Genomic DNA, 72,089 nt, shown 5'->3' on the forward strand with positions numbered 1-72,089 from the left:
CTGTTGAGAGATTTAATGTATTAATGTTCCTGATATCATTGGATGGAGGGTATTTTCAGGCAGCCAAGTAGTTGTACTTGGCAGTTGCTTCTTGCTCCTTACTTTAATCTACTTTTATGTCTCTTTTCATTTCATATGGACGTTAGCGCTACAAAGTTTGCGTTTAGTTTGTGGCAGATTTTGTAATGTCGCTGACACTGATGACCTTTGTGAATGTCAACCTGAGTGAATAGTAGCAGAGCTTTTTAGCTCCAGTGCTATTTGTCCACAAGCCATCCAACTCCCCTGATCGTTCCTATATTGGGAACTACTCACCATGGATAACTGTCTTCCCTCAGGCCTTTTTAACTGCAGAGAGGTGGACTGGAGCGTCTTAATTTAGAACTGGGTCACTGCAGAGCTCAACTGCATTGAAACAGGACTTCTTTCTGGCTGCATAAACACAGTATGTCCTCTTCTGATGCTTGTGATATATACTTGATACTGGTTTTTATCATTTAATGATGCTCCTGGGTGCAGATCTGAAGCCTTCATATTCCATCAGTTCTGCAGGAAAAGAACATCTTTTTCATTTGTCAGACCACACCACACGATCCATTGTCTACAGCCAAGCTCTAAGATACAACTGCATTTGCTCCAACCCCTCAGACAGACACAAACACCTACAAAATCTCTATCAAGCGTTCTTTCAACTACAATACCCACCTGCTGAAGTGAAGAAACAGATTGACAGAGACAGAAGAGTACCCAGAAGTCACCTACTACAAGACAGGCCCAACAAAGAAAGTAACAGAACGCCACTAGCCATCACCTTCAGTCCCCAGCTAAAACCTCTCCAACGCATCATCAAGGATCTACAACCTATCCTGAAGGACGATCCCTCACTCTCACAGATCTTGGGAGACAGGCCAGTCCTTGCTTACAGATAGCCCCCCAACCTGAAGCATATACTCACCAGCAATCACACACCACACAACAGAACCACTAACCCAGGAACCTATCCTTGCAACAAAGCCCGTTGCCAACTCTGTCCACATATCTATTCAGGGGACACCATCATAGGACCTAATCACATCAGCCACACTATCAGAAGCTCGTTCACCTGCACATCTACCAATGTGATATATGCCATCATGTGCCAGCAATGCCCCTCTGCCATGTACATTGGCCAAACCGGACAGTCTCTGTGTAAAAGAATAAATGAACACAAATCAGACATCAAGAATTATAACATTCAAAAACCAGTTGGAGAACACTTCAATCTCCCTGGTAATTGGATTACAGCCCTAAAAGTTGCAATATTTCAACAAAAAAACTTCAAAAACAGACTCCAACGAGAGACTGCTGAATTGGAATTAATTTGCAAACTGGACAACCTTAAATGGGGCTTGAATAAAGTCTGGGAGTGGATGGGTCATTACACAAAGTAAAACTATTTCCCCATGCTTATTTCTACCCCGTCCCCCACACTGTTACTCACACCTTCTTGTCAACTGTTGGAAATGGGCCATCCTGATTATCACTACAAAAGGTTTTTTCTCCTGCTGATAATAACTCACCTTAATTGATCACTCTTGTTATAGTGTGTATGGCAACATGCATTTTTTCATGTTCTCTGTGTGTGTATATATATCTTTCTACTGTATTTTCCACTGCATGCATCCGACGAAGTGGGTTTTAGCCCACAAAAGCTTATGCCCAAATAAATTTGTTAGTCTCTAAGGTGCCACAAGTACTCCTCGTTCTTCTCCCTGTTGTTCAATGGAATTCACCCTGTAATGTAAAGGATCCCCATCAGGCAGATAGAATTTCAATGGAGAAATATAAACTATATTCATTTGTAGATCACGTAACACAATATGGCCTTGATCCTTGTTTTATTAATATTATTTTATTAATACTTGTTAAAAAGGTAAAGTCATCACAACAAAGTCCTTATCCCACAGTATTTATACAATAAAATCAAAGCAGTTTGCTTAATTTCTTCTGCCTTGGCTCACTACTGTTCTGATTTTCATGTCCTATGGCTGCAATGATCACAAACAAAGAGTTCATCTTGATCTGTGAATGGCAAAAAGATCGCAATTCTGGGGAGATGAGGAGGGATCTTTGGGAAATTAAGAAGTTTGGCAAGTTAGAAAATAGAAAAACTTTGTCTAATACAACGTGTGTGATTGTATTAGCATCGGGTTAAGAAGGTGAGGTTTGGTCGCTGATTAGTTGTTGGCTACTATTCAGGCTTGAGGCAGCAGAAGGTGCAGGTTTTAGATTTGTAACCTACAGCACTGACATAATGTCATGCTGTCCTTCTGAGATTCTGGTCCAGAATGAGATTTCACTCATCATTGTGTGTCTTGGCTCCCCTAGATCTACCCCTGCTCAATCCCTTCTGCGTGCTGAGATGAGAGGCCTAGAAAAGTGCACCTCTATGGCATGCAAGGGGTGCAGATGTTGACATCTTGCCTCCATTCCCATGCAGTATTGCTACTCTGGTTCCATTGCAGTCAAGGTCCTACATGCCGTAGGAAGGGACAGGAGGCAAAGGAAGGGGTGGGATTTGGTCTGCTAGCAGTAAATTTAGAACAAAAGCGTTCTCGTCACCATTGGCGGAGATGGCATTGCACCAAGAAACTGGGGGACTAGAGTGGTCTTGTTCTCTTCAGAGAAGTTACTCTGCCTTCAGACATTTAGATGCACTCTGTAGTGTATGGAGATTTAACAACTGTAGCAATCAGATGCAGAACACAAAAGATGGAGAGCTTGTGACAGAACACAAAAGATTTGTCAGTTGGCCACAATTGCAGCTGGCCTCATAGTTTTAGACTGAACCCAAGGACTTGCAAATGTAGCTTGCAAATGAAGATACACTGTGCTAATTTTATTTTTATTGTTACTTTATTTTTCTTCTTGTTCTTAATCTGATCTACTTGGAGGGATATTTGGTCTACACGATTTCTGGAGACATAACACAACTCCCACTGACTTTAGCCATACAGCTGTGAAGGCAAAGATGTGGAAGTCTTGTGCTTTGTGTTATCTGACAGACTGCTGACATATGCAAGCATCTTCCTGGATCCTGAGGCTAATCTGGAGATTGCTAAGAAACTTGTGGTTTATGTAGCACACCAGCTGGGAGTATATGAAATGAGAGAAAACGGGTAAAGGAAATATGTTTCAAAATATCAGCTGTGTGATGTGTAGGGGATGCCATAGGCATAAATATAACACAGTATTAACTTTCTGTGAAAGTATTTGAGCCAAATAGATGTTCTTGAATAAAAGATTTACATGAGATAAATATTCTTGTTATGCTCTATTGCATAACCAGAATAAACATTCACTATAGTATGAAAAGTTAAATTGACGCTTGCATTTTCAGAACTTGACTGGACATTTTCTGACACTTTAGGCAGCATATCCTGAATTTTGTTTTGTTGTTCATTAAATTTATTTACGAATATTTTCAACTATTATTTGCCTTACAGTTAGCATCCAGAAGCCCCAATCAAGTTTGGGGCCCACTGTGCTGGGGGCAGTACAAACAGAAAGAGACTGCTCCAGCGACTTTACAATCTAAATTAAAAAAAGATAAACAAAGAGAGGGAGGAGAAAACAGAGCCCACAAAAGGGAAAGTGACTTGATCACGGTCCCACGGAAGGCCAGTAACAGAGCCAGGAAGTCTCCAGGCTCCCAGCTCCCCATTTAGGAGGTTTTCAGATCCTCTGCTGTTTACAAGGATCTTTTTAGCTGGTTGATTTTCCCTTTGTAGGGGAAATAGCATCACTGATGCCAAAGCTCTGTATTGGGCTCATCCCTCACTACACGTCCAGGATTGTCAAATGTCATGCATCTCACATGATGGTCATGCATTTGGAAGTCTAGTCAGACATTCCAGTAACTCAGCAGGATTCTCATGAATCCAACTGAACTATGGGAAGGTTGGAGGCATTTGTCTGCAGATGAGCCTTTTGGCCACTAGAAGCCACATTAGTGCCTGCCCTGCAGATGACCAGAGCCCTCATCTCCCTCCCCAAAGCTGGATCAGGGCAGGAACCAGAACCCCAGAGTCAGTGACGATGGCTGGAGAAGAATCTGGGGACAGCAGCACCAGCGCTGGCATTTAGAAGCCTAAATACCCTTGAGGATCTGGGTCAAGGTATCAGGTTCAATACTGGTCTCAGGTTTCCTCACTTCTGAGCTGTAACAGGCTGCCTCATTATTTATTTGTACTGTCCTGGCACCTAGAAGCCCCACTCACAGTCTAGGACCCCGTTGTGCTAGGTTCTGTACAAACATAGAACCAAGAGATTATCCCTGCCCTAAGGAGTTTACAATCTAAGTATAAGACAAGAGACAATGGATGGATACAAACACTGACAAGGGAGTACAAAGAAACTATATTGTCAAGATGAAAGGCATGGGTCTCTGCACGACAGCAGCCTCTCCATTGACAAATCTTTTGTAGGCTTCACAGCAAAGAAGAGCTTTAAGTAGGGTTTTGAAGGAGAACAATGAGTTGGTTTTGTGGATGGTTACAGGGCACTCTTGACCAGCACAAAGGGCAGTATGGGAGAAAGCACAAAGGTGCTTCTTTCAAAATGTAACAGGTGGGCCATGGAGGCTTGCATCATGGGCCAAATTGACCTGTGGATACTAAGTAGGAAAGCATACGTAAGGTGGGGAGTGAAGACAAGTAGCTTATGTTTGATACAGAAAAGGGAGCCAATGACAGGGTGTAAAGGTGGGTGGGGACATAGTCAAAATGATTGGCTAAGAGCCCCTTGCCCCTAGCATCCACTACAGACTCCTCCGGGAGCTATCCAGAAGCCCCAGAAGTTCTTCCCTGCCCCTAAAAGAGAGCTTCAGCACTTCCTACCTATTGGGGCCAGGGGATGTTGTGAAGGCCAAAAGTCTAACTGGGTTCAAAAAAGAAATAGATAAGGTCATGGAGAATAGGTCCCTCAATGACTATTAGTCAAGATGGTCAGGGCTGCAAGTCCATGCTGTAGGTGTCTCTAAACCTCCAACTGCCAGAAGCTGGGACTGGACGACAGGGGATGGATCACTGGATGATTGCCTGTTCTGTTCATTCCCTCTGGGGCAGGGGTGGCCAACCTGGGGCTCCGGAGCCCCAGGCGGCTCTTCAGAAGTTAACATGCAGCTCCTTGTCTAGGCACCGACTCCGGGACTGGAGCTACAGGCACCAACTTTCCAATGGGCCACGGGGTGCTCACGGCTCCACCCCTGGCTCTGCCACAGGCCCTGTCCCCACTGCACCCCTTCCCGCCCCTTCCCCTTAGCCGGCCGTGCCCTCGCTCCTCCCACTCCACCCCCAGCCTCCTGCACCACGAAACAGCTGAGCGGGCGGTGCGGGGAGGGAGGGGGAGGCGCTGATCTGCGGGGCTGCCAGTGGGTGGGAGGCGCTGGGAACGGAGCTGATGGGGGGCAGCTGACGTATTACTGGGGCTTTTTGGCAATGGACATTGGTAAATTCTGGCTCCTCTGAGGCTCAGGTCGGTCCCCCTTGCTCTGGGGCACCTGGCATTGGCCACCGTAGGCAGACGGGATACTGGGCTAGACGGACCGTTGGCCTGACCCCAAATGGCTATGGACCCCCTAGCAGAACTAGCCCCCCCCCGCCTACTAGCCACAGCCTCCCCAGCTACCCCCGAGCCCCCACCTCCAGCCACGACCAGGGCCTCACCCCACGGCTGGGCAGGGCAGGGCGGGGCCTGCGCGCCCGCGGCTTAGGCTGAGGGGACGAGCCCGCTGCGAGGCTGCCCAGCGGCTGGTTAAGGGACGCGGCCCAGGCGGGGCAGAGCCGTGGTGCAGCCTTGGGGCACCCAGCCCGCGGGGAGCGGCCCTGTGCCGGGATGGGCCCCCACCGCCCCTCGTCTGCCAGCCCAGGGCGGGGCGGGCGCTGCCCGGGCCCAGAGCCCACCGGGCCCCACAGGCTGCGGGGAGGGCGTGGCCTGTGGCTTCGGTGGGCTCCTCCCCCAGCCTCTTTCCCCGCCCGGATGCACTGCGCTTGCGCGCCGCTCCCGCGCTCCCCTCAGAGCGCCTTGACTTGAGCAACTCCCCGCCCCCGCCCTGCCCTGCAGCCAGCGATTGCATCTGCGCACGATTTCCCCGCCTGTCCGCGGTGCGCTTGCGCACATCTCCACCCCCCCCACCCCCTTTACCTGACTTGCGGCGCCGCTCTCCGGTCCGCCGTGCGCCTGCGCTGAGCTGCTGCCTCCCAGCCTCCTCTGCGGCGGTGTCCTGGCCTCAGGGCAAGTCGCCAGCGGCGCCCCCTCCCCCTGGCGAGGTGACTGAGAGGGACGTGCTCCGGCAGCGATGGAGGTAAGGGGGGGGCGGTCCGGAGCCCCCCACAGGCCGGGGTCCCCTCCCCTACCGCACCCATTATCCCCCCCTAGGCCGGGACCCTCTCCTCTCCCCCACCCCTTATCCCTCCCCCGGGGCGCCCCAGTGGAGGTGCCGGGGTCCCCTCCCCCTGGCGAGGTGACTGAGAGGGACGTGCTCCGGCAGCGATGGAGGTAACGGGGGGGGGCGGTCCGAAGCCCCCCACAGGCCGGGGTCCCCTCCCCTACCGCACCCATTATCCCCCCTAGGCCGGGGCCCTCTCCTCTCCCCCACCCCTTATCCCCCCCCCCCGGGGCGCCCCAGTGGAGGTGCCGGGGTCCCCTCCCCCACCCCTTACCCCCCCCCCCCGGGGCGCCCCAGTGGAGGTGCCGGGGTCCCCTCCCCCACCCCTTATCCCCCCCCCCCGGGGCGCCCCGGTGGAGGTGCCGGGGTCCCCTCCCCCACCCCTTATCTCCCCCCCTCCCCGGGGCGCCCCGGTTTGGGGCCTGGGGCAGTAGGTGGAACTCCAGGGGGAGTTTTGCTCGAGTGCCCTGGGCGAGGAACTCGAGCTGGCAACCGTTCTGGGTAACACTGGGCTCTGCTAGCCGAGTTAAGGTTTCGGTTTTTCTTCTGATCTTGGAGAATTTCGGCTTTTGTTCTGAGATAAGCATCCAGGGCTTCACTGAAAGTACAGTGTGCACTGTAACAACAACAACAAAAGTCTCCAGAACTATAGCAACTCTTTGAAGGTGTGTTTTGCGTCCACAGCTATAAATCTGCATCCTAGTATTATCACTTGAGAAGCAATACAATAAAACTGTACAGCAATATAGTTGAACATTTGGGAGCTGAGGACTATGTGAGGGAGCTTCAAGTCTTGGAGCCCCATCTTTGCAACATAAAACAACATGGAAGACTCTTATTGCTTCGTGTATAACTACTCCCTGAGAGCATCAAACTCAGGGTATTCTGTAATTTATATAGCAAGACATGCTGTGATCAAATTGATGTTTCCTATTAAGAATATATTTTGATGGGGGAGGGAGATGGGGAAATATACCTGTCCCTATGTTTTACTGTTAAAATAAATATTTACTGTTTTTTTAGATATTTTAATTAGGGCTGTCTAGCAATTAAAAAAATAATTGTGATTAATTGCACTGTTAAACAATAATACAATACTATTTAAATATTTTGGATGTTTTCTACATTTTCAAATATATTGATTTCAGTTACAACACAGAATACAAAGTGTACGGTGCTTTATATGTATTTTTGATTACAAATATTTGCACTGTAAAAAACAAAAGAAACAGTATTTTTCAATTCACCTAATACAGTACTGTAGTGCAATCTGTTTATCATGAAAATTGAACTTACAAATGTAGAATTATGTACAAAAAATAACTGCATTCAAAAATAAAACAATGTAAAACTTTAGAGCCTTTACAAGTTCACTCAGTCTTACTTCTTTTTCAGCCAGTCTCTCAGACAAACAAGTTTGTTTACATTTGCGGGAGATAATGCTACCCACTTCTTGTTTATAATGTCACCTGAAACTGAGAACAGGCATTTGGCACTGTTGTAGCTGGCGTCGCAAGATACTTGTGTGTCAGGTATGCTAAAGATTCATATGTCCCTTTATGCTTCAGCCACTATTCCAGAGGACGTGTGTCCATGAAGATGACAGGTTCTGCTTGATAACAAGCCAAAGCAGTGTGGACCGATGCATGTTCATTTTCATCTGAGTCAGATGCCACCAGCAGAACGTTGATTTTCTTTTTTGGTGGTTCGGGTCCTGTAGTTTCCGCATCGGAGTGTTGCTCTTTTAAGACTTGTGAAAGCATGCTCCACACCTCATCCCTCTCAGATTTCGGAAGGCACTTCAGATTTTTAAACCTTGGGTCAAGTGCTATAGCTATTTTTAGAAATCTCACGTTGGTACCTTCGTTGTGTTTTGTTAGATCTGCGGTGAAAGTGTTCTTAAAACGAACATGTCCTGTAACATGAAATATATGGCAGAATGCGGGTAAAACACAGAGCAGGAGACATACAATTCTCCCCCAAGGAGTTCAGTCACAAATTTAATTAATGCATTATTTTTTTAATGAGCGTCATCAGCATGGAAGTATGTCCTCTGGAATGGTGGCTGAAGCATGAAGGGGCATATGAATGTTTAGCGTATCAGGCACCTAAATATCTTGCAGCGCGCCGATTATAGAAGTGCCATGCGAATGCCTGTTCTCACTTTCAGATGATATTTTAAATAAGAAGCAGGCAGCATTGTCTCCCATATATGTAAACAAACTGGTTTTTCTTAGCGATTGGCTGAACAAGGAGGAGGACTGAGTGGACTTGCAGGCTATAAAGTTTTACATTGTTTTGTTTTTGAGTGCAGTTATGTAACAAAAAACCCCCTACATTTGTAAACAGCACTTTCATGATAAAGAGATTGCACTACAGTACTTGTATGAGGTGAATTGAAAATACTATCTCTTTTGTTGTTTTTATAGTGCAAATATTTGTAATAAAAAATAATATAAAATGAACCCTGTATACTTCTATGTTGTAATTGAAATCAATATATTTGAAAATGTAGAAAAAATCCAAAACATTTATAATTTTCAGTTGGTATTCTATTATTGTCTAAACAGTGTGATTAAAACTGCAATTAATTGCAATTAATTTTTTTTTGAGTTAATCGCACAAGGTAACTGCGGTTAATCAACAACACTAATTTTAATCCCTGCTACTTGGAGTTCAGTATTTACTATATTTTTCTTCTATCTTAAAAATAAGAATTGCAAACCCTCTGAAACACGTTGAAAGGCTGTCCAGTTTCAATGCAGGTATCTCTTAGTATCTGGTAAAAATTCTATCTTTTGTGTCGTTTTAAAGCAGTATAAGACGAATCACAGCAAATGCACGACAGAAACAGTATACTGTTGTTAACTCCTGCATGGAAGTATGCTACTATCTCAAAAGGCTGTTCAGTAGCCAAAACTTAGCCCTATCCACTCTGATGCTCGGAGCTCTTGTACATGTAATTTAAAACAGTCGTGATTAAAATATTTTTATATTTATGCTCAATTAAATGGCCTTAAAAGCAAAAATTTCTTTTTTCAAATAAAGAAACTACATATAGAAGCTCATATGGGTTTTTCAGTGCATGTTCTGATGACTGAGGAAGTAGGGAATGCACTTTGACATTCTTCAAAAATAAGTTCTTCTTTATTCCTTCTAGATGCCGGATATTGTGAGGCAAAATAAAATTGCGGAACTGAAGAACTTCCTCTGTTCTTCTAAGGTAAAGCATATAGAGTATTAACGTCACTCTTACTGCTGACAAGTTTCACGTTATGTTTGATCCATGTGCCTTGACACTTGCATGCATTCTGAAGTTGTATATTCTCAGTTTTGGAGAAAAACTTGTTCCAGTATGCAGACGGTTTAAGAACTCTTAACTAAAATGTTGCTTTTAAAATTAACTTTAAAAGCAGTCTTAAGAATTCTTCTGTCAACCTAGCTACCGCCTCTGGGGGAGATGGATTAACTATGGTGAGCCCGTCCTGTCACTGTAGTGAGTGGCTATGCTGAAATGCTACAGCAGTGCCGCTGTAGTGGTTTAAGTGTAGACCTAGCTAGAGCCTGTGCCTTACTGGAAAAATATTTTGGCATTGCTCCTTTTATATGTCTGTAGTTCTGATTGTCTGTGGAAAGAATTCTGTGAATGAAAACAAGTTGTTGTAGTATGAGAACTGGCTCAAAGGTAGCAAGTCTGTTTGTACACGTGATGTGGGCTACAGCTCGGATTAACCCTAACTTTAACTGAGTAAAGACTTTAAAAAATACAAATTGCAGAAAAGGCATCATTCATATCAGTATGGCAAAGTTTGAGTGGGCTCTCTAGTAAATTTAGACTTAATTTTAAAAAAAATATATTTCAGTACCATGTTTGACTTTCTCCCAGTTCCAGATGCTTTGGGGGCTTTAAAAAAAAAAACTTTGGTGACTAAACTGCAAATGATTGGAACAAAATATATGAAATCTTGCTGGTTGGCCTTAAACTGAAAATTTTCAGGTCAGATACTAAATTAATACTCAGTTTTAAATATTAACTTGATTATTGATTAGCCATTGTGACTCCATAGTTGAAAACTAGTTATGACAAAGGTAAAGCTGTGTTAGCCTGGTTACAAATTGTCAAATGTAAATGGATATTTGGCTATTAGTAATATTTGTATTGAAATGAAATACCATCTATCTTTACTAGTTTATATACAAGCAAAACAAAGCCAGTAGTGGCTTTTACCTAAAATACCCAGTATTTTGAAAACTACAATATTTAAACTCTAGGATTGTCAGAGAGGGACATTACATATTATTTCAGAGTTGCTCTACTGACAATAATGGTAATTCTATTAATGTGTTGCTTTCAGGAACCTTTGTAATTTGTCACTATGCTAAACTGAAATTGTTCCATCTATAGCAAGTCTAAACTCTGTCAGTGAATATTTTAGTCACTACTTACTGCTAAACTAAACCTCTCATTTTTTGTAAAGAACATTGAACTTTCATAATGTAAAACTATTGGAATATACAAATGATAGAATTTGTTTTTAGAAGAGGAGTCTAATTATGGTAAGGGAGAATTCCTTTACACCACAGAAAAGATCATTACTGCTTGATTGAGGCAGTATACCATAAAGTTGGAGGGATGGAGTTCAACATGGTTCAACTTCATTCAAGATGGAGTTTAACATGGTTCATTCTTTCTAAAGAATCAGAATTAAAAGTACAGAAAGGTAATACAAGGAAAAATCACTTTCTACCTTCTATACTTAAAATATTTATTGGTTGTAAATTAGCAACTATAGGTAGGGCTGTCTACACTACCACTTTTGTCGCTATAACTTATGTCACTCTGTGTTGTGAAAAAAAGACCCCTCTGTGTGACACAAGTTACACCGACAAACGCCGGTGTGGACAATGCTATGTAGGCTGGAGAGCTTCTCCCATAGCCACCACTGCTCGTGGAGGTTTCTCCTGTCGGCATAGAGCAGCTACACAAGCGATTTCACAGTGGTGCAGCTTCATTGGTACAGATGTGCCGCTGTAAGCTCGCTGGTGTAGACATGACCTAAGGAAGGAAGTATGTTCTATAGCTTGACTTCCAGTAAGAAATACCATATCTGATTTGAGTGAGTCTCTTAAGAGCAGGAAATAAACTACTCTTGTAGGTGCATGAAAATTTTAAAAGGAAACCAAAAATCCAAAGACCACTTCCTAGAAAGCTTCCATTTCTGGTTATATTTGAGTAATAGGAAATTAGCTGACCAAATTAGAGTTTGATGATTCATTCTGAGATCACTAAGAGTTCCCTAAGCAATCAAATGGAGAAAAAAACCATAATGCTAGTCTTTCATAAGTGGCCATCAAAACTGACTTACCCTGTATATTTTTTCTGTAACTTAAACCAGGTCAACAACATTCTGATTTGAGATTCAGAGAAATTGACTTGCTTAAGTCAAATTAAGTACTATTACTGTTATCTTTTTTTTTTTTTTTTTTTTTAAATAACTCCTCTTGAATTCCAAAATAACTTTGCAACTTAATTCTTACTGAAACGTGATGAAGACTGCTTATCAATGAGTGCTTATTTCCCTTGATCAGTAGCATTAAACAGCCTTTCCTGTTAGTCCAACGTATTTACTTCTCTGAAGGAAACTGGAAAGCAGGTGATCCTCAATGCATTAAGCAATTGATGTGCCAGGGAACCCTTGCATGAGACTGACCCTCTCATATTAATTTTCTGCTGAATGAAACACTGGCTGCTGTTATGCCTTCTCAACCCTAATATTGATTTGCAGTTGAGTGCAGCCAGGTCACTGGTTTTCCCATCTCCCCTCCCCCTCCCCCCCCCCCCCCCCCCCCCCCCCAAATAAATAAACTGGATAGTTTTCAATCTTATTTTTAAGTTGCCTCAAGTCTTGCTTGTTGCCCTTGCTAACTGACTTATTGTATTATCTTGTGCAAGTCACTTAAGCTTACTTTGCTTGCCTCTTCACCGGGCCAATAGGAATAATTACCCTTGCCTACCTGGCTGATATTCTGAGAACATTTTTAAAAAGATGTATAAATGTCTGTTAATATAGAGATATCTCCACTGCAGAAAAATCTGTGGTAAAAGTGCATGACCTTCTCCCAAGAGGAAATTTAAACTTTAAAAGCAGCAAATATTTTGTCCTATATTCCACTATGTTCTCTAACAGCGTTCCAACAGGTATCAATGAAGATGTAACCACAGATTTGAGATGAGAGGAATCCGTTTTAAAAATCAATCTATGCTAGCCTGAAAAGTGTGAGATTGACCCATTGTGAGAGGACTTCACTCTCCATGCCACAGAAACCCCATGGTTACCTTGCAAGAGAGGTGGGTAGCTGAGCAGCGATAGGGTTGGCCTCGCCATTCAGTGTACACTTGGAAGATGGCTGATCAAAAGCAGTGTGGAGGCCATTGTAGAGGAACTGTAGAGGGCAGGCCACTGGACTCATTCTTATGCTGATGAAGCAGCTCAAAACCCCCTGCAGCCAGGGTCACTAGACTTCCATTATGGCTATGGCTGGGCTGGATTGCAGCTGGCCATGGTAGACTTTATCACATTTACCTTTTGACAGAGCCAGATTACTCAGACTTTATGTAGATTTTCAGAATTTCATCCCAAAAGATATTAAATTAGTACATTTCGTCAAGAATGTATGAGATATTTTTCTGTCTCATTTTTCATCATGCTGTTTAGGTCACCAAAGTTCAACGCTAACTATGATAGCTAAGGCACTCCCTACACCACCCACAGGCAATCTTAATTACTAGAGTGATTTGTCAAATTATTAATATAGATAAGTGACCAATAGCAGTGCCTTTTCTTTGACGGAATTTGAAACGAGTATCTTCCTTCTGTGTTGTAATGTTGCCCTCCATAATGCTTTATGGAAATATGCTTGAGTGTGCATATGATGCAACTGGAATATGCTTTATGCAAAAGGTCTCTTGTAAGATATCATTACAAAGGTTATGATCTACTGTGTGTTTTCATCCCATTTGTTTGCATGTATTATTTCTATGTCTGGAGTTAGGAGAATAAGATGTAAACATATTAAGTTTTAAGGGTGCTTCAGAATCAATGACCTGTAAACGGCTCTGTTTACTTGAAAACCTTCCTGAGTACCTGTGGGCCTGGAAGAATGGAGGCTGGGATCTCACAGGACATGTGACCATGTCACCTGATACTGGAATCCACCTAAAACCTGGTGCTTTTCCATGTAGAAGGAGGGGTGGGGACCCAGAGAGACAAAAGATTCCCGCCTCATGCCAAAGCTACAAATGGGGTTGGAGTAGGACAAGGAGGGCTGCCAGTCATGAGAAAACCCCTAGTTTCCACCTAAGATGTCTTCTGGAACTAACAAGGACTGTACCGGGGCAAGGATTGGTCCAGACTAGGAAGAAGTCTAGTCTGTGAAAGAAGCTTATTAGAACATCTCTGAGGGTGAGATTTTACGTGTAATCAGTTTCTTAATGTATTAGGCTTAGACTTGCGTGTTTTTGCTTTATTTTTCTTGGTGACTGACTTTGTTCTGTCTGTTATTACTTGAAACCAGTTAAATCCTACTTTTTATACATAATAAAATTACTTTTGTTCATTAGTAAACCCAGAGTAAGTGATTAATACCTGGGGGAGTGTCAAGGTTCCTTCCCCACTCTGAACTCTAGGGTACAGATGTGGGGACCTGCATGAAAACCTCCTAAGCTTACTTTTACCACCTTAGGTTAAAACTTCCCCAAGGTACAAACTATTTTACCCTTTGCCCTTGGACTTTCGCTGTCACCACCAAACGTCTAACACCGGTATTGTTGTTATTATTAGGAAAGAGTTCGTTTGGAAACGTCTTTCCCCCCAAAATCCTCCCAAATCTTACCCCCTTTTTTCTGGGGAAGGTTTGATAAAATTCCTCACCAATTTGCATAGGTGACCACAGACCCAAACCCTTGGATCTTAAGAACAATGAAAAAAAGCATTCAGTTTCTTAAAAGAAGAATTTTAATAGAAGAAAAAGTAAAAAAGAATCACCTCTGTAAAATCAGGATGGTAAATACCTTACAGGGTAATTAGATTAAAAACAGAGAGAATCCCTCTAGGCAAAACCTTAAGTTACAAAAAGACACAAACAGGAATATCCATTCCATTCAGCACAGCTTATTTTCTCAGCCATTTAAAGAAATCATAATCTAACGCATATCTAGCTAGATTACTTACTAAGTTCTAAGACTCCATTCCTGTTCTGTCCACGGCAAAAGCATCACACAGACAGACCCAGACCCTTTGTTTCCCCCCCTCCAGCTTTGAAAGTATCTTGTCTCCTCATTGGTCATTGTGGTCATGTGCCAGCGAGGTTATCCTAACTTCTTAACCCTTTACAGATGAAAGGATTTTTCCTCTGGGCAGGAGGGATTTTAAAGGGGTTTACCCTTCCCTTTATATTTATGACAGGGAGCAAGCAGCTGTGCATATCTCTCTGTCCATATAGAGAGCGGACAATTTGAGTTTACCCTGTGTAAGCTTTATGCAGAGTAAAACCAATTTATTTGGGGTTTTGGATCTCATTGGCAACTGGGTGTCTGGGTGCTGAAGACAAGTAACCTGCTGAGCAGTTTTTAGTTAATCTGCAGCTTTGGGGGCATGGACCAGACCTGGGTCTGTGTTGCAGCAGGTTAGCATGTCTGGCACAACAAGACAGAGTTCTGGAGTCCCAGGCTGGCAGGGAAAACAGGTTCAGAGGTAATTCCAGCACGTCAGGTGACAGCCCCATTGGGGTCTCTGTGACCGAACCCGTCACATGTGTATCTGTGAATCCTACTCTATGTTGCAACAGTTGACTTGACTGGAGCAAGAGACATGATTTAACACAATGCTGTAATGAATAGTATGATTTCTAATTGTTTTTTTCACTCTGAACCAGTTCATTTCTCCACATTTGGCAGCCTATAATACACTGTGCTTAAGCCTTTTCGCAAGTGTTTGTAACAAAGTAGTATTATTCTTCTGTGACTTCACCCAGTTAGCATGTTGCAGTAAGATCAACACCTGCTAAGCGAGTCCTATTTGGCTGACACTTGCAATTGTGACTTATGTAGGTAACTTTCTGGGAAGGAAGGGCCTTGGCTGAAAATTCCTGAGAGATTTAATTCTGGATGCCCCAAGTTAGGCTCCTCAGTGTCAAAATATGGCTTGACTTTCAAAAGTGCGGAGCCCAAACAACAGCGGTGGAATTCTGTGGGAGTTGCAAGTTGTTCAGCATCTTGTTGAAAATCGGGCCACTTCTATTCAGGTGCCTAGTTTTGGATTTTAGTTTAGCTGTATGCAACCTGGCTTGAAAATGTTTGGCCTCTGTAAACAAACCAAAATCCCAGGAAGAAAAGTTTTTATTCTATTTAGAATACCTGGACTACTCTACCAGGGAGGGCCACCTGTTTGGTGCTTATCGGCCAGCGGAAACAGGATATGAATTTTTAAGCCCTGGCTAGAAAAAGTCTTAAGAAGGATCTTAGTGAGTTGCAATTCTGGAAGGGAGTCTTCTCAGTTGTTTCCACCCATTACGTGTGACTGTAGTGAAATTCTATTGTCCAGTGTATTGTCATGCTTATTTAACTACTTACCTCGGTGGGCTGAGTGTGTGTGATGCCAGCTATTTGTTCTCTGCATTGGCTTTTGATTTATTTCCAGGTGAAATTCAGAACATTGGTTATCTATCATCTATGAAACTCCAGAGAGTCTGGGTCCAGATTACTATTTGTATTCCTCTTTCTCTCCATGCCTTACCATGACAGTTATCTGGGGCTATTTGACTGTTGGTTGCTAGGGATATATTATTGAGCATTGGTGGCCCCGCTTTTCGATAGAAAATCCCTAGCTGTAGAAATTGCTTGCTCACTCTCATGGTTTGTCAGAGCCTTCAAGATTGGTTGCAAGGTATGTCTTTAAGTGATCATTTTGGAGACTCTTGTGCCTGCAGCCAGGGCATTTTCGGATGGGAGGTGGGGTGAGAGATTCTCCTTAATCATTATCCCTTGATGCTGTGGCAATTGGAACATAACGTAAGGAATGCGCTGAGAGTGCGGTGCTGATACTCAACTGATATAAATTGTTGTAGCTCCATTGAAGATAATGGAGCTATGGCAATTTTGTGTCAGCTGAGGATCTGTCCCAGAGTATGCTAAGGTTGCCTTTCTGACTCTTGGCTTTCTCATTTGTACATGTCTATGGAGAGTGAGAAGTTGTACTAGTCATCTAAACAGGATAGTAAATTTCCTTGGGGGAAGTTGGCTTTGTGCTTGAGGACTGGCCCAAGACTTGGGAGATCTGTGTTCAGTTCCCCGGGTCTGTCACTGATTTCATGTGTGACCTTGTGCAGTTCACTTAAGCTCACTGTGCATTAGCTCCCCATGGGAAAACAGTCTTTCTGCTTTGCACATGACTTATGAGGAGAGGCTGAGGGAACTGGGATTATTTAGTCTGCAGAAGAGAAGAATGAGGGGGGATTTGATAGCTGCTTCCAACTACCTGAAAGAGGGTTCCAAAGAGGATGGATCTAGACTGTTCTCAGTGGTACCAGCTGATAGAACAAGGAGCAATGGTCTCAAGTGCAGTGTGGGAGGTTTAGGTTGGATATTAAGAATAAACTTTTTCACTAGGAGGGTGGTGAAGCACTGGAATGGGTTACCTAAGGAGGTGGTAGAATCTCCTTCCTTAGAGATTTTTAAGGTCAGGCTTGACAAAGCCCTGGCTGGGATGATTTAGTTGGGGATTGGTCCTGCTTTGAACAGGGGCTTGGACTAGATGATCTCCTGAGGTCCCTTCCAACCCTAATGTTCTGTGAGTCTATGATTCTATGCTTATTTTTGGATTGCAAGGTCTACTTCTGCTGTGTGTCTGTAGAGAACCTAGAGCAACAGGACTCCAATCTCCAGAGCTTTTAGGCACTATTGTAATATAAATAACAAAGGTAAATGATTTGTGAATCTAAATATGCTTTTGTTTCTTTTTAGTTACAAAATAATCCTACTTCAGCAAGTCCTGTTTTTGAAGCAAATGGTAATCAGCCTGTCTACCCAAACTCCCTTCTTGCAGTGAAGTCAATCCAACGCAGACCAGGTATCTACTCTTTCTCTCTCAAGTTCTTATGCTGGTGTCCATTGCTGTAGTACCCAAATGCCCCACAGGATTTCTTTTAAAGAAAGATAATTTTATATCCCTGTCTTTCCAACCCAGGTGAATAGAATCAAGGCTTTTTTTGGTTTGGGTTTTTTGCATATGTGAGAGAGGAGTACTTATTTGTGGGGAAGCTGTGTCGACAGTTAGGTTTCACTGCGTCCAGAACTTAATGCAAAACTATGGTCATTTTTACCTTTTCTGGTAATGTGTTGTGTGGTCTTGTTCCCTCCTCTCTGAAATTCTGTCTTTGGCACCCATGTCAGTGCCATTCTTCTTGTCAGTGGATTCATTGATCCAGTGGAACGTAGGTGTTGTAGGAGGCCATAGTTGTGGAAGAAGGCTTTTCTCGACTTATCCCATGGAGGACTTTAAATATTGTATGTATTGAACATTGGCTCTAATACTAAGCAAGTTTACCTGTGTGTAGGCACTTACTAGGGATGTAAAAGGTTAACCAGTCTTGTCGGTTAACACACCTTAACTGTTAACCCCAGGCCGGCCGGCCAGCTTGCCAACCCTAGCACTTACAAGAGCAGCAGTATTTGAGGCTCAGGTAGACTTGCTGCTACAAAATGTGTTCTCCCCTTAGCTTGTTCCGTTGTCCTTTTGTATTACACCTAGAGAGGAGAGCTTCACCTCTTTGGCTCGAATGAGAGCTGCAATGCCTAGACCCAACAGAAGGGAAAATGAGAGTTTGAATCCTAGTTTCTCTCAGATTCTGTCATCTCTTGTCAGTGGGCATAGTATGTCTTTGTTTTCACTGTTGACAGAAGGCCTGAGAGTGCTCCAGCTGAAGTCAGTGGAAGAATTCCCATTGATTTCAGTGGAAGCAGGAGCTAGTCTATATTGTTCTAGACCAGCAGTTCTCAAACTTCCTTGTACTGTGACCCCCTTCTGACAACAAAAATTACTACAGTACCCCAGGAGGGAGGACTGAAGACTGAGCCCCACCGCCCTGGGCCGGGGAGGGGCCAAAGCTGAAGCCCCAGGGCTTCTGCCCTGGACAGCGGGCATGTAACCTTAGCCCTGGGCGGTGGGGCTTCAGCTTCAGCCCCGGGCAGTGGCGCTTGGGCTTCAGACTTGCTAGGGCCCAGGGCCAACACCTGCTTTGGTGACCCCATTAAAATTGGGTTGCGACCCACTGTTTGAGAACCCCTGTTCTAGACCCTCCAATACCAGGCCCAGGATCAACTGCTGGGAAGATGGGGGAGTCATGTCTGAGGGAGAAGGTTAAACCTCTGAAACCATTACCATTAAATGGGTGATATAGTTGAATGTTCCCATTAACTGTCAAGTCTTACAAGTGTGAAGGCTTGTTCTTAACACTTACTCCAAAGTATACTCCATTAAGGAGGTGAGACCCCAAAACAAGATTGCTGGGATAAAGGAGTTTTCTCATGTCATTCAAATTGCTACTTGGGCTTACTTGGGCTTAAACGTAGGGGTGGTTTATCAAAACAGAGTGACTGATGAGAACAAGACTGCACCAAGCTTCCTCCTTTCTGTTGAAACAACTTTAAGAAAAGGAAACTAGGTGTCCTCATACAGAGGTATCCTTATCAGATCACAGGCCAAACAAAAAGCTAATTAACAAATCTTGTGTCCCTGTTTCTGCACAAATTTAGTACAGAACGCAAGTTGAAAGTGTCAACTTTTCACTAATTCAGGTTACATTTAAATGACTAGTTTACTTTCTGGTGTGAGGAAGCATTTCTTTGAAGCTTAGGTTTTAGTCTCATTGGGGTGTATCTAAAGTAACATTGATCTGAAGATGAGAGACTGAAAGATGATTGTGGCTTTGAGTGATGCATTAAGTATTTCAATGAGTGGCACTAAAGCGACACAGATTTTTCACCAATTTCCAAATCACTCTAGTCTGAAAATTTTGTACACAACATATGGCAGTTATAAGTGACTCCCATAATTACTATCACTGAAAGGTGTTGGCAGGAAAAATGCTTTTCTCTGTATTTCATCTTATTTTGTGCCTTTGACAGCACTTTGTGTAGTCTATCTTACTCTTAACTTGCATAGCTTCTTATTCTGAAAAGACCTTTACAAACATCACTGGAGAGCAGAAAAACCCTTATTTTAAAATCAATAATAAATCAAAAGATGTATTATTTATTGGGTGCTTCATTAGAAATGAGTCTTTTTAAAAATTGGTTAATTAAGAAAAAAAGATTTAAGTTGACAATATCTCCTTAACTTCTACTCTGCTTCCTTTTGCCAGTATGCTAGAATTATACCTCCTACAGGAATTTGTTTTCTGTGGCACAACACAGCAGCATGTTATGGGGTTTTTTTTTAAATTTTTTTTTTTTTATTTATGTAAAGTAAAATAGTGAATTATTTGCATTTCATTCTTTAGGAATCCTACCTACAAGAATTCTGGAAAATGTTGACAAGGTTATTGCAAAACAGTACTTATCTGTTTGAACACTGATTTTAGCTAGCATGGTATCTGTCAGCATGGATAGACATGATTAGAGGCATGGAAAAGCTTACACGTGCAGAGCCAATGAAAAGATTAGGCCTGTTTAGAGAGACTAATAAAAGGGGACATGATACGAGTATATGAAATAACGAATGGCATAGAAAAGGGAAATCTGGTGCTCCTAGTTACCCATTCGCATAGTACAAGAACAAGAGGATGTGTGGTGTTTGGTTTGTTTGGTTTTTTTTTTGTACACAGTGCAAATTAATGGTAGAGAGTGAGTGAGGTTATTGAGTCCAAACAAAGGCATAATAAGGTAATGAGGACTAGACACTGATAGGGATAAAATCCACAGTTACATAACATGAGAACAAAATGTAAAAAGGGTATGTGTTTCAGGACATAAGCAAACCACTGATCTGCGTTTAGAAACAAACATCCCCTATGGACAGGTTATTGCATAATTGTTTGTTATGGCTTGCACATTTCTGTGAAGCATGTCCACTGTCAGAGCTGGGGAATGAGCTGAAATGGAATAGTAGTCTGATTTGGTATTTTAATTGTCTTTACAAGTCTAGTCTATGTTCTCCCATTTTTCCCACCAGTCTGAGACTCTCTGGGCTTGGCTACACTTGCGAGTTACAGCGCAGTAAAGCAGCCCCGGGCGCCCTAGCTCACTACCCGTCCACACTGACAAGGCACGTAGAGCACTCTGACTCTGCGGCTACAGCGCTGCTGGTATTCCACCTCGGTGAGTGGAATAATGTTCGCTGCACCCCAGCTGGAGCTCCACAGCACCAGTGTGGATGAGGGGTTGCATTACTGCGCTCTGCTTGACCTCCAGAAACGTCCCATAATCTCCTTAAGTCAAGTGGCCACTCTTGTCATTGTTGTGAAATTGACGGCAGGAATGCAGAAATGCCGGTTGCGTGAAAGCTCCTTCGGAGAGAAAAAGCAAACTTTTACTGTTTGCTTTGAGTGAGAGAGAGGAGTGGGGTCTGAACTTACAAGACAGCATGCTTACAGCACCCCAAAAACCCACTCTCTCTCCCCCCACATACACACAACACACTCCACCCCACGCCCCCATTTGAAAAGCACGTTGCAGTCACTTGCATGCTGGGATAGCTGCCCATAATGCACCGCTCCCAAATGCCGCTGCAAATGTGGCCACGCCAGTGCGCTTGTTCCTGTCAGTGTGGACAGACTGCAGCGCTTTCCCTACTGCGCTCTCCGAAGGTGGGTTTAACTCTCAGCACTCTATATCTGCAAGTGTAGCCGTGCCCTCTGTGCCTTCCTGTTCCTTGTCTCCCCCACTTCCCAATTGCTGCTATGGGAACCCCTTTTCTTTTTAAACAAAAGGACTTGAAAAAGTATTAAAAAACGTTGTAGCTCTCTGCCAACACCTGTGTACTTGCTGTGAATCCTGCTAACCATCGGGATCTTTATTAGGTGATGGAGGCATGCTGGTGGCTCTTGCAGCAGTCTGAGCAGTGCTGTTTGCAGGGCTGACTTAGTATACACCATGGTAGCAGGAGTAGGAGCTACTTTCCCTGTCGCTGTATGCTAATTGCTTGTATTTCTGTCCAACTTATCAAACCAGTACTACTTCATGTGTGTGTTTAATTCGCATCCAAATTGTCTTGTCTTTTTTTTTTTTTTTTTTTTTTTTTTGCTTCCTTCTGATTTTGGGGGAGAGATTTCTGCCTGTAATGATGAAGAAAAGCAGTGAACATTTTGGATAGTTTAAGAGCACATATGCAACCCATGTTGATTTCCTCCTAACATAGGGTAGGTTTGTTTACGCTGCCTTTATTCTGCCACACAGAGATGGTCAGCAGTCAGCCTCTCACCATCGTAGATAACGGCAAAAAGAAAAAGAAAAAAAGGAGGACCAGAGCCACAGACCATCTCCCAGGGAAGTTTGAAGGTTGGTGTCAATTTGCAGTGCCTCTGATTTATAATGTCTGTATCCTCTTGGGCCTCTTTCAATTTTCTAAGCGAAACAGTTGTTCACCAGTGCAGTGAAAATTAACACGGCTTCATCTTTTATTTCTTCATCACTTGTTTCCTTTAGTCTTCGGTGCCTTTATGCCTTGCAGTGAGCTCTTTGCCTTTATATTTCTATTGTAAATTTGTTTTTAGAATGGGCATGGTGCAGAACATCTAAACAAGTGTTTGTTTTTTGAGAATATTTGCATACAAACTGTTTTAAGTAATGTGTACATAAACCATTTTAGAACTGATCAATAAAAAAAAAAACCTGTGCGGAAAATAGCACTGAGTGAAAACCAAAAACTTGAGGTAGTTACCCTAAATATCATTTTAGCTTTAATATTTAAATTCAGGCAGTATTTATTCTATAGATTTCTAAACCTAGAGCATTTTCTGATTAAGAAATGATGAAACATTTTCCTCTTTAGAAAATCAGCCCTCTGTTTTTAATCTTCGAATCCCTAATTAGGTAAGATACTGAGAACATAGGAAAAGTGGTTGAGATTCCAGCATTCATTGAGTTAGAAACACTTTCTAATATTAATAGGATTGCAGTTTCACTCCTACAAGGAAATCCATTTCCATGTTGTTTGGGTGGCGATCAGAACAGATAAAAATTGAAGCGTAAGTAAAGCTGATGCATCTAAGTGATAATGCTGCATAAGTGCAACTTCCCCAGTTTATTACCAAGGGAGTTCTCATGGTTGCTGTTGTATTAGGGGTGTTCATCAAAACAGTAGCTTGTCTTTACAATTCACCAAAATAGTTCTGCTAATGTTTGCTTTGTGCTGTTTTTCTGGCAGACTTGTACAAGCTGACTGCTGAGCTCCTTGGTGAGGGAGCATATGCCAAGGTTCAAGGTGCTGTTAGTCTGCAAAATGGGCAAGAATATGCAGTAAAAGTAAGTGTAGTATTCAAGGAGGGAGTGTTTTCATTTGTGTCTGCATATCTTGTTCCTCACACTGAATCAGTGATAGAGTACCTTCAATAATTGAGTAAGGAATACATAGAGCTCTGTTTATTTCACACTCCCCCCCACCCCCCCCAAAAAAAGAGAAGTCAGTTCTAGTGATAAGTAGCATTGATAGACATTCCGTACCATGCCCTCTCTGGAATGAACTGAAATATTTTAGCAGTGGACAGAGTTCACACAATAATGTACCATGTAATGGTTAGAATTCCATTCAAAATAGGACGGAAAGGTAAAGGCAGAGGAGTCTAACAGCTGGTGTTTTAATTTATGAAAGTGGAGGCAAAAAGGTCCATCGGAAGCATTTTTCTTCAACTTGTTTGAATAGCTTGTCATCTGCCACAGTGCTCCAATCTTTCTGATTGGAGGGTAGTCCAGGGTGGCCTATTAAATAGCTGTGAGCTTTTGACAGAGCAGCTCAGTGTACAGAGCGTACCATCAACCACTATAGTTACATTTATTGCTCTTTCCCCTTCTAAGTATAGGAAATACCTTGGTAAAGGTAAATGCTATGATGCAACAAACTCTTTAATGGCACCAGCCTTGGGATTATAGAGTATTTGTGACCAGCTTTTAGAAAGAAACATTTTGTTCCTGTAGTTTTGAGGCAGTGATTAATTGCAAGTGAAAATGGTAATATCTAGACGCCTCACTACCTGATTGTCTAAACACTATATCACTTGTGACACAATATTGGAGACACAAAAATGGAAGCGGTTTTGAAGCCTCTTTAAAATCTGGCCCTGTAGATACTGAAAGCCTTTATCTTTTGATTTGTTGAAGTTAAAAACTGAGATTAGAGCATTAACAATTTTATGAATAAACTACATTAAGGTACATACCTCACCGATGATACTGGCTTCTGAGCTTTCCTTTTTTATGGGTGAATTTTGTGCTTGTGAAAGTGAGAAACTATAATATTGGGTGTAGCCAGTGATACAACCTGTAGCTACTTCACAAGCTTCCAGCGCACACATCTATCGTTTAATTGGAACTTTTTTGTAACATCCTTGCCTTTCCAGTCCTCACCCTTTTGTTTTTACCACTGAGCAGTACCTGAAGTGCGAAACTGTATTGCAACTTCCTGGTATTAACAAAGATTTGCTCAGACCTGTGAACGCATCACACTTGACTAAGTTATTGCATTAACTAACCAGCTCTCATCTTGGAATGAAGTCAAAACTGCGTCATTAGATGCCTGTAATAACCAATTCTTCTCTTTTGGTTGCTAGATTTGAGTCATGCCATAAAACTCTTTCTTGTAAAAACTCAAAAGGATTTCCTTTTCCGGCCACATAAAATTAAAATGTGGTCATTGGGTTTTGAATGTCCCTTTTTCTCCTCTTTTCCAGTTCTTAGATTGCCCTCATTACTGTAGTATCTGAATGCCTCCCAGTGCTGCATTAAGTGCTATGACTAACGCCTTCACATGTGAAATTAGACAAGCCATGGATATTTCCCTGGGACAGGGCATGATGGGATTTGAACCCAGGACCTCTGAACCCAAAGCCAGAACTGTACATGTGGGCCGCAGAGCCATTTTTAAATATAGATTCCAATTCTTTTACCAGATAATTGAGAAAAATACCGGACACAGTCGGAGTCGTGTTTTTCGTGAAGTAGAAACATTGTATCAATGCCAGGGTAACAAGTAAGTATTGCTTATTTTTGTCTTTAGGAGGTGTCTCTCAGAACTGTTGGTGTAGGAAGAGACAGAAGTGCATTTTTCTCCCCCATATCAATTATAATTTAGCCTTAGTGTTTTGGGTGTGTAACTCACATGCCTACTACATTTTATCTGAAAATTTAAGAAAATATTGGGGGAGGAATGAAATTTTAAAACTCTTATTAGCAGCCAGATCAGCATGGAGGTAATATGCTTGAATGTTAAATGGCTTTCATTCCAATAATTTTTTTTTTAAAGTCCCATATTTGTCTGAAATGACTTAGATACCATTATCTTAATATTGGTGTTCCTTATTATTTATTAGTTCAGCAGCAGGATTACAGCTCCACTGTGGCAGGCTCTGTACAAACACATTTAACCATGGAAATACTGTAGGAATGGAGATAATGTTGAGTTATCAAAGGCAACTGAAAGAATGACCACCTCATTAAGCATCTTTTTCATACTGCCTGGTGTTACAAGTTCTTTTGTAAGGCCGTTTCTAAAACAACTGGTAGAACTTGTTAGATTCTTTGAGGGACGTGTCGTATCTCCATTTCTGGTATGCACCTAACAATGCATGTGCATCCAATATGTAAGTGATTTAAAAAATGAAACTTTCATGACAACGTGCCAAGTATGAATTTCATGCTTACTTAAACGCAGACTGATCTTGTGTGTTTGTAATTCTTAAGGCAACAAGGGATGTTTATACTTTCTGCCGCAATGAACACAGCCTAGCTAAGCAACACTTAGTTGTGACCTGTTGGTTATCACACTGAGCCCAAAGTCTACCAGATAGATTTTGCTGTCTCCTTCAAGCAGTGTTAAGTTCCACTCTATGACTTATAGAGGAGAAGAATGGCGAGTAATTATTTTTGTTCTTGCCTTCAGGACAGACACACTGTTCCAAATTATTAACTGCAAACTATTACAGCTCCGTTGCCGTTTTTCTCCGTTGCCGTTCAGCTGTTCTCTTTTTATAACCCTGCCTAGTAGACTGCTTTGTTTCAGTGATGTGAAATTTAAGTAGTGGAATCTGACCCGTGTAAGGTGAACATACAATTTTTTTAATCCCACAGGCTACAAAAATAATCTATTTCTCAATTAGTACTTTCATTTTTTGGTTACTTCTAGCACTTCATATTTTTAGCATATATATAAATATATTTAACACACTTTTTCCGTTGTTTGCTTGTTGTTTTTTATTTTCTCTTTAAGGAACATTTTGGAGCTAATAGAATTTTTTGAAGATGACACAAGGTATTACCTTGTCTTTGAGAAATTGCGAGGAGGTACTGTACATCATATTTGTGCATTTTTATTAAGAGTTAGCTTGATCTATCATTGTCTCAGTGTTTTAAATAGAATTCTTTAAAACAGGATGAAGGATTTATTTTAAATGCATGTTAAGGTGCATATTGATGTAGCTGATCATACGTTTGCTGATCATCTGCTTTATAGTTAAATAAATGAAATGTTCAACTTCATCAGGCTGGAAGATTTGGAGTATAATTATCAAGTCAAATAGTATCCATAGGGAAAGGGGGAAAATAGGATGAAATTTCAGAAATGTTTTGCATGATCTTAGCAGATCCAGACACCTCCGGATGTCACGCTGTCACATTGACACAGCACTCTCTGTGGCAGCATTTTATATCCTAATAATATGATGTAGATGTTCAGTGACTTATTATTTTTCTGGAAGGCTATGGGGAACTGTTGTAAATAATACTTTGCTTCTGGCTTAGAACACTGAATTATAACAGCTTGCTTATGAGTCTTTTAAGGACTTGTCCAATTAAGCATGCTTGGGCATTGGTTTTCAATAACATGGAAACTGATGGGTTAGTAAGGAGGATGCCTTAACCACCTCACAAGGGAGTGTGCTTTCTGCCATTGCTAGTCAGGCAAAAGTGGTGCTTGACAGGAGACAGTGCTAGGGGTATATGTGTTCTTTAGCAAAACACTAGATACAAATTTTCCCTTGAAACATCAGTAGTAATGACATATTTCAAAAAGTAAGATGCTTCTCTTGTCCTTTTAAAATGCTGCCTGATGATAATGTCCCAAAACTCTTTGATGATGAATTGTCTTTTTTGCAGGAATTGCAGTCTTCCCATACGAGTTTAATTAAATAAGGCTTATCTCAAATAGAAGATGGGAACGGTCTTACATTAAGTGCATGCTTTGAAAGCATGAGTCCCCTTTCTGTCTCCCTCCCTCCTTCCATGCTCTTCCCGAATAACTTGTAACCCATTTTATCAGAGTGTAATAAAGGGGCTGTTTGTATAGCTCCTGTATCAGTTGGGTAGGGGTGTGGGTGTACTTATGAGTTACAAGAGGGGCTCTCTCCTTCAGCCCACATCCCCAGCTGAGGTTGGGATCTGAACTCTGTGTAAGTTTTATATCTGTGTATTTAAACTAGTACCATTGAAACGCACTTGAAATAATGTGAGTTAGGGGTGAATCTCTAATTTCCTATGCCTGACATGCAACACTGCATATACTCCATCAGATACTGGTTTTGTCCTCAGCAGTGTGTCTGGCCCCTCTGACTATAATTTGGTTTATGTGCAAGGTTGTATTCAGCTCTCACATCACTTTACAAATATATTTGTATAGGACTTCATTGTCCAAGCTATGTGGTTGTGCAGTTAGCCAGAGGGTTGCATAACTTGCACTTTCCTATTGCAGTCATGCCTTACTGTGACTGTGGTAATTGGTTAAACACTCTCAACTACCACTAATGTCTTTGCCTTGGAGCTTTTAAACAAAATGTCTAAATTGCTTATGTTTAAATTTAGCTTTTTTTTCTTCTTAATTTACATGATTAACCCACCTGAAAGTGGAACAAGATTGAATTTTGAGTACACATTATTCATTCATTCCAGAGCATCCTAAAAGCCTTTTCTCTCCATTCTCAAAAGTCCCCTTTGAACAAATGATACAGTATACATAACAAATTTTATCAGTGCTGATGCCACACATGGGGAAATTGTAAAAATGAAGAGGACAGGTCACTGATACGGAATGACCTGGATCTCTTGGTAAACCGAGTGCAAGCAAACAAATATGCATTTTAGTACATCAGAATGTAAATGTATACATCTAAGAACAAAAAATGGAGGCCATACTTATAGGATGGGGGACTCTCTCCACCACAACCCCCAAATCTTTTTCAGGGTCACTGTAATCAGCTGAGCATGAACTCCCAGCATGACACTGTGGCCAAAAGAGCTAGTGCAATCCTGGGGTGAATGAACAGGGGAATCTTGCATACGAGTAGAGAGATTATTTTATGTCTGTATTTGGCACTAGTGTGACTGCAACTGGAATACTGTGTCCAGGTCTGTTGTACACGATTCAAGAAGAACGTTGATAAAGCCATGAGTGATTAAAAGATAGGAAAACCTGCCTTATCGTGATAGACTGAAGGAGCGTAATCTGTTTACCTTAACAAAGAGAACATTAAGGGGTGACTTAATTACAGTCTAAAAGTACCTACATGGAAAACATTTAAAAATGGGCTCTTCAGTCTAGCAGAGAAAGGTCTAACCATATCTGGAAGTGGAAGCTATACAAATTTAGACTAGAAATAAGGTGTAAATAACCTTTGGAACAATTTACCAAGGACCATGGTGGCTTGTCCATCACAGGCAATTTTTCTAAGAGAACTGCTGTAGAAATTATTGTGGAGACGTTCTATGGCCTGTGCTATCCAGGAGGTCAGAGTAGATGATCACAGGGATTCCTGCTGGCCTTGGAATCCATAAATCTGAATATGTAATATCTGGAGGATGACCAGGTTCCCACATGTGGCTTTCCCTCAATCACGCATTCTGTGTGGACTGGATCAAGGAACTATCTGATTGTGTTCTCACCACTATTCAGTCTAATTCCTGTTTTGAGAAGAGCTAACAGACTATCTGTATACAGAAACAGAAAGTTTAAAATAAACTTTAAAAAAATATTTGTGTTCTGCTGAATGAAACTGATACCTGAAATAACATGGAACATTTCATTTATTGGCCCTTTTCCACAAGGACGAAAAAGACAAGAAAGCTGATTTGCTTTTTTAAAGATATATCTAACAACTCTACAGGGAAGACCCTCTGAACAGTAGACTATTAAGGGGCAAGGCTTAGCAAACTAGAAGCCCTTGCCATTAGCAAGGTAGAGCTTGTGCATGATTGAAATATGTACTGAGAGTAGGCTTCCTCAGGCCCTGCAACGCTACTTCAAATGCTCCAAGAGTCTTTGTATCCTTCTATCAAGCTAGAATGAGGCTTGCTTTCTCTGTAAATATTGCCTAGTTACCATAGGCTTAGTTTTGACTGTGTTCACCATTGATCAGCCATGTCCCTTTCTCGTATGGGTTGCCACTCTGCAAAAGTGGCAGCAGCTGCCTAATGGATAAATATGCGGGAGGGGAACATCACCCTCCACATAGTACAGTATGTGAGGTTTCCTTCCTGGGCATCTACCAATTCAAAATAATAGGGCTGAAGTAGCTCAGTGTATAAACATCCACTGCCTCAAGGATTTCATATCAAGAGGTGGCAATTTGTCCTTCGTCCTCACTGCCTGATCTTTCTGGTAAATATAACAATCATGCTGAGTGTGTGGAGGAAAAAAAGAAAAGGCGTTTAGCGCCACTTAATATGGTAGGAGCCTAGTGGGGAACATTAACTGTAAGCCTTGAAAGATTTTATGTTGGAGGAAAATGTAAACCTATGTGGGGAAAAGTCTTTATCCTGTATTAAAAGGACACTAATATTGTCTGAAAGTTGATCTGCGTTCCCTAGTGTTGTGTCTGAAAGGTCTTGTTCAGGATTCCAAGCACAGAGGGGGACATTCTGCCCAAATATGTCAGCATCTCACCTTGACTTTAGTGGAAGTTTTGATGCATATCTAAAATAAGAGGTTTGTTTTTGGCACTGAGGGACGACAAGTGTGTGTGTGTTTGACTTCTACAGCAACATATTCATCAGTCAAGCATAGGTTATACAAAGTTAGATGACACCCACATCATTCTGTACCACAGCAGATATAGTCCCACTGTGCTGTAGCAAACGTTCAGCAGCAATCCAGGTGCTGGGCCATGGTTAGATCCGTTTTTGAAATTCACTACCAGGCCAGTGGTATTTTACACACAGAGAATATTTGCATATCTGCAGTAATACCCTGATTTGGTAGGAAGTGGGTATCTTCTGTGCACTTTCATAAAAAGAAAAGGAGTACTTGTGGCACCTTAGAGACTAACCAGTTTATTTGAGCATGAGCTTTCGTGAGCTACAGCTCACTTGCATCCGATGAAGTGAGCTGTAGCTCACGAAAGCTCATGCTCAAATAAACTGGTTAGTCTCTAAGGTGCCACAAGTACTCCTTTTCTTTTTACGAATACAGACTAACACGGCTGTTACTCTGAAACCTGTGCACTTTCAGTTCATTATAACATGCTAGATTTTCACTCTCGCAAAACTGTGTATCAGGTATGCTGCCTTATATCCTTTTTCTGTCATTGAGTTTTGTCCAAATGTGCTAGTTACCAACAAGCTAATCCAAAGAATAATCAAAGACAGAGGATTTTAATGTTTGTTACTAGTTACATTTACATGTTTTCCATAAAAATATAAACTAATACCGAACGAAACAAAACCCATGTAACGTGTTAATTGAGCAAGTGTGAAATCCTATTCTAATGTAATTACAAATAATCTTCTAAATTTTAGCACTGTTCACACTGGGATCAGACCTGTGTTAGTTACAAAGAGGTTGAAGCTAACACAACTCCAATCCCAATATACGCAGGGCCTTTGGTATTTGATACTTGCAGTATTTACATTCAGTAGCTCTGCTTCAAATAGTCTCTTCTTCTGTTTGCTTGTCACTTTCACAGGTTCGATCCTAGCCCACATACAAAAGCGAAAGCACTTTAATGAACGGGAAGCCAGCAGGGTGGTAAGAGACATTGCGTCTGCTCTGGATTTTCTGCATACAAAAGGTAAAAAATAACAACAAACCCTTCTGTGTGCTCCTAACTGAGGTTCTACATGTCAGATTATAAAATTAATCCATAAATATTCAGAATTAAGCATTAACTTTGCTAACCTTTCCAGTCATGTCAAATTCCCAAACATTTATTAGTTAGAGTTGTGTTTAAGTGGGTATCTCCTGTTGGAAATCACCAGCCAGGGAGAATTAATATCGAAAGTTAGGTCTGTTTTTGTGTGGGGCTTAAACCAGTATGTGATGACTATTGGAACAGAACTACTTTTACTTTTTGCAGTCTCCTTTCAGTCTTACCTGGATTCTTTTCACAATATTTGTCCAGAATAGCTCTATTCAGCTGAGTTTTACAGTAAGATATGTTCTCCAGCCTAAAGGCTTCAGCCATACTAGTAGCTGCATGCAAGCAAATCCTCATGCCTGCTTGAAGACACACTGATTTCAATAGAACTTTGTGCAGGAGCAAAGACGTGCACATCTTTTTGTGGAAAATAATCTCACTGTAAAATTAGTTCCCTATCCTTTGTACAATTTGGGGTGGATTCTCAAGCTCTAAATTAAAATACGTTGTTTGTGCTTTGCACAGCTTTAATATATATAGACACAGAACTCAGTGGGCCCAATTAAACTATTAAAAGAGTCACCATTTGGCTGTTTGGTGGTCCTATCTGAGTTGAGTTACTTTGTTCATTATGTGCTCTCATTACTGCACCATCAGAGTGTCTGAATTAGATTGCATGTAACCAGACATTAAATCTCTCTCTCTCTCTACAATGGACAGTATAAAGCTATTTACTCCCTGCCCTTGTTCCACCCTACAAATGAGGACTGTAAATGCTCTGTAGGTTTAGGATTCATCTGTCAAGATATTGAGCACTTTGGCCCCAGTTCAGCAAAGCACTTAAGCATGTGCTTATCTTTAAGTCCCAGAACTACTCATGTGCTTAAATCTTTTGTTGGATTGGGGCCAGAGTGCTCAACACCTTCCTGGATTAAGCCCATAAAAGGTAAAGAATCTATATAATAAAATTCCAAGATTGTTACTCTGAAGCCTAAAACGTCTGAGTCAGCGAGAAGGGTTTGAAGCAGCTACAAGCATGGTTGAAAGCTTTTGGTTCAGAATATCATCGTGTTCAGTCAGTGGGATTTGTAGTCTGTTGTCCAGTTCATAAATTCTCAGCTATTTTAGCTGTTTATACACACGTGACTTTACAAATTGTACCTGTACAACAGTATGGGCTTTCGGCTACTAATGTAATGTTAAGCAATTGAGGAACAAATAAAATGGCAGACTTAAGGTATATGGAATATTGTATATCTCTATGGACTTTAATATCAGAAGTCAAATTGGGGGGTGGAATACAGAGAAGATCTTAAGCTAGCTAACCAGCTGATGGAACTGATTTATGGAGAAAGATGTATTGCTAATCTTAATAGCTTGGCTATATAATGACTAAAGCAAGGTAACAATCTACAAGTATAAATGCTGCTGGAGAGAATGGAGTTTTGACAGTTTACAGCAGCTGTGGATCTGCCCCTTGTGTGGCGTGGTTTGAGAGTTATGGTCTAGAGCAGGGGTGGGCAAACTTTTTGGCCTTAGGGCCACATTGGGTACAGAAATTGTATGGAGGGCCAGGTAGGGAAGGCTGGAGGAGGCTATGCCTCCCCAAACAGCGAGGTGTGGCCTAGCCCCCGCTCCCATCCGAACCCCCCTGCTCCCCACCTCTGACTGTCCCCTGGGACTCGTGCATCCTATCCAAACACCCCTGCTCTCTTCCCCCTGACCATCCCCCCCGGACACCCGTCCCGTATCCAATCTCCCCTGCTCCTCGCCCCCTATCCAACCCTCCCCGCCCTGTGGGGTGGGGGAAAAGGGGGCTTAGTCCTTTCCCTATGTGTTTCCCCTGCTCGTTTGGCTGCTCTCCCTGGCAGTCGGGCAGGGCTCACTCCCTGTCTGGGCTTGGCTGCTGGGGACAGGGGCCAAGCATGCTGGAGGTGGAGGGGGGCCCTGGTTTGCTCTGCCCCTGTCCTCGGCAGCAGGGCCCCTTGACCACCCTCCTGCAACCCCCCACCCCTGCTCCTCTCCTCGCCTCCCTGCCCCCCAGGAACTCCCCTTGATCACGCTGCCCTGGAGCACCAGGTCTGGCCACGCTATAGCCCTGCCGTCCGGCCGGAGCTGCAGCCACGCTGCCCACGTGCTGGGGGCACTGTGACTGCAAGGGAGGCAGGAAGGGAGGGGAGCAGAAGGGGAGGGGCCAGGGCTAGCCTCCGCCCCGCTCACCCCGCTTCCAGGGAGTTGGGCTGACTCCTCTGCAACCTGTCCTGACCCCGCTCCTAAGGAGCTCGGGGGCCAGAGGGAAGGGTCCTGCGGGCCGGATGTGGCCCACGGGCCGTAGTTTGCCCCCCTCTGGCTTAGAGTGATGGGTAAATTGAGCAACAGAAAGTTCAGGCAGAGTATCTAGGGAAAGTACTGAAATTGTTAAGGTTATAGTAAGATCGTATGTTAAACTATATATAGGTACTGTCTGTTCAAGACATACCGCAGGTTTCGGCATGTTGAGCTTTCCTCACGTTTTCCCAGACATGGAGAGGTGAGCGTGTCTAGCAAAAGTAGGTGAATTCATTTAAAAAAAAAAAATGGTTTTCATTTAATATTGAAGCACTTAGTGTTGGGAAATGTCACTAGTAAAATCCAAGATGCCTCCCCATTCAGCTCATTTCTTGCTCTGGTAATTACTGTCAATCATTAGCTTTCCTTTGGAAAGGGGAGACAAGGGAAGCTTTTGCAAAATGGCTTCATAAGCAGTGACTCAACTTGTTGTTTGTCCTCGTTTGGATTTTGTCATTTGGTGAAGAGCAGTACAGCATGAACATGGCTGCAGAAGCACCTGCAGTAATAATTCCTTGGATTTCCCATTTACTTTATGGTTCTACTGTGTGGCATTAAAATAATTAGTAAGCGGCTCTCACAACATTAAAGTAAACAGGAAATTAAAGCAGTGTTATCACACATCACTTTGTCATGATGCTGATGCTGCAAGTGACTTCTTAACTCAAACGTTCCTTAACAGCAAAGCAACTAATCTTCCAGTTAGCGATATTCTAAAACTTAAGGGAATGACAGTTTCCTCAAACACCCGCATGGCACACTTGGGAAGAAACCCCATGGCTAGCTAACAAACCATTGCATGAATATTTAAAAGGTGGCTGCTTTCCTTCCGAGGCACTGTGGAGTAATTACGAAGTGAATTTGTTACATAGGGGACCCAAAAATGCAAATGAGAATCTGCAACCCACAAAACCTTAACCCACAGCAGTGAAATACATTGTAGGAGCTGGGGACAAATAGAGGGACAAATACTGGGAGACTAGCTAGAAATCCCAGACATGTTGTCTTAAGACAATCTTGATCACAACACTCTTCCACGCACAAAAACGGGTTGCACCAGTATTAACACTTTGAAGAATCCTTTGGATTAGAAATTTAACTATTTTTCTAGCTAAACTCCAGGAAATGGCTTAATGTCCTAAACTAATAGGATTTGACTCTTCTCCTTCCTGGTTATTTATAAAGCACCCTTACTTTCTCATACTCCAAAATAGTAAATAGCAGGTGTGTCAAAGCTTAGCAACTTTTGCAAAATTGCGTTGCTGAGACGGTCCTTAAACTGCAAGCAGGTTAGTTGTGCAGTTCAACGATTTACTTCTGGTGATTCATTTGCTATAACCGCCCTTCTTAAATTTAATTTTGGATGCAGAATTTTTGGTAACTGGCTGATCAGGTGCACGAAGAAGTAGTGCTTCAGTACTATAAAACCACCTTCATATGTTGTTTGGATGGATGTGTGTTTCAGGTGCCGCCTTAAGACTCACATTTTTCTGTGATGCCCTCGAGAAATCAGTTAATCAAATAAACAAACCTCCAAATTACTCCCTTTTCTGGGTTTCTGGATGCTTCCGATTATGTGTGTTTTGGTGTAACGGGGTCAGCACCTACCTCTCGTGGGTGCCCCTCTGGCTGATAGAGCCTGCAAACACCGTTCTTTTCACTGGGGGAGGCACCCACCTCTTGTGGATGGCCCCTTTTCTCTTGATTAGATATTTTTTGGTCTTACATCAGGGCAGCGCCTGCCTCTCACAAGCACTCCCCCAGCTGATGTTTATAGATTCATAGATACTAAGGTCAGAAGGGACCATTATGATTATCTAGTCCAACCTCCTGCACAACGCAGGCCACAGAATCTCACCCACCCACTCCTGCGAAAAACCTCTCACCTATATCTGAGCTATTGAAGTCCTCAAATCGTGGTTTAAAGACTTCAAGAAGCAGAGAATCCTCTCTTGACAGGTCTTCAGCAACTCAGCCCTCCGGCCGAGCCACCTACACTGCCCCCCCCTTCCGGGGTATACAGTCCCAAGTTCTTATTTTGGTCCTGGTATGGGGCCGTAACTCCTAGGCTTCTTCCCAGAGGCAGGGTCTTCTTCAACCACCCAGCCGAGGCCCATCTCAGTACCTGCAGCTGGTGGTGTTTCAGCAGGCCTCCCTGGGCTCAGTCTTCAACAAGACCAGCGGGGCCCATCTGGGTACTTTGCTGGCCTGGCCAGGTTCTGCGCTTAGTCTCCCTTGGCTTCAGCCTGCCTGCACTCACCCTCCACTGGACCTGCTGCTCTTCCCGCCAGCCAGGTACCGGGTCTTCAACAGTCTTCCCTGGGATTCAGTCCTGTCTGCAGTGAGCTGTCCGCGGTACTGCTGCTGCCCTTTCAGCCAGCCAGTCACCCAGTCTTTACTTCTCGAGTGCTCTGCTGCTACTCTTATATAGGGCCCTTCTGGCCCCCGATTGGTCATTCCATCAGCCCCTCTGATTGGCCGTTAAACTGTCATGCATACATGTATGTGTAAATATTTCTTACAGCTCATTGGTTTTAATAAGCCACTTAGTGCATCGTTATTTTGGTGTGCACTGAGTAATTCCAAAGTGTTTCAAATGATCTTTTTACTTTACTGACTTTCATACAAATGTAATTTCATAAAATAAATACAGCGGGACATGTACAGTGCAATCCAAATGTACACTGCTCATCGTCTAGTTATTGTCATTAAAGAACCTTAGGCTAGATAGCTTTTTATATCAGACCTAGACTCAGAATAGCCCTATGAGGCTGCCTTGCAGTGAAGAAAGATAGAATGAGATGAAAAATTTGAGGGAATCTTACTAATGCACATTTTATCTCATATGTTTTAGGCATTGCACATAGGGATCTGAAGCCTGAAAACATACTGTGTGAATCTCCAGAAAAGGTGCTCTTTTATTTTCTTGTTAAAGTGAAAATTTTCAGGCCATGGGGACTGACACCTGTGTAATTATTTTTAGTTTCTGGCTTCCATAACCTCTTAACTCTTTTTTTTTTTTTTTTTTTTTAACTTCCCATTTTCAGGTGTCACCAGTGAAAATATGTGACTTTGACCTTGGTAGTGGAGTGAAACTGAACAGTGCGTGTACTCCAATAACTACTCCTGAATTAACTACTCCAGTATGTAACCCTCTGTTTTCTGCCCCATTACTTATACTGTAAAGCAACCACTGAGACCTCTAAAGGAGAGGTTATAAAGGGCTTACTGGAACTACTCTAAATATGGAGAGATCATACTAAACCAATTCCTTGTCTAGGGGTGCAGAGATTGTGGATTGCAGGCTTTCTCTATTTAAGGGATAGGGGAGGGAACTCCATGTAAATGATTGAAAACCATCCAGTTATGCACACAGCTAGTCTTTTGCAAACAAGAGGCATTTGTCATATTTGCAAGTTGTCTTGTCTTAAATTGTAAACTTTTGGGGATGAGAAGCCATGTTTGTGTTTGTACAGCAGTTTGCATGGCGGATGCCTGATTTTGACTGAAGTTTCTTGGCACGGTCTCCATACAAATAGTAAAGCAGAAAAAAAATCACTAAAAGAAAAGGAGTACTTGTGGCACCTTAGAGACTAACCAATTTATTTGAGCATAAGCTTTCGTGAGCTATAGCTCACTTCATCCGATGAAGTGAGCTGTAGCTCATGAAAGCTTATGCTCAAATAAATTGGTTAGTCTCTAAGGTGCCACAAGTACTCCTTTTCTTTTTGCGAATACAGACTAACACGGCTGCTACTCTGAAAAAAATCACTAAGTGTTTCAAAGCACTAAAATGTGCCCATTGCAATTCCAGTTATAATGAACTTCCAACTGCAGAGAAGCTCTGTTTGGGGAGGAAATCAAATCACCGTAAGATAGCTCTATTGCTTCTCTTTTAAAAATAATCCTTCTGTAAATAGGAAAGGAATAAAGAAACACATCACGGTAGAAGATGCACCCTTTGAGCACGGGTTTAGTAGCTAGGACTGTCCATCTCTCATCCACTACCTCGGATTTTCCATCTGAGGAGGGAAAGGACAATAATCACTCCCATTAACCTGCTATGAACATTCTGTGTCTTTCATTGTTTAACAGATGAAATACAATTAGCATATGCAAAGGATATTTCTTGGGCAGCTGCAAAAACAGCTTAGGTGGTTTTCTGTCTGTTTCCTCAGTCCTGAGGGGATGCAATACAAAAATAAAAGGATGGAAAAAGTGCCCTTGTGGTCCATCTGCTACTGACTGAAGGAATTGTTTCAGCTTTTGATTCTGTTTGATTGCACATGTTTCTGCAAGCAGCTTTTTCACATGATTTACCCTTCTCAAATGCCATCACGAATCTTGCTGCGCCATCCAAAAGCCAGTGGTGTAGTTAGCAAATGATAGCAGTAACATACTGTGTGCATTAGTTGGTGCTTGTGTGCAGTCTATTAGACTTTGTGATTCACAGCCAGGAAGACAACTTGAATCATAATTTTGGGGGTTCTCCAAAACATCTGTCTAAAAGGTAGTGATCCTCTTAAGCCAACCAACCTTTTTTTGCATTGCGTAGTCTAAAATATTTGTGTTATGTGTATTAAACACTCTGTCTTGACAGAGATCAGACTCAGTGAACTTTTAAAATTTTGTGCATTTGTTTCTCTGTTAGTTCTGACTGTTGCCCAGCAACTGGTACAGTAGCTGATTATTTAGCTATTTGTCTGCTTTTTTGTTGGTCATTTCTAAGTGGTGTGAAATCTGTCATTACTAAAATTCCCCTTCCTCATTTGTTTTTTGAATAAGGAGGCTTTTGCATAGCTTTTATTTTTATAGGTAAAGATTGGGTTAAAAATGCATTTTCAGTACGTATTTCTACAATATTATTCAGTATGTAATATTTGGAATTGGTAGCTGAGCCTCGGAGGACTGAGCAATTAAATTATGGGCAGAAGACTGAATTTCAAGCTACATTACTGCTTTTCCACTGTCTGTGTAGTTGTAACACACATCGCTACATAAACCCAGACAGTTTATTTTTGGCAGTGCAATGAAAGGATAATCTGAGAGTGGAGCAGGAATTAATTTTTAAAATTTTGTATAGAAGACCATCCACTTATATTGCTAGATTTTTTTGTCATAAAGGCAATTAGTTAAATATGCACTGCATTTTGAAAAACCATAAACGTTAAACAAGCTTTTTTCAAAAAATTTTCAAGTGCTCTGTGATCTCCTTATCCCTGCACACCTAGGACAGCTAGAGCTGGCTATCTCACTTAGCATTTTGCATGGTCTGAGAACTTTCTAAACATTAAGCCTCTCCGCCGCCCCATTTTATTCTTGAGAGATGCAAAAGCAGAATAGTTCTGACTTAAGAAATCTACGTTGCCCATGTCAGAGGCATGATTAATAGTCAGTACACTTTGGCTCCTAGTCCCATCTTTAGACCACTTCTTACAGTCATCCCAGCATTACTCTAAATAGTTCATCAAATATGACAATCCTGTCCAGTTTCATGGTCCCCTTTTTGCGTGTTGTATTGGTTGCATTGATTGTTCACCACCGCACCCATTGAAAACGAATTTGAATTCTCTGTTTACTAGTGTGGTTCCGCGGAATACATGGCACCAGAGGTGGTCGAAGTCTTCACAGAGGAGGCCACGTTCTATGACAAGCGATGTGATTTGTGGAGTCTGGGTGTGATTTTGTATATCATGCTCAGTGGCTACCCCCCTTTTGTGGGGAACTGTGGCACAGACTGTGGCTGGGACAGGGGAGAAGTCTGCAGAGTCTGTCAGGTGACTGCATAATCTGGGATGTTTGGGAGAGATTGATATAACTATGTGAACTTCATAGGGCTGGCTGGCACATAAGATTGGGCTGCAAAGCAAGTCATTCTGGGTTTTTCCTATAACCCAACTAGTAATCCTCAGAGAGAATAAACTTTAACTGATATGTGGGGAGGGTGAGGTAGAAATGTGAGTTACGGATGCTAATATACTGAGTGCCCCTCTTAAATTTGCAGTCTGAGAGTTGGCAACCCCTCTTCCTCTCATGGGCTAGGAGACTTGCATCTTGGTGTTTGGGCCTCTGTTTATATTGTCACTAGCTGGGTTTAACATAAACTACCAAAGCCGTCCAGCTAAAAGTGAGAAGTTGGGACCTGCTGTTTCAAAGGGTATAGTGTTTTGGGGTTTGAAATATTGTAAAGGGCAGGAACAAAACCTTTTCTCTTACTTGTAGTTAATATTTAGTATAAATGAATATTCTTTTGGCAGAATAAGCTCTTTGAGAGTATCCAGGAAGGCAAGTATGAGTTTCCGGACAAGGACTGGTCTCATATATCCAATGATGCCAAAGATCTCATCTCAAAGTTGCTAGTTCGTGATGCCAAAGAAAGACTTGGTGCTGCTCAGGTTCTTCAGCATGTATGGCTGCAAGGGGTAGGTATCCTTTTAAAGCATTGCAGATTGGCTTCTCCTGAGTCATACTACAAGCCATCATCTTCAGACATGGCCACTCTGCCCATATCTGTATCAGTGTGTGCCTTGTTTAATCAAGTAAATAAAATCCAATGGTTTTATTCCTCAAGCTGCTGTTTGCACCATGGATAAGTGATATTAGCAGGAATATATCTAGGTGCTAATGTAAGGCACTCTTTTTGCTCTCCAGCATTACTGGCCTGTGCATTTAAATAGCTTCCCCTGTGGCTGCCAGGCACTGGACCGGAGAAATTATTTTGGGGACATATGATCTCTAATACAGTGATTAAGAACCCTGGTGAATTCTAGGTGATGGCTTTGAGGACCCTTAATATTTTGCATGATCTTGTATGTTCAGGAAAGTATGTACATCCAGTTTGTACTGGATACAAATGTAGCTTGTTCTGCTGTTCTAGGCATACTATATTTAGAGCTTCCCAATTATTAAACTGCCTTAAAGTTGCACAATTGTTGAATCCCTATGGGATCTCCGTTAAAGACAAGGAAGCTGAGAAATGTGTTGAGTCCTATTAAAGTCTTCGGAAAATAGAAAATCTGTCATTAAATATGAAGTGTTTTGGTTGTAACGATGCGGGGTGGGCAGAGAACAGATTTCTGTTGGAAAATCTTGGGCAGCACAAATGCAAGTACAGTAAGGAAATTTACCTAACTTTTTAATTAAAATTTTATAGCAGGCTCCTGAAAGGGGATTACCCACGCCACAAGTTCTTCAAAGGTAACCTTCCTTGTTAAGAATCTGTTGCTTTAGTTGAGAATAACATCACAAGACAGGCATTGGACTGGAACCCTCAGGGCAAGAGGCGACAAAGTAGAACAAAGATAACATGGACCTGCACAATAGAAGCAGAACTGAAAGCTGTCCAAATGACCTGGGAAGAAGCTCAAAGTGCAGCAGGAGACCACCAAAGATGGAAGGCAGTGGTGAAGGCCCTATGTTCCACATGGAATAAAAAAGGCATGAGAGCAAGAGAGATTTAGTTGAGGCGACACTTACTGATTAAAGTAATCTCACCACCTGGGTTCTGGGGAGAGCGTTAGGGTAACAACTTGGGAGAGCTCCTTTAGGGAAAGCACGCTTATTTTGCACATATGGTTGCAATAATTTTTTTGTTGTGCTAATGCTTGGGATTTTTTTTATATCTAATCTGGATTAGTTGTGGGAGAGGCAATAAAGGGCATTCCTCTGTGTTGAGATGCTTGGAGGGATTTGAAGGGTGGGCTGGGAGGTGTAGGGCACAGGAGGAAAGACATGTAGGCGCACAGTGTCTAAGGAAGTTGTGTTTCAATGATGGGTGAATGATTGCTGCACCCACACGGTCTGATCCTTCTCCCATTGAAGTCAGTGAGAATTGTGCCATTAATTCAAGAGGGAGTAAGGTCAGGCCTCAGTGACAGTTTTGGTGAAACATTCTGAGCAACAGGCCCTGTGGCAGAGGGGTTTTGCAAGTCTGAACACCCAGGTCCTATTCCTAGCTCTGCCACTGGATCACTGTGTGTCCTTGGGTAAGTCAGTTTACTTCCTGGGGCTCATTCCCCTCTGTAACAAGAGCATTGTACTTACCTCACTCAGGTTTATGTACAGGGTCTAGTTATAGAGAGGTTGGGGTCTCTAGTTGTTACCATAATACAAATAATAGCAGCAGGGTTAACTTATTTCTGAAGTGCTCTCTAAGTCTGTCTGTCTCTTCTGTGGCCCCCATTACTGTAGTATCAGTTCGCTTCACAATCTTCTAATGTATTTATCTGCACAACACCCTGTCAGGTGGGAAACTATTATCCACATTTTACAGAAGAGAACCGAGGTACAGAGAGACTGTGACTCGCCCAAGGTATCGCAAAGTCAGTGGCAGAGAAGGGACTTGAACCGAGGTTTCCGGAGTCCCAGACTAGTGCCCAAACCATGGGACCAGATCCACGTTATAATGTGAATCACTAGTCGTCCTAACAAGTACAAGTGTGAAAACAAAACCTCAAAGTGTCTTGCTTGCTAAACAAAGGTTTCTTTAAGAAGACTTGGCAGGTGCATAGTTGGGTCTAGTGGTTTCTGTGCATACGTTGTATAACCTGATTTTCCTTTTCCCGCAGAAGGAACAGCAGCACGAAAGACCTGACGCTTTTTGCAGCAGAGGCCATTGCCCTTAACCGTCAGCTGTCGCAGCACGAGAATGATCTGGACGTAGAGCAAGAGAACATCGCTCAGGCCATGTGTTCCATGAAGCTTTCTCCCCCATCCAAATCCCGCTTAGCCAAACGCAGAGCCATGACCCAAGCCACCAAAAATGGTGACTTCCAGCCAGTCACTCATGCAGCCCTTTGACATGCTGACCTTGCTGTAGGATCTAATGGGATTGGTCAACTTTACTTCATGAATTTTAAAGTCTAATAGACATCAAGATTTAATGGCTTTTAGTAGTAAGCTCATTTGTAAAGGGACTTGTACCTTTTAAATGGATACATTTTGTAGGAATGTTTTTGCTTGATGGATTTGGTAGATTAAGACAATTTAATTGAAATTCTTTTTAAACTAAAGAAAGCGAGGTTGCTGCTATGTTTCCAGAGATGATAAATCACTAAGCTTTCCTTATTTTCTCTTAAAAGAGCACACTTTAAAATGTAGACTTGAGGACATTTGGAAGAGTTCTCTTGCTTTGCATGTCTGAGTACAAAGACTTTCTACCCCCAACTCAACTACCCTTGTGTAGGAAACTATGGTGCTACTCCTTTGGGGCCTCTTGGTGCTGCTCCTTTAATCAGCTGGAGCTGCTGCTAATGATCTACTCCGTACATTTCTTTTAACCCACCAAAAGGCCGTTAGTGCCCCTTGTCCTTAGCACCTACTGACTCAGGAAGTGCAGAGGATGCTTAAGGCTGGACCCTGCAACTTGATGAGCCCTCTCCATTCCCATTGGCTTCAGTTGGAGTTAAGCGCATCCTGCAAGATGCTGAGGATGCTCAAGCATGTAACAGGATCAGGGCCTTGGAACAAACACAAATGCCAGGAAGTAGATTTTCATCTTTTGGGGAGGGGGTCCAGTGGGCAAGCACATGGACCCAGAACATTGTTTTAGTTCTATACCAGACATCTCTTTATAGTCTCATAACTAGAATGTACTCATATCAATTTCAGCTGTTGCTCTCTGTTTTAATACATTAAATTCCACCTTTTCTTTCCAGTTACATTCTTAAATCTGAATCTGATATAGTAGTCTTAGCAGAGAAACTTTAAACGAATGTATGTTATACTAAGGACAATGATGTAGGGATCTTTATCTCATGAGGAGCATGTCTCTAATTAATTTTTCCTGTGTTATCCTGACTATTTCTTGATGTAGGACGGGTGAATGCACAGGTTCCAATCAAGTATTATTTTGGTGAGAAATCTGAGCTTTTCCAGCCAGTCGGAAGATACAGTTTGTGTGAGGGCAGGGAGGGGGCATGGTCAGGCACTTGCAGCAGTCAAACCAGGTGGCTGAGGTTCAGATCAGAATGTTTTTGTTACTGCATTGTTACATTATGCATACTGAGCCAAGGTGGTTCACGAGCGATCATGGAAGTGCATTGGCCCAAATTTTCAAGTCTCTAGCAATTTTAAGTATTCAACTTGAGGTACCTTAACAGCACTTCATTTTCAGAAAGCGCTCAGCATCCACACTGTGAAAATTGGCCCTTTTAAGTTCTCAGGCTGGGCATGCAAAAGTGCTAGTCGTTTTTGAAAATTTATACTAATGTGTCATGGCAGGTAAAAAATATGCCTTCAGATTTCAGGATTAATCATCCTAAACAGCTAGAGAAGGAACACAGGAAACCATTGGAAATGGAGAAGTCTGAACTATAGCAGATTTCATCGCCCAGTCTGTCAGAGTTTCACATTTGCCTTTTGAGAAGTGTGTATTTTTATATATAAATATTTTTATACAACATGCTGTATTAGTGACTAATAAGAAAATGTTATACTTTATTTAAACTATTTTATATATTGTGCCAGTGGTAAAGATTATGAATTGTACTTAGCCTTGTTTTTTAAAATGTTAAGTTATAGATTTAATACATTCCATAATTTACTGTGTATTTTTGGTCTGATTTTGGAGACTGAAAACTCAGGAAGCAATTTGCTTACCGCTCTCTGTGACACTCTTGTTAACTTGTGTACTGAAAATTAAACTTAATTTACCTTCTATATTGTCTTTATCCATCTCCAGTGTTGTAATAGTCTCTTTCATGGTAAAACTAATCTCTAGATTTTTAAGGCCAGAAGGAACCATTATGATCATCTAGCCTGACCTCCTGTGTAACTCAAGTCATAAATTTCACCTAGTGATCTTCTGCATCAAGCCCAATACCTCTGCAGATGCTACTGTCCAGTGGAGGTAGAAGAAGCTGCATTGTCAAGGTGAGGGGAGGTCAGTTGAGCAGGGGCCTTGGATCTTGGAAGATCTGCTGGCTTACTGGTCCATTCTCCCTGCTCATTCTGTAGGAGACAGTAGGAAATGAAGCATACCATGCACGTATTTACACACAAACATACAATGAGGAATTGCCAGTTTGAAAGTCATGGAGCTGCTGCTGTCCATAGGTCCTGCTGGGAGGGATGGAGGAGAGAGATGCTTCAGTATATCTTAGCGTAGCGTCCGGCTCTTGTGAATGCAGGTCGTACTGTCATTTTGATTTTAAAATGTGGTCACATTGATTGATGTAAAGGTTTGCACTCTTACGATCGATGCAGACCATTTATTATGGCTCTTCTGTACACCCTTAATGGGTAAAGACTACTACACATATAGAGGAGAATTTGAGCCTTTGGATACATAGAATCCAGACGACATTTCTCAACAGTCCCTTTAAATTTGAGACTGTGCCCTTAAGTCCAGGTGGACAATATATATTTGGTGTCAAAGCAAAGCTTATGAAAAGATTGTGAACGTCACCTGATGTCCTGTGGTCTCAAGTTCTAGTTGGCACGTATTAAGATTTGGAGACGACTAATTTTAAGAGGAGGGATGCAGTCATCTGGGCTAACTTCAGCTGATTCTTATTTTTTAGGCGTTCAGAGGAAAAAACATTACCTTGTGAAACTGGTTGTAGATTCCCTCCGTATAAAGTTAGAAACTAAGCGAACCTCCTGAACTTGACTGACCTTTAAGCAAACTTGTTTACTCCATTAAGAACTTTAAAGTTTTGAATGTTGTCCCAAAATCTTCATCTTGAATGTGTTTTTAAAAATGAATGAACAAACCTAGTTCAGATCCTACAGGGATAGATGATCACAAATTTGCCGTCTTGTCTTTAAATGAACAGCAATTCACTAGGCAGAGTACAGCTTGCAACACTGAGGGGTGCGGTGTTCGATCTGGAGGAAGCAGATAATTCATCCTATGAAAGATATTGTAGTGTTCAGTAAATCTTCTCAAGGAGCTCTGAACATGGCTGGAATTCAAAGGCAGACAGCCAGCATCTCTGATTCATCAGCCTTCTTGAATCCCTCCTTGGTGATCACCTTCATTTTAAAGTCAGCCCTCTGGTCATATGCTGTTCCAGGTACTTTATTAAAATGTGCGTTAGATGCATCTGTTTTAACATTCTCTTGCATCCAGCAGGAAATACAGCAAAAGGGAGAGGGAGGTTCACTTTTTTTTGTCTTGATAAATAAGATAGGAGCTATGCTCCAAGTACTACAATATCCATACAGGGGGTAACAGTGCTTTAGCTCTGTTACTACTAAATGCTTTTACTCCTCTTACCTCCTGTGTCTTCATATTAGAATTAATGATTTCAAATATGTTAGGTCCTAGTGTTTTCTAAGGAGTTTGGTATATTTAGTATGTCTTTGCCATTTTTTCCATACAAGTGGAAAATTTCACACTTTTGCCAGCAACTTAAATTCTTCAGTTTTCTTGCTTCCTGAAGATGGAGAATGAATCACAAGATTAGGTACTGGCTAAGATGCATCCTTGGAGTATCAATGGTTTTGCCCTTATCTTCACAAGCCCTGCCTTTAAGGTGGCTGCTGGAAAGTGTCTCCATTTCCTTGCTGAGTCACATCAGAGCCAGTGGGACAATATAAAAGAGGCTGAATCACCACTGAATCACTCAGGTTTGCAGTTGAGAGAACTCCCTTGACCTGTTGCAACACATCAAGGTGCCATCTAAAGAGGATTAGTGTTTCTACAGATCAGTAAGAGTGACACTGGCCCCACCCACCTTCAGGACCTGATGAATCATCCCCATGACTTATCTGAGCCTTTGAGCAGAATACCAATTTTTCTTTTATCTCAATTGTCCCTTTCAAGGAATGTCTCACTTTAGTCGCACATTCCGCACACACCTTGGTGTCCCTTCACCTCACAGGATTATGATGGTGATATTACAGAAAGTCATTTCTCTACAAGGAGGAATCGGATATCATTTAAACTTTCCTGCATTAATTTGGTCCCTAATTTTGGGTGTCTGTCCTATGCTGTTTCCCACATGTGGGCCTTGGCAGGTGAAATCTGACTGTCAGGATATGCGGTGAGGCTGTTAGTAAGCATCAAAAAATCTAACGAGTATAAGATCAGCCACACCAGGTCAGGCTTATGGTCCATCTAGCCCAATATCCTGTCTTCTGACAGTGGCCAATGCCAGGTGCTTCAGAAGGAATGAAGAGATCGGATAATCCTCAAGTGATGTTATCCATCCCCAGTTTCGGGCATACAGAAGCTAGGGACACTCACTAACCTACTGTTTCCTTAAGGAAACTGATATTTAGTCCTAAGTAAGGCATCCCCATAGACAGCATTTAATTAACCCCATACTGAAGTTAAAAGAACAGTAACCAACCCGCATTAATCTCAAAGTACTGAATTACATTCTTTTAAATCTTGCGGAACAGAACATTTTGCAAGATTTTGCAGTCTGTGCGCATGATATATCGTCAAGTGACCTTTAATACAAATATTCATGCTCAATCTTGGCAAAGCTTTTTACAAGGGTTTACTTTCCATATCGTTCATTGCACAAAAGGGTGCTAATGGTCCTAGGTGTATGTTTTTTCCCTCTTACTCCTATGTCAGAAAAGGAAAGACAGTCTATTTTTGCAGAGGCTGTGGGAGGGCTGGTTTTCAACTTAAGAGCAGCTTGGTTAATTTCCAAGGCTGATGATTTTCTTTGGACGTTCCAGTGGCAGAAACAGGCTTCAAGTTTTGACTTCCATGGAAACACACTGTCATGGCAACCAAAAGACCTGACAATGCCGAGGAAATGTATAATTGTACTAAGCCATACTCATGGTTCCCTTTTCCCTTGCTGCTTGATTTCATTCACCACAAAATACGTTTGTTTGACTTGCTTATACCACAGTGATGGGTGCAGTAGAGAAAGGCACTTTCCTTGGAAGAAATAGTTTTGAAAACAGCAGTATTCTGTTTTGGTTTTGTGAAAAGCTGTTGCAAGTTTAGAGGGAGATGTTCTCTGTAAGCACATTTCTCTTCTGACAATAGGGGGAGACTACTTCATAAAGTGAACTCTTCGTCGATACAATTTGCCAGTGGGCTTAATGGGAGTAGTAGTAATGGGCTGCTTTATTAATCAGATGTTGTGCAAATTGATGTAAATTGGTGGTAATGAACCCTGAGAGTAAGAGAGCTGGTTTGTCATCTAAGGGCTTGTGTGCACTGGCGGTGGTGTGGAGAGTACGCGTAGCTACGTGCTGCAGCGAAAAGCAGGCTGCGTCCACAATGCAGCGTGTAGCTAGCTACGTGCAGCAGTGAGAGGCTCTGGCCGTGGGACATGACCCTGCTAAAAATAGCAATGTACTCGGGGGAGTCATTGCTTGGATATGTAGAGTATGTACCCGAAGATTTTGGCTAATCAGAGTCTCCGTTTACACTGCTCTTCATACCTGCTGGAGGTCTGTGCAGTGTATGTATTCCACCCACCACTTGTAAGCGTAGACACAGCCTAGCAGAGAAGCACAGAATACCAGCACTATGACTGGTCCCTTCTGGCTTATGTATCTGAATTTTATGCTACTGACCATCACTGTAATATCTAAACAACTTCCGCATAAGATCAGTAGCAGTTTGGGCTGGAAAACAAATTCTATTTAGCAAAAAAGAAAAAAAAAATTGAAGATTTCAAAATTTTTGCTCCCTTCTGATACGGAATGAGAACAAGACTTTGGAAACTTGTCATGAAAACACACCCGGGCATAGCCTGGTGGTTGGGGTCTGAATTGGGATGTGGGAGACCCAATGTCCAACTCTAATCTGGATTTGGGTCTCCCACGTCCCAGGTGAGGGCCTTCACCACCAGGCTTTTGGCTGTTCATGTGAGTTGCTGTCTGTCTCTCTCATTTTTGACCTAAAATTTTGAGCTGGCAAAATGTTTTGATAGAAAAGTCATCAAAAATTTATCAACCAGCTCAAATAGCAATAGCAAAGTCCTTGGTGGAGTCTGACTCCCAGCTACAGGCTGCTTTCTGGGGAAAACGTTTGTCTCCTATTCCCCTTTGTCAACTCATGTCTCCATTATTTATTTGTGTTGCGATGGCCCTTGGAGCAAGGGGTGTCCTTGACTCTATTCTTGCATGATAAACCACCACCCAGACTTTGGCCTCTAGGAGCTGCTGCAATAGACATGGAAGAAGGGAGTTTGGTGGAGGAATATGTAAGAGGAGAGTGTGGATGGCAGATAAAAAAGCAGAGGGGGTGAATTCCAGCCTTAGAGGCAGTAGAAGAGGACCAAAGGCTACAAGCTGAGAATTACAGTTTTTGTAAATATTTTTCTGCAGTAATATATTTTTGCCATGTGGTGAGCATTACTTAACTATGAACTGATTGATTAGGCAAACCCTAGGAGGGGCCTTTCTGGAGAATGTTCATTTCATTAGAGCCAGAAATAGCTGTTCACAGTTAGCACAGTCTTCAGAGATTTTTGGAAGGACGTTCAGGGCCTTACATGAAATATCTGCATTCAGGTCTGTTGATTATGACTGGCATTTGTTTGGCCTTCCTATGTCACCCTAGAGAGATCCATCTGCTCACAGCCTGGATCTCTCACAGGTAAACTATTCTGGGGGCAACTTAGTTACAGAAATGAGTGGATTATTTGTGGTGGCAACTGATAGGAGGATAAAACAGGACAGGTGTTCCGCCTGGAGAGATGAGGTGAATGGGGAAAGGAAGTCCCCCAAGCTGCGTTAGCAGGAACCTGATTTGCAAGTAGTACGTTAGGGGTGTGGCGCAGTGGATTGAAGAAACTGGAGTTGTCATTGCTGCCATACCTGCCACTTTGTGTTGCCATCCTACTGGCTCTCAAAAACTTAACAGTATCAGGCTGGGATGGTGCTTGGAGGGGAGACCTCAAGAGACATGTTCATGATTTAGCAGAAGACGCTTATCCCTCCAAGTTCGTTGTTAACTATGTTCCTGCATGGAGTTAGGAGTCGATGTGCTGTCTTGAAGGTGAGATGTAAATCAGCTGGTTTACTCTTGAATACTTGTCTCGCATCAAAGCCTCAGACGTGGTCGGCGCAGGTGTGGGTTAGCGGACACTGCTACAAACAGTTCCGACGCATGGCGTGCATGCACGTCCATGTCTGGAATCCATATAGGGACCATCACTCGAAGAAGAACTAATGGATTGATCCAATGCCAAAGTATTGAAGTCACTGAGACTCTTTCAACTGATCGAGCTCAATGACTGCTAGATCAGTGGCTCTCAACCTTTCCAGACTACTCTACCCCTTTCAGGAGTCTGATTTGTCTTGCGTACCCCAAGTTTCACCTCACTTAAAAACTACTTGCTTACAAAATCGGACAAAAGTGTCACAGCACACTTTCTGAAAAATTACTCTCATTTTTACATATAATTGGAATATAAATATTGTACTTTCAGTGTATAGTATATAGAACAGTATGAATAAGTCATTGTCTGAAATTTTAGTTTGTACTGACTTGGCTAGTGCTTTTTATGTAGCCTGTTGTAAAACTAGGCAAATACTTAGATGAGTTGATGTGCCCCCTGGAAGCCTTCTCCATAGCCCCAGGGGGTTTGTGTACCCCGATTGAAAACCACGGTACTGATCAAGTTGAAATAGCTTCATTTAATATTATGTGCAGTATCTATGTTATTCTATATAGTACTTCTAGGACAGTTTTGGTAATACTGGGTATATGTATGTATTTATGGCAAACTTGGCAAGTTCTTTATGGTGATGACTACTGTAAAGCTGTTAGAGAATTCCTTGGGTAACTTTTGCAAAATCAGGCTGTGTTAACTCTCATGTTCTGGCCAAATTCCAATTTGGGCAACACCTTAGCTCTCCCTCCTGTCACAACTGGACAGCGTATTCTTCATTGCCTGTACTAAACTGTTAGCAGTTTCATGCCTTCTTAAACAATTGCATGCATTTCAGTAGTGGCCTGACCCTGGGGAGAATTTTGTTTGATCAGTGACGCATAGTGGTACCTATAATTAAGGTGGCCAAACACTTTTTATTCTAAGACCCTGTTTGTAGTTGTTTATAACTTTGCCAAACTTAAATGGTTCAGGCTGAAATTTTCCATGCAGGGTGTTTGCCTTAGATTTAATCTTTTAAAAAAAATTTAAAAAAAATCAGCATAAATTCTCTGAAAAAGCATCTACGTACTGAGCATGCTCCAACCTCTCATGGCTTTTTATGTGCCAACTAGACTGAGTGAGGGCCATCCCCACAAAGCAGCGGAGCCTGCACCAGCCCTGGACTACAGGGACTGAGCAGGATTTTTCCCTGCAATTTTTTCCTGGGCGCTTGAAAGGCTAAACACCAGGGATGACCCTCTCTTCTGTCTCTTGGTGCGCCCCCGGCTGACACCCAGGCAGTGTGGAATAGAGGAGGAGCAGCCTGACTCTAATGACAGAATGAAAGAGGGGGGGATAGGCTTCTTAGGACGGGGTGAGGACCAGGAACCAGAGAGAGAAGCCGATGGGGGCAGAAAATGGAGAGAGGGAGGCAGGAGCTGGGGAAGGGTTAGAGGAGGAGGGGGGGGAATGGACAGGAGCTGGGGGGATTATAGAAGGAGGGCAGCAGCTGGGGAGAAGGGTTAAGAGCAAAGGGGACAGTGGTAGGTTGGGGGGCACTGGGGCAGAAGGGTGTATCACCCTTAGAACATCCTCCCCTCCAGAACCTGGAGCTGAATTCATCATTCTTGCTTCTCACCATTCTTCTTATCATAGAAGATTAGGGTTAGAAGAGACCTCAGGAGGTCATCTAGTCCAACCCCCTGCTCAAAGCAGGACCAACCCCAACTAAATCATCCCAGTCAGGGCTTTGTCAAGCCGGGCCTTAAAAACCTCTAAGGAAGGAGATTCCACCACCTCCCTAGGGAACCCATTCCAGTGCTTCACCACCCTCCTAGTGAAATAGTGTTTCCTAATATCCAACCTAGACCTCCCCCACTGCAACTTGAGACCATTGCTTCTTGTTCTGTCATCTGCCACCACTGAGAACAGCCGAGCTCTTTGGAACCCCCCTTCCGGTAGTTGAAGGCTGCTCTCAAATTCCCCCCTCACTCCTCTTCTGCAGACTAAATAAGCCCAGTTCCCTCAGCCTCTCCTCATAAGTCAAGTGCCTCAGCCCCCTGATCGTTTTCGTTGCCCTTCACTGGACTCTCTCCAATTTGTCCACATCCCTTATGTAGTGAGGGACCCAAAACTGGACGTAATGCTCCAGATGTGGCCTCACCAGTGTCGAATAGAGGGGAATAATCACTTCCCTCAATCTGTTGGCAATGTTCCTACTAATACAGCCCAATATGCCGTTAGCGTTCTTGGCGACAAGGGCACACTGCCGACTCCTATCCAGCTTCTCGTCCGCTGTAATCCCCAAGTCCTTTTCTGCAGAACTTCTGCTCAGCCAGTTGGTCCCCAGCCTGTAGCAATGCATGGGATTCTTCCTTCCTAAGTGCGGGACTCCACACTTGTCCTTGTTGAACCTCATCCAGTTTCTTTTAGCCCAATCCTCCAATTTGTCTAGGTCACTCTGAACCCTATCTCTACCCTCCAGTGCATCTACCTCTCCCCACAGCTTAGTGTCATCCATGAACTTGCTGAGGGTGCAATCCATCCCATGCATCCAGATCATTAATGTCAGCAGGGAGCTGTGAAACCCACTGGTAAAGTGTCTCCATCCCTCTCTAGTGGTAGAGCCACCAAGAATGTGAAAGCTTTCTGCTGCTACCAGTTAGCTAGCTAGCTCAAGTGTCTGAGGACTGTGTGGCACCAGAGATCTCAGCCTTGCTGATGACCCATGGGGAGGGGTAAGCATGGTTCTAGAGGTTCCCCCCCCACACACACACAACTGCAACTGTGGTGAAGGGGAGCTCGGCTCTGAACGTACAAAATACCACAGAAAATCTAAGCACTCTGAAAAATAAAGCTTAGGCATCTCAAACGAGATGCCTCAAATGAGTGAACACTTTTGACCCTTTGGGCTTTAATCTCTGTGCCTCGGTTCCCCGTTTGCAAAACGCGGCTAAAGATCTCGCCTCGCCTCCTAGGGGTGTTGTGAACATAAATTCATTCGTGTTTTTAAGGCACTGAGAGACTTTGCTAAGAGCATCATCGAAAAACTTCTCAGGAAATTAATAATTCCGTATTGAGTGCAGGATGATGGGCCGTGGCTAATGCATGGGCCACACATTGAATGATGAAGCCAAAAAGAAATACCGAAGAGATTAAAAGAAACTTAAACAGCTGCTCACTCAGTACGTACTTTCCTTCCTGTGCGCTCTGGAGCCCTTGGTAATGAAAAGTGCTATATAAATAAGATGGAATAATTATTAACGTCCCCCTTATGATTCAGTCAGGGCTCTCAAGGAGTTCCCTCTGGTACGCGTGCCTGGCCTCAAGTCTTAGTAAGCAAAAAGGCTCCTCTTTTTCCCTTTTTTAAAAAGAAGTAAAAGCAGCCTGAGCAGTGATGCTCAAGGTCTCAGGGTTCAGGCTTCTAGCCAAACATGCAAGGGATTCTGGGATAGCTGTAGTGGATGCTACCGGGAGCAGAAAGTATCGCAGACTGCTGCCCTTTGTGTGTATCTGACCATCTGCTACCCGATGGAAGACTTCCAGGGGATTAGGGCCAGGGTTGGGTCAGGAAAGCTCCCCTTCCCCCCAAAGAAGCAGTGGAAGGGGAGCAGCCACATTCACCTGAACAGTCAGGGGGTCAAGGCATATGGAAGCCCCCATCCCAGAAGAGCCCAAGGGTGAGGGAAGGTAGTGGGGGAAGGGAGGGAGAGTGATGTAACGTCCACTGCTGAAGCTCAGAAGCAGATAACTGATGTTTTCCAGGGTTACAGAAGCCCAGATGATAGATGTGGCATCCTGGGTCCAAAGAGTCCCCAAATTCAGTTGTTTGGAGCGGACCTTCCCGTTCAGGCCCATCTCTCCTCTGAAATAGCATATCTATAAAGAGCTTGAGGAATCTTGCACCATTATTTGTGTATTACCATAGTCCCAGATCAGGACTTCATTGTTCTAGATGCTGTACAAACACAACAAAAAGATGGTGCGTGCCCCAACCAGCTCACAATATAAGTCAACACACAGCTGGATACAGACGGACAGTTGGGGAGAATACAAGGAAACAATGAGACGCTATCAGTCAGCATGATTGGCAGTCATATCGGTGCAGCAGCCAAACGGGCGTCGATTTTTTTGGTAGATATCACAGCAAAGGAAAGTTTCAAGAATAAAATAACACCATTGAATGCAAAGCTATCTCAAAAACCTGATCTTTCACCAATGTACTTTAAAAGGACGATGCTGCATTGGAGAAACCATGCAGTAGCTACACAAAGCTCTTAACTGGATTTTGCTAAAGAAGAGAAGTAAAAATGCACCAATTGATTATGTAATCAATCAGACTTAGATGCTTGAGCGCTAGACGCTGTCTTTTGGTTCTGTGTTTGCTTAGTACTATGGATCCCTTATCCATGACTCAGGTTCCCAGATGCTACTGCAGTACGTGTTAAATACTAATCCCAGTTTAGCAAATAGAATATTTGAGGTGGAAGGAAAGTTTGTATTTTTTTCCCCGTTATCTGCCCAAATTTCAAAATTGTGTTGACATTTTGAACATTTTAACCAGATCTACAAATGGTATGAAAAAAGATGGGACTTTTTTTGCCAAAATTTTCCCTTTTGTTTTTTGAAAATGTGTCATTAGATGTATATATTTTTTTAATTTCAATGAATCACCCCTACTTAACGTGGGACAGTTATTTCAGAGTCTGCTAATGGTTTGGACAAGAATACAGAGTAAGCTGCATTCTGTCAAAGGTTCTGATTCTCCCCCCGATTGAAGGCTGAGGAAATCCTTGCCAAAAGCAATGAAAAGTGGAAGAGCAGCCTATGTTTATAATCCCTGTCGGGAAAACTCAGACAAATTCCCTTGGTTATGTCTCAGAATTTCAGGGCTGGCAGGTTATTATGCCAACGAACAATTTAATTATTCATATAATGACAGCATGCAACTTGGGAAGAGATAAGCAGCATAGCAAAGGAACAGCTCCCAAGGAGAGGACATGAATGCAAGAAAGGAAGAAGGATTCTGGGGTCATTTGAAAGCTCCCTACAACCAAGTATCAAGGCACTCTCACTTAATTTGTTGTTAGTTCATATTTTTCCTCTTGCCATTTCTTTGGCAGTTGGAAAAAAGTCAGTAAGCTATAAACCATTTGGATCTCACTATGTATTTTCTCTCATTTAATTATTATTTTTAAGGGTCCTTTCTGCTTCTAGATGAAGTGAATGATTTGCACAATGATTTGTGCTTTTACGTTTTCCTGGCAATTGGATGAGATGACTATAAACTACCCATGTTTCCATCATGCTCTGTACCAACCACTTGATAACCTTTATAACACAAAACCTCTGTTGCATATAAATAAGGCAAAATTTTCCTCGCCATCTGTAACCCCATGGAATTCTAAGAAAGGAAAAAGAATAGTTTAGCAGGAGCATCCAATTAGATCCTGGTTAGTTAATCTTTGTCAGACTGTATTATATATAAAGGAGGAGGAAGGTCCAGTGGTTAGGGTGTTAGCTTGGGACTTGGAAAACCAAGGTTCAATCCCCTGCTCTGTCAAACCTTTCCTGTGTGACCTTCAGCAAGTCGCTTACTTTGTCTCTCTGTTCCTCAGCTGCCCATCTGTAAAATAGGGTAACAGCACTGCCCATCTTTACAGGAGGGTTGTGAGCATTAAAGATTGTGAGGTGCTCAGAGATTATAGGAATGGGGACCATATAAATACCTCAAATGGAGAATGGATGCCAGGGAGTTGTATGAAAGGACAGGGCCTTTCCAGGCAAATGCCCCTGTCATCCATGCGTGCTGGATGTTGGCTCTCTGATGACAGGCATCCACCTCTACATCTTAGTGGCATTCTCTCCCAGGAGTCTGTGTTATAGGCTCAGAGATTTCGCCTTGTGTAACAGAGCCTACCACCAGGGCCCAGATCAGCACCTCTTGGAGACAAGGGCATTGACTCCACCTTGCACCTTGTGTGATTGGATACCCCTGAGCATCGCTGGCATAAAATGCCCCCGGTGGTGCAGAATTCACATTCTTTCTGGTCGTGTCCTGTGGCCACTTGGCTCAGCTACAGGGTCCTGATCTAGTGAAGTCCTTAAGGGCATCTTTTAAGGTCGGAGCTTTTCTAGCTCGGGACCTATGTGAGTACGCAATGCAGGAGCGCCTCAGAGCCTGGCAGCAGCCTCATTTTCATGTCTCTTAAAGGGCCACTCCCTGGCATAAAAGTCCCAGCAGTCTGCCAAAAAAAGGGCTTCAGACGTAGGGTTTTTCGGCACCCTCTTTTAAACATTGCTTATATTTTAAGCCTTATTCTAAATTACCCAAAGGGTCTGCTGGTTACTGCCTTTTAAACCGATGAAAATACAAAGAACTTCACTGTAGCCTTGGCTTGGCTGCAAGAATTAATAAAGAGTGATTTGCCCCCCCCCCCCAGTGTTTTCTCCCCATTAATGTCAGATCTAAAGACTGCAGTGCTACCAGGGCTGAATTATTAACAGTGGGCCCTGTCTGTTCACACGCAGCCACTTAGCCTTCTATGTATTTTGTTTTGTGCATTTAACTCCATGGTGTATCTTCAAGGAATGATGTCAGACTTTTCTAGGAGCATCAAAGTCAATGAGGAATCCGGTGGCACCTTAAAGACTAACAGGTTTATTTGGGCATAAGCTTTCGTGGGTAAAAACCCCACTTCTTCAAAGGCTTGGAGTGAAAATTACAGATGCAGACATAAATATACTGACACATGAAGAGAAGGGAGTTACCTCACAAGTGGAGAACCACTGTATGCTGCATCTGTAATTTTCACTCCATGCATCTGAAGAAGTGGGTTTTTACCCACGAAAGCTTATGCTCAAATAAATCTGTTCGTCTTTAAGGTGCCACCGGACTCCTTGTTGTTTTTGTGGATACAGACTAACATAGCTGCCCCCGATACTTGTCATCAAAGTCAATGATTCCCCACCACCGCCTACTTCAGGGAGGTTTTCTTTTCATTCGCCTCTCCTGCCAATGAATTATTGATCCTATCCACTGCAGTTCAAGTCCTTGAGACTTGTGATTTCTAATGAGGGAAGCGATTGGCCAACTTTCAGCTTTCCAGTCATTTGATTGCAAACCAACATGGAATAATGTTGGAGGTACTAAACAAAATGTTGTTTTAAGTGGGGAAGAAGAAAGTAAATGGAGTGAAAAACCTGACCTAATGTTCAGAAGTGAAATGTGTGTAAAAAGAGGCACCTGCAGCAGCAGGCGCATCTTTTGCCCAAGAGCGTTCTCTGTTGTAAATGTTGTAATGTTTGAAAGGAAGAACATTGGCTCTCCAAAGACAGATGGCCACATTAGTTTAGAGCACAGGGATATAAGGCTGGATGTTTCTACTCCGGCTCTCTCTCTATGTGAGCAAGAAAGGGATTGTCTACAAAGGGAGAGGTTTTTGTATTAACTTCTGTTTTCTTTGGATTGAATGCATCCATGTGAGACAATGTTTTGATTCTTTCACTACTACTTGCACATTGAATAATCTCCTTTGATTAAATGTATTAAGGCTATTTTAGGATGAGTTAGTCCAGAGAGAGGTTCATGTGGATGCATCTGTATTTTGGATCAACTTTTCCACCTCTGGCAGTCCTCCCAGTGTTATCCCATGCTGCATTGCTTCATACCTGGATTGACCTGTCTGTTTACCTCCACTGCTCAAGGGTCATGTTGCTCAGATTTCACCTCATTTAAATGCTGGCAAGCAACCAGATGCACCCCATTTCTAAGTATACACTCCGGCCATGCCTCATGCTTTTACCTGGACCTGCACAGAAATAATGGATTTCCATGAGATCTGGGGACAAGAGACAGTCCAGTCCTGTCTTACTATCAGCCACCGGAATGCCTCAGTCTCCACTGACTTGCATGTTGTATAGTTATTTACACCTGTGCAAAGTAGTTGGGAAACCCCCAGCTGAATGGGAGTGGTGATGTTAGACTCACTTCACGCTGGACTACACAGGGGGCAAGGCGACGGAGAAGCAGGGCCTCTGAGTTTCAGGGTCAGAGTCTTCCGGGTGCTGAATACTCACAAACCCCAATAAATCAAGGAGTTGCGGTTATTGATTAGCATTGTCATTTTGTACACCCACAACACTTTGTGTGGCAGAGGAACAGATAGACACATTGAGGTTTGCAGCAAACCCACCTTCCTTTTGCTTGCAAGCACAGCTCCTCCCCCCTCACCCCCCCCCACAAGTGCCTGTTAAAAATTCTGTATGGTGAAATTCAACAGGATTTCTAGGGCATGAGAATTTGAAAGTGAATCCCTCTAGAAGCTGGCTACAAACCAAATTAATACCTAGCTCTTACCTAGCATTCATCAGCTGCAGATCTCAGAGCACCTTACACAGGAGCGCAGCATCATCATCACCATTTTACAGCTGGGGAAACTGAGGCACAGGGCATTGAGAATAACGCAAACAAAAAGAAACCAACCATGAAAAACCTAATTTAATTTTCCCAGCTTCTTTAAGATGCAACACTCTCTGAGGTGTGGCTTGCAATATAATAAAACGCATTTGTTCGTTAAAGTATTGAGGATGCATCCTCGGGTCCTGTAAATCAGCAGGGCTCCACTGAAGGCAATGAAATGATGCTGATTTTACGTCAGCTTGCAATCTAGCCAGTGATATTTGACTTGAGAGTGGCCCATTAAAGATAATTATTTATATTGATTTACAAATTGTTACCTCAAATCTTTTTGCTTTTAAAAATGTTGTGTTGGTCGTGCAGTAGCATCGAGGAGCCTCAGGCATGGACCAGGACCCCCTTGCGCTAGGTGCTTTACAAAGACAGATGAAAAAGGCAGGTCCTGCCACAAAGAGCTTATACTCCGCTTTCCTGGTTTCGTGTGGCCTGGATTTACTACTGGAAGCAAATTCATCGAGATGCAGAAAATTGAGCTGAATTTCAGATCTGGACCAAGATGTAGCTTGAGATAAGCTTTTGTGAATTTGAAATTAAAGAAAAGTCCTGTTCGCATAGCTGGTATTAATGCACGAACCCTTAACAGACACAAAGCGGATGTGTAAATTTGCAGAGCTGACTGGACTACAGCAGCAGAGGATCTGGGTTGCTGTTTGGATCGATCTGATATATCCAAAAACTGGGGAGGTGAATTTGAGATGGACAAAAAAACCTGGCAAAGCAAATAATTGTAAAATCTCATGCAATGCTCCCCACAATGAAACCCTTCCCTTTGCGCATCCCTAGGGGAACGCTAGCTTGCAACTGTTGCTTTAAAGGCAGCTTGACTTCTAGTTGCATGAGGCTTTCAGCCACCTGGCCTCATCACTGCTGGCTTATTGTTTATAATCAGCCTGCAGGCTTCCTCTCGGCGGTGTCCTATGGAGCTCATTGCCTTCTTGACTCATCTTTGAGCCATTAGTGGAAGGAAGACATACGCCCCTTTGGCTTGCATGAGATTGGATTTTACCCGGCTGTTAAGACGGAGGACTTATCTTGTCCAGGTATTATTAATGGCTGCTGCCATAGACCTTTAATGCCGTGCTTGCAGTCAGAGGAATGGTGGTATCCTTAAGAGTAACAGCAGACAGTCACGTTTGTTTTGTATTCTCTGGCCTTGTCTGTTTTCTACAGGGATGTGAGTTTGTGGGATTTGACTGAAGTTGCAGGCACTCGGCACCTGTCTGAATGTAGGCCTGCTGCGAACTGTAGGACTAAACGAATAGATTTCCTTGAGCTTGCTGAAGATGAACCAGTAGAAACTATGGTCTAGATCATGAGGTGGTGTAAATCAGCATAATTCACAACGTTTGATGGAGCTGCACTGTTTTATACTAGCTGAGGATCTAGCCCCTGTTCCTCGCTCTTGCTTTTGGTAACGTGACTCGGCAATATCTAAAAGTGTCTCCTCCACCAAGGTGCTGCTTCTCCAGGTGCTAACATTCATCTCTTCTAGAATCAAACTAAACTAAGGCAGCGGCTTCAAATCAGAGCTTCACCTTGAAGGAACAATGTTCTTATCTGCTGTGATTCTGCCTGGCCCTTCCTCCATGCGTGGGCTACACATGAGTGCTTCATTTTTGTAGCAGCTGGGGAAGGCGATCATGGGATGAGTAATCACCCCACTGTCTCCGAGCTTTGAGACGAGGACGGTTTCTTTTCTTCCCTTGCTAGCCATGCAGCTCTCTCGCCTGGCTCGTAGCTTTTCAGAGTTCGTGAATGGCAAAGCAAAAGAAAATAATAGTTTGTCCCCTTTGCGAAGTATACATGTGACTCATTGTTCAGCCTGCTGTCATCATCCCTTCCTGTGTCCATAGAGGATGAGAGTCTACTGTAGCCTCCAGCTAGGGTACTGAGGTGCTGATGTTTTTAGCCCTGGAGGTCCCAGGCTCAATCGCAGGGATGACTAAAGGTGACTGTTACACAAAGATGGCCTAATTAGGATTTTTTTAAAAACGTGTATTCTGATTTTGTTTGTTATACTGGAAGGAAAGGTACAATTTGCAGGTCACATTTTAAGACGTTCAATGGGTGATGCATATTTATGGGCACTGGAAGGGAAAGTTGATGGAGAATAGCGCAAGGCAGAAAAAGATCTGGGCTGGACAATGTGATAGATTGAGTGGTTCAAAAGGCCTATTCATCCACCAAGAGATTAGTAGAGGATAGTACAGAATGGGCTACCATGCTGGCAAACATCCCATAATGGAGATGCCACATAAGAAGATTAGAAATATTCATGGCTGCTACTCTGAAACCTAAAAATATTCAGAATTTTGAGCCCTGACTGTCTCCTTTTTGCTGGAGGACCTCAATGAGGCTGGTATTGAGCATCAGCGGTCCAGGCACCCAAATAAGGTTGAATGTGGTTCAGATCTGCCATCTTCCATTAAGGCACTCTTGCAAGATCAGACGTTCTCATGAGCAAGATGAATTATAGAGCCTCTTTATTGTGAGATGAGCCCCAGCAAGAAAAATCTGGGGAGGTGGGGGCAGTTCAGATTGATTCCAAATACTACACCCCCCCCCACACACACACCCCACCCCGCTGCTCTGAAACCAAGGAGGTTCAAATTCATGTCCCTAGTTTTGGCCTTTCTATAATTAAAAACAAGGGAAAAACAACAAAAACCAATCCTGCCTCAAGAATCTTATGATTAAAATTAGATGGATAATGATCATTGACCACCTGGTGGGTCGGAAAAGGGGAGAGACCAGATAAACCCTGGGCAGAGCCAGTGAAGATATTTCATGTAGAGTAGCTGATTGCCTCCGTACCAGATGGGAGAAGCCTTTGGGCTGTAATGCCACACGCATCCGGCTGTTACCCAGATATCTATCCTTTCCAGCTGGGACAATATTTTTTTTTTTGCTTTCCCAGGCCCTCCCCTGAATGAGAAGGAGCTGGCCCCCAGAAGAGGTGACTGTGGATGGCAGAGGAAGGAACTTGGGGAATAGAGCTGGGTGACATTTTTCCACTGAAACTTGTTTTGGTGAAAAATGCAGATTCGGGTCAACCAAAACATTGAGTGAAATGTGCATCAAATTCACTGTATTGTTTGGGAAAAAAAATCCCTAAAAAGACACATTCCCCTGAAGAAGGAGAACTTATCTTGTCCAAGTATTATTATGTATCTTGTCCAGGTATTATTAAGTATTTTCCCTGAAGTGGAAAAGTTACATTTTGATGGTTTTGAAATGAAATGGTTTGATTTTTTTTTTTAAATATTCAAAATGACTTTTCATTTTGAAATTTTCAACAACCTTATTTTAAAAGCTCATTGAAAAAAGCAGCTCTCTTCAAGGTTTCATTTTGGGTCACACGAAATGTTTCTTTTGACCTGAAATCAATATTTTTATTTTGGCTTTTCGATTTGCCAAAATTTAAGGAAAACCTGGTATTGGAGCAACCCCAAATTGTGATTGATTATTTTTAATTGTCAGCTAACCGAAAAATCAGTGGTTTGCCCAGCTCTGCTTGGGAAGCTCTAAACACTGGAGGTGGGAAGAAGTGGTTATGCCTGTTTTCATTCCCAACGCAGTGGGAATGTTTTACTCTATCCCCCCCACAGCCCTCAATCATTCTAAGCCCTTGTCATAGCTGTTAGATTTCAGCAGCATGATGCACTCTGTGTGTGCTTAGCTCTTCCCTCTGCCTCCCAGAGTCTGCAGGCTCATTTGGATGAAATTAAAAAAAACAACAAAACCCAAACCTACAGATTCCCGATATATATTAAAAAAAAAAAAAAGAAAAAAAAAGAAGACGACTTCTGTATGTTTAACCAAAGGGGACGGGTTTGGGCGCGAGACAGTTCTAATTCAGACGACAGCTATGGGATCCCACTCTACGGCACAAATTAAAATTAGATTAGATTGGTTACCATGGTAACCGCTACCCCTGCCTCACATCCGACGCGGACTCAGGGAAGCAAAGGAGCACATCTCAATTGATAGTCTTAATTCTAGGGACGCCGAGGGTGCAATTCACCCCGGGGGGGAGGGTGCGGGGGGAGCCCGGTGACTTCAAGTGATGGACGTGTCCCTATTCCCAAAGAGCAGCTGCATTCGCCTTGGCTCCTAATATTTACAGGAGGTTCAGAGATGCAGCGGCAGGTTTGTTTGGTTGAAATGGCCTCCTCTTAAGTACAGTATGTCTTTTCCCTCCGCTTTCTAAACTAAAAAAAATACAGGGAGATTAATTAAAAAGGCATCATTTATGGGACAATGACATTGTAACAGAGCTGATCGAGTCTGCCCTTTTTTTTCATCTGGAGACAGAGACTCTTAAAACCAGTGTGTTCTTTAAAACTTATAAGGCATTGGAATACCATGGTGATGAATGCGGTGCTAACACCCCAGGCAGGTAGAACGTTTTCAGAACCATTAAACCTATTTCAGAGGGGTAGCTGTGTTAGTCTGTATCAGCAAAAACAACAAGAAGTCCTTGTGGCACCTTAGAAACTAACAAATTTATTTGGGCATAAACTTTCGTGGGCTAGAACCCACTTCATCGGATGCATGGAGTGAAAATACAGGAGAAGGTATGTCCCTTCCCATCACCTGCATAGACATAATGCACCTAGAGTATGTTTAGCTTCTCTTTTAGTCTACAGTAGTGCATGCAGTTGCCTTTGTATCTTAAGGGATGAGGCACAGCCAGGGACCCTGGTCTGATTGCTCATCTCTTCCTGCTTAGCTCTACAGAGGCAGGGCTCTCCTCCCTTCTGGGAAGATGGAGTACTTGGTGAGAGTAGATAGGGAATGGGACGGGGAGCCAGGGGATTTGGCTTCTTTCTAGCTCTGTCACTGAGCCTGCTGTGTGATGTGGGGCACCTCTCCGAGCCGGAATTTGTCCATCTGTAAAATGGGGCTAACGATACTTGCCTTCTTGAGGGTTTTGAGATCTAGGGATGGAAACTGCTGTGTAAGAGCTAAGCGTTGCTTAGTGGTGCAGTGTGGAGGGGAATTAGATTTTTGTGGTGGGAGGGTACTCATGCTTCCATGGTGTTGTCACTTCCCTTCCTGGAAGGGGAAAATAAAACTACTGGCCTTCCTTAATTTAGAGAGGCAGTGTGGTCTAATGGGTAGGGCATTGGATTGGGAGTCAGGAGGCACCTTAGTTCTATTCCTGCCTCTGACATTATCCAGTGTGTGTCCTGGGACAAGTTGCTCTTCAGTTCTGTGTCTCTGTTGCTCTTCAAGGCAAGGAACAAGACACGCAGGCCATACCTACAGAACAGGGACCTATATCCTGTACAGCAGTGACTCTGAAAAGGATTTAGGGGTCATAGGGGCCAAGCAACTCAACATGAGAGCCCAGCATGATGCTGTGGCAAAACTGGCTAATTTGATCCTAGGATGTATGGACAGGGCAGTCGGGAGGCAATTCTACATTGGTATATGGCATCGGGGAGACCAATACTGGAATACAGCGTAAATTCTGGTGTGCACGTTAAAAAACGGATGTTGAACGACTGGAGAGCAGGCAGAAAAGAACCACCAAAACAATTCAAGGGCTGGAGAAAATGCCTTACAGTGAGAGACTTAACTCAATCTGTTTAGCTTGTCATAAAGAAGATTGAGAGGTGACTTGATTATGATGTAATGAGTACCTTCTCAGCGAGAAAATACCAGGTACTAAAGGGCTCTTTAATCTAGCGGTAAAGGGCAGAACAAGAATCAATGGCTTATAGCTGAAGCCAGACAAATTCAAATTAGAAACGAGGCATTAATTGTTTAACAGTGAGGGTGATTAATCTTTGCAGCAAACTATCAAGGCAAGTGGTGGATTCTCCATCTCTTGATGGCTTCAAATCATGACTGGATCCCTTTCTGGGAGAGATGCTTGAGCCAAACGCAAATTATTGGGTTCAATAAAGGGGCAAATGGGTAATATTTACTAGCCTGTGCTATACAAGAGGTCAGACTGCTCGATGATGTTGTGGTCCCTTCTGGCATTTGAATCTATGAAAATGGACCGTGTGAGTGTGTGTGTGTGTGTGTGTGTGTGTGTGTACTGTACCCAACAACATTGCGTTTCTAAGCACTACAGTAATAGGAATAATAAGTAACTATTAATAATGAGTGGCAGAATCACTCCACAATATCAGCATCTGTGAATAAGCAAACAAATGTCGTTAAGTTATCAAGGAAGCTGTATCACAAAATTGTCTGGGTTCATGTGTTCTGACAACTGTACTTCGGGCTTCAATTATTTATGCTAATACTTCGTGTACTATAAGAGTAAATGCCCTGTGTTATTCTTAGTCAAAATACTGACGCATTAGCAACAGAAGCTCTTACTCACAGTATCTCTCTGCTGTTACCTCTTCTGCTGAGATGTGTGGGGTGAGACTGCTAGAGTTTTGTGTTTTAATTATCAGGTTTGGAGAATGGTGTATTAAGAATAAGCAAAGAGATGCTCCAGCAGACAGGGTTAGAGATACAACAGAGGATAATACACCTTTCATTCTGGTGCCAGATACAAATTACTGTTGATTTGCTGTATAAATCCCTGACACCTTTTGGGAATGGATTCCTGGCCAATCATTGATCACTGGTTCGTGGCTCATAGACTGAAAAGGTACATGGTTTTTATTGTTAAAACGTAGGCCCGGGAGTCTGGAAAACTGGGTTCTGTGTCCAACTCTGCCACAGATTTACTATGTGACCTTACACAAGGCACTTATTCATCATCTTAAATGGGAAAAGTGACGTTAATTCTGCTGACTAGAGCTGGTTGGGAAGTTTCTGTTGAGGTGATTTTTTGATGGACAATGAAGCTTCCATTAAAATTGAAAATTTTCAGCTGGAAGATTTCAATTTTGCTGACATGCTTTTATTTTCCTTCAGGGAAACCAAAAAAATATCTTGTTTTGGGTTGATTCAACCCAAATCTAAGTAATTTGGTTTACTTAGTCCAATATTAGACTGCATTTCCCTGCATTGTCTCATGGGAGCTTTAGTTCAGGTGTCTCATGCTCCTATTCTCTCCTTGCTGGCTGGATTACAAGTCCCATGATGCAACAGTCTCCACTCTGTCTGAGCTGTGTGATTGATGCATCATGGGAGTCAGATACCAGTGGGGATAGCTAAGCATTTCACTATTTCCAAATCAAATTTTTTTGTTCCACAACATTTATCCTAATTCAGGATGAAAGAAAAGTTGAAATATTCCCATGGAGTGGAAATCTCAATTTTTCTGTTTTTGTTTGTACAGCTCTAATGCTGACCTGTGTCACAAAGTTGTTATGAGGTTAAATTAATTACTTCAGTAAAGCTACTCGAGTTTACACATCTGCAGATCTGGCCCAATTCTGTAAAGCATTTCGAGCTCCGTTGATGAGAAGTTCTTTGGATTGACAAAAGACTATATTTTTACACACACACACAGTATAAGTTTTAAACAAACAATTTAATACTGTACACAACGATGATGATTGGTAAGCTTGGTTGAGGTGGTGAAGTCAGAGGGTGGGATATTTCCCAGGGAATGCCTTACTGCTAAATGATGAACTAGCAATTGGCTGAGCCCTCAAGGGTTAACTCGTTGTTAATGTAGCCTCATGCTCTACAAGGCAGCAGGAATGGAGGGAAGGGAGACAGCATGGCAGACAGAGGCACACACTGTGTTTGTGTGTGTCTGTGTGTGTGTGTGAGAGAGAGAGATGTGCATTTCCCCTTTAAGTACGCTGATCCACTCTTAAGTACACTGTCTTGTTAAGTTAATCAGCAAGCTGAGACTGCAGCTGCTGCTAGGAAGCTCCCTCCATCCTGAGCCCTGTCGTGTGTTCCCCCTGCTCTATGGAGTTGGGGCAAGCAGGGTGCAGGAGCAAGGGGGAGGGGGACACCTTGACATTAGGCCCCCCCCCCATTTCCCCCGCACAGCAAGCAGGAGGCTCCTGGGAGCAGCTCCAAGGCAGAGGACAGGAGCAGCACACGGCAGTGAGGGGAGGGGCAGCTGAACTGCCGGCAATTGATAGCCTGCTGGGCAGCTGCCGCACAGGGAACTTAGGGGAGCAGGGAGCTGATATGGAGGCTGACGGTCCACCCTGGTTCCAAGCCCCCACCAGCTAGCTCCAACGGGCTTCTCTTCCTGCAAGCGGTGGACAAAGCAGGCAGCTGCCAAACCACGTTCTAAGGGAGCATCGCACAACTTTAAACGAGCCTGGTCCCTAATGGATCAGCAATTAAACAACATTAACCAGGACCACTTTAAGGGAGGAGTTCCTGTAATATGGTTCAGCCTTGGTCAAACAGGCTGTTCCACAATGCTAGCTGTTGCTTTCACTGGAAGCTGTAACTAGCTCAATCAGGAAAATACTAACTCACCTTGAATTACAATGTCCAACTGGGACTTACAGTTAAAATCTTTCCCCTCGCCCCTAGACATTCAAGTATCTCCACGCTCTGATTCTCTTCCAGATGAGGACTCCCCCTTGGAGCTTGTTAGCTGGATTATTACTCATTATTACTGTAGTTTGTTTCCTCTCTTGTGCCTTGTCCATCTCCTGAAGCTTCCATGAGCTTTGTCTGGATGACTAATATCTAACAACAAACCTTGTTGCCTGCTGGCACTCAACATAGTGGCAGGAAGTGCCATTATCGGGGATTCTGCATCCTTTTGAGAGGGATTGTCCTTGGGGCTGCTGGATGGTGGGAGTGGAAAATAGAGGTGATGGTGGGAGGAACCCCTGGACAGGTTGATGTTTTGTTATTGCTATGGAGAAAGAATGAGCCCCAACCCCCTCGTTTCTTCCGTAGTTTTTTGTGCCTCCTTTGCTTTATGATATGTTTTCATTGCCCGTGAAAGAACTTAAAGGTGAAACCTCAGAGCTTAAAAAGACATGAAGAGCAAAAAATGCTTTTTTACTGCTTTTATGATGCTATCTAAAGACCTTCGCAAAGGTTTTTATTTAACGTTTTTCCTACTTGGTTTGACACTAGGAATCGTACACTGTCTGTTTGTTTGAGGATGTTGGAGGGTGAAATTCATTCTCTGTCTACACTGGGATTTTAGCCATTAGTGTAGATTCAACTGGTGCAGTGTGCTTTGGACTGGTGCCGTGGGGCTTGCAACTTTGTGGCTTGGCAGATCCACCAGGGGATAAAATCCTGCTGTGGACCAGACCTTAGGCTTCAAAAGCAACTGTTGTAGGATGCATTTACAACACAGCTGTGTCCTGATATGTTAATATATGGATCTGTCTTGCACGACAGAAAGAATTTTAACTGTTCTGGTGTGTTGCTCTTGTGATTCATACCCTAGTAATGCTTGGAGCGCCCAGCCGGGACCAGGGCCCGGTTGTACTAGGTGCAGTACAAACACATAGCAAGAGAGTCCCTGCCTCAAAAAGCTTATAAGATGGACAAAGGGTGAGAGGGGAAGTGACTAGCCTAAAGTCACACAGCTGATCAGTGACAGAACCCAGTTCTCTTAAATCCCAGCGTAGTGCCCTAGACATGGGACCATGCTGCCTCGGGAACTGCAAGTTATTCAAGGCTGTAACATAGTTCAGGAACATTGCTGCTACATGTTTCTATCCTATGTACTCCTCAAGGTGGAGACACGTTTTAGCTAAGCCAGGGGATGAGCGTATAGTAACAAGACCTCCCTCTTTTTCTTTTTTTAACGTAAATAGTTCCATACCCTCAGAGATTCAAAATCCTTTCTCTCCTTACTTGGGGGGGAAGGTTGCTGCTTTATTTGACATCACTAATTAGGTCCTGCCCAGGTCTTCCAGCAAAGAGAGAGGACCCCACTGTACTTTGAATGAGACATCAAGCAGGGACGACAAAGTTTGTATCAGAGTTGGTACAATCTAAAAGAGCCGTAAAGTGCAGGAAGGTCCCAGCTTGCGCTTAAGTCAGCATTTTCATTCAGAGCCAGTGTGTTGTTACAGCTGCGACATATTATTAGAGCTAATGAGACTAATTAAATTTGTGCTCACAATAACAAAAAAAAACAAACCACGGGTTTTCGAACTGTTTTATTTTGGTAAAGAAATAGAACCATGTGAATGTCTGTTCTGTTTAATTCGTCTGTGCTGTGCGTTCCAAATGTTGCTATTCTGAGCATTGTTTCCAGCAGTTAAGTACAACATGCAAGGATTTTAATGCAAGGAAGCATCTCCCATCATCATCTTTTAAAAATAGTAATCCGAAGAATAAGACGTTGCTCTTCTCTAGTGTGATTCACCAATGATCTCAAAGCACTCTACACGCACATTCACTAAATAAACCTCAGAATGCTCATTGTAGAGGAAGAAAGGCCTTGTGGGTAAGACACTGGACTGGGGTCAGACCTGGGTTCGGTACTTCATTCTGCTGCAAACTCTCCTCCTGTGAAGCTGGTCAAGACATTAAATCTCCCTGTGCCTCAGTTTCTCTTCTGTTAAAAACATCTTGAGATGGGATGATAAAGCTTCCTTTGTCTACCTGCTTTAGTTAGGTTGTAAGCTCTTCAGGGCAGAGAGTATGAGGGTGTGTGTGTAGGGAGGCTTGCACAGTGGGGCTTGACTTCATTTGGGATCTCCAGAGATTACTGTCATAAGAACAGTGGTTACAACTAGTGTTAGCTACAAGGAAGTATAGTGGACCAGAGGGAAAGTGACTTGCCACACCGCCAAAATGTGTGAAGCCAGGAATAGATCCCTGGAGTTCTGGCTGTCCAGCCCATATTCTAGCCCGCAGGCAACACTCTCTCGGCACTTCCTGTCTTCCCATGCCTCTTTGGCGTTCGTTGTATCAGTATTGAACTTGTACTGTTTTATGGGGTGCTGGGGGGATATTTGGATGCAGTGGACTGAGCATGGCTCCAAGCATTAGCTCAAGCCCATTCCCCTCCCATCCTGTGTGCTATCCAGGCTGCCTGACCAGACTTCCCAGCTCCTGCCAGCCAGGATCTCCTTACAACTCTTTGCCACCTGATCCCAGAACTGTCTCTCTACTCTTTGGCCACGCAAACTTCAGCAAAATATAAGCACAGAATTCACTCTATTTCCTGCTCACCTCCTTGTTCCAGGCATTAGGTCCTTGCGGCATGGAACTAAATTAAGACGTCAGCTCTCAGGGGCAAGGTTCTTTGTTCTGTAATTCTGCTCTTCCCTTCTCTGTGGCTATGAGGGACCGGCTGCTCAAGGGAGGGAATGCACACAGGCTTGCAACACAAGGGCTCTGTTTATTGGCAGAAAGAACGGTGCCGCAATAATGCACAGGTCTGTGTGGCTTCTAGCTGCAGTGGACTGCCAGTAGCATTGCATCCGATGAGGTGAGCTGTAGCTCACGAAAGCTTATGCTCTAATAAATCTGTTAGTCTCTAAGGTGCCACAAGTCCTCCTGTTCTTTTTATTGTCTCTAAAGCGTCTCTCCTCAACCTTGCTTTTCTGCTTCGGACAATGAGAGCTCATGAGATTTCGCTCCCTATTCAGTACGGCACGAGCAATCATGGGATGACTGTCGTCGCAAATCCTTGGCTCCCCGAGTCTTCTCGGCTGTCACTGTGCTGTGGCTGGTCGTTTAAAATTTCATGGCACCAGTGGATAGGGCAGAGATCCTTCTGCTCCTAAAACACAGGCCCCTGCTACTTGAGCTGAAGTGGAATACTAGGAGGATGGAGGTTACCAGCTTCTGGTGCTGTAGGTAGCCTGGCCACAGGGGTGTTTGTATACAGATCCAAAGGGGCTTCGGGACTTTTGAGGGCGAAGGGCACTGTGTAAATATCAGATCTGTATTAATAGCTCTGGCAGGCTGATATGATTATATCCTTATCAGGGACGTGACTTGATGCTGTATTTATGAAGACGATGCACTAGTTTATGGGCTTGCAAATGACACCAAAAATACCTTCCCCACCACTGAGCGCCCCCTGTCTGGTGGGCTGTTCGGTACGGTACACTGGATCCAAAGGGAATTTGCTCACTGAACCTTAATCTCAGTCCAAGGAAGCTGCATAAATCCTGCAGGATGCTTCCTTGAGCTTAATGGTTAAACAAGGCCTTGGTAATTCACCTACACTCTAGTCTCTGCTACAGGGGCATGACTGGCCATCAGTCAGACGCCGCAATCTCTAGGTAAGGCTAATGCATGTTCCCTTTCTCTGCCATTGTCATCAAAGAATTTAATTGCTGCGAAGGAATAATTCAGCCTCTTCGTGTCTGCTGTGTAGAGCACTGACCATGAAGACAAAGAGACGGTGCCTGATGTGGAAGGAGACAGAAAGCTGTGAAGGGGTTTGAGGAGTTGGAGGTGATATGGTTGGTTTAATTATCATTCGCTAATAATAATATAATCCCTAGCTGGTATCTGGCCCTTTCACTGGCAGATCTTAGAGCGCTTCATAAAGGTCACTATCATTATCCTCATTTTAAAGATGGGGAAACTGAGGCACGGGTGGTACAGTGACTTGCCCAAGGTCACCCAGCAGGCCAGTGGCCTATCCATGAATAGAATCCAGGTATCCCGAGTCCCAGTCCGGTGTTTATCTACTAGGCCACACTGCCTCCCTAATGCTTTAAGTGTAATGCTAAGGGTTACCACTTACGTAGCACAGTTAACACAATCTTGGTCCAAGGTGATGCAAATAGTTGCGAAGTAGGAGACAGAGGAGTTGTGGGTGGATATGATTCTATGTTAGCTCTCACAGGCAGGGCTTAAATTCCACTGGAGCTCTCTGGAGCAGAGCTCCAGTAAATACTTTCAAACCCACGGGGCTGAAGCCCCAAGCTCCGGTGCCCCCGCCACAGGGCTGAAGCCCCAAGCCTCGGTGTGCCCCACCCCCACGGGGCCAAAGCCCCGAGACCCCAATTCCCCTCAGCTGAAGTCCAGACCCCTGCTGCCCTGCAAGTCAGAAGCCCCTAGCTCCACCATCCTGCCGCAGGGCAGAAGGCCGAGCTCTACCCCATCCAGCCCAGTGACTGAAGCCCAGAGCCCCCCTTGCTGGGCCCTGGAGTTTTTATAGCATGTTGGGGGTACCATGGGGGCTCTGGGAAATACTCTGAGGATTTAAGCCCCGCACACAGGGCCTGATACTGTAAGGTGCTTGCAGTCAGGATCAGACCCATCGACAGGGTGCAATAGGAGTTATTTTTAGGAGGGATGTGAAGGAAAGGAAAGAAACTTGGTCTATATTAATGAGGCGCCCAGGTGTTGGTGTGGAAGAAGATGGTCAGGAGATGGAGCAAGACCCCAGGGTTGAGGTTTTGGCAATGCCCATGAACGGACGTTTGTTTGGAATTGTGGCTCTCCCTTGATGCGGCATTGCCATGTTTCCTTGGGCCGTGCTGCTGGGATATCCGTGAAATCAGAATGTGGAGGAGAGAAAGCGGGCTGTGGCTGTCAGAGAGAATCATAGAATATCCGGGTTGGAAGCGACCTCAGGAGATCATCTAGTCCAACCCCCTGCTCAAAGCAGGACCAATCCCCAATTTTTGCCCCAATCCCAAACGGCCCCCTCAAGGATTGAACTCACAACCCTGGGTTTAGCAGGCCAATGCTCAAACCACTGAGCTATCCCTCCCCCCACGAAGGGGAAGCGGTTGCTGGGGAAATGATGGTGGTGTCACAGACCGAGGATACGGATTGCAGGTGGGGAAACAAGCAACGGAGGCGTTCTGGGAAGAATTTCTTGTAAGCAATCTCTGCAATTAAGGCAGCAGGAGGAGAAATACAGGCAAGGTCAAGAGAGGAAGAAAATAGTTCTTCAAAATTTCCAGAGAGAGCTCAGCTGCTTTTTAATAAAATGTTGTGTTAGTAAATTAGTACTTACAGCAAAACACTCATGCTACCTGTGGGACAGTGATACCATCTGTCTGACCCCTGCTAAGACTCCCCCCGCGTGAGTAACTTGGTACAGCTTGGATTGTTATTGAAACAGAGAAAAGATACAACCAGATTCCAGCGAAAGACTTCCGTAAAGACAGTGGAAATGGAAACCTCTGTGCACATACAAAGTATGTGTGGGGCTGGGTGTTTACATGCAGTCAGTGTATGTGGGGGGGTGCGTGTGTGTGTGTGAGAGAGAGAGAGCGTGTGTATATGGGCACCCACAACACATGTAAGTTTGTGTGGAGGGAGAGCACAACAGAGAACACATGCGTTTAGCGTGGGGCAAAAGTTTTTTTCAGTATGCGTTTGGGATGATTAGAAAGGAAGAAAGGCCTTGTGGTTAAGGCCCTGAACTGGATTTCAGGAGATCTGGGTCTAACTGCCGACTGCCACAAAGTCCGTGCATGGTCTTGAGCTAATCATTTAGCCTCCTGCTGCCTCAGTTTCCCAGCTGTAAAAGGGGGATAGCTGTACCTCCTTTCTGCCTTGTCCCTTCACAGAGTAAGCTGTTCTGGACTGTCTGTGACTAAGTGTGGGGCTGCTACTCTGAAGTCCATGCGAGTTACGCCATTGACTTCAGCTGGAGCTAAATCAGGCCCGGTCTGTACAGTGCCTAGCTCAGGGCATTACTGTAAAGTAAATAATCATT

The 72,089-nt window shown here is 43.2% G+C and overlaps 1 protein-coding gene across 5 annotated transcripts; it reads left to right on the top strand.

The window, feature by feature from the left end:
* Window positions 1–6,062: 6,062 nt before the first annotated feature.
* Window positions 6,063–43,741, top strand: MKNK1 (MAPK interacting serine/threonine kinase 1). 5 transcript variants are annotated; one of them, XM_037906517.2, is made up of 14 exons: window positions 6,063–6,343; window positions 9,588–9,650; window positions 17,448–17,553; window positions 21,879–21,980; window positions 22,849–22,946; window positions 24,587–24,666; window positions 25,903–25,976; window positions 30,584–30,688; window positions 35,937–35,992; window positions 36,130–36,225; window positions 38,665–38,859; window positions 39,340–39,504; window positions 40,236–40,279; window positions 41,650–43,741. In XM_037906517.2, exons 1-14 carry the CDS (start codon window positions 6,338–6,340, stop codon window positions 41,879–41,881), a joined length of 1,422 nt encoding a protein of 473 aa, XP_037762445.1. In that variant the 5' UTR covers window positions 6,063–6,337; the 3' UTR covers window positions 41,882–43,741. The 5 variants fall into 5 exon arrangements, with proteins under 5 accessions (XP_037762445.1, XP_037762448.1, XP_037762446.1 ...); XM_037906518.1 differs by lacking the exon at window positions 6,063–6,343 and adding an exon at window positions 6,475–6,537; XM_043552914.1 differs by lacking the exon at window positions 6,063–6,343 and adding an exon at window positions 7,006–7,092.
* The last annotated feature ends 28,348 nt before the right edge of the window (window positions 43,742–72,089 follow it).

Source organism: Chelonia mydas, chromosome 8 (genome assembly GCF_015237465.2).
Source record: "Chelonia mydas isolate rCheMyd1 chromosome 8, rCheMyd1.pri.v2, whole genome shotgun sequence".
Taxonomy (NCBI): Eukaryota; Metazoa; Chordata; order Testudines; family Cheloniidae; genus Chelonia; species Chelonia mydas.

Coding starts and splice junctions, on each gene's coding strand:
- MKNK1 (XM_037906517.2), top strand. Junction 38,860..39,339: donor AAGTCTGCAGAGTCTGTCAG/GTGACTGCATAA, acceptor TTCTTTTGGCAG/AATAAGCTCTTTGAGAGTAT. Junction 39,505..40,235: donor AGCATGTATGGCTGCAAGGG/GTAGGTATCCTT, acceptor AAAATTTTATAG/CAGGCTCCTGAAAGGGGATT.